The 72,089-nt window shown below is 37.4% G+C and overlaps 1 protein-coding gene and 2 non-coding genes across 3 annotated transcripts; 1 reads left to right on the plus strand and 2 right to left on the minus strand.

Annotated features, from left to right (window-relative positions):
* Nucleotides 1–7,783: 7,783 nt before the first annotated feature.
* TRNAL-AAG (transfer RNA leucine (anticodon AAG)) lies at nt 7,784–7,864 on the plus strand. The gene has a single exon. It is a non-coding gene; the product is annotated as a tRNA-Leu (tRNA).
* Nucleotides 7,865–22,471: 14,607 nt separating this feature from the next.
* LOC145071889 (small nucleolar RNA R71) lies at nt 22,472–22,578 on the minus strand. Its single transcript, XR_013690850.1, has one exon. It is a non-coding gene; the product is annotated as a small nucleolar RNA R71 (small nucleolar RNA).
* A 9,070-nt stretch (nt 22,579–31,648) lies between these two features.
* Nucleotides 31,649–33,332, minus strand: LOC145067698 (uncharacterized). Its single transcript, XM_079014776.1, has 4 exons — nt 32,796–33,332; nt 32,475–32,715; nt 32,348–32,388; nt 31,649–32,260 (listed from the first exon to the last, which is right to left on the minus strand). The coding sequence occupies exons 1-4, from the start codon at nt 33,330–33,332 to the stop codon at nt 31,649–31,651; spliced, it is 1,431 nt and encodes a 476-aa protein (XP_078870902.1).
* Nucleotides 33,333–72,089: the final 38,757 nt, after the last annotated feature.

Consider the following 72,089-nt stretch of genomic DNA (forward strand, 5'->3'; position numbering starts at 1 on the left):
ACATTTAAGCCACATTATATGTGGTTGAATTATAGCTTTGAATAAATAAACACATGAAATTAATGTTGTTTGTATATATTAAAATTTATAGTCAATAGAATTATAGGAAAAAGGAATCACACACATTCTTTAAACAACAAAAATAGCACTACAATCACAAGGCGCAAGTTGCTCAACCCGCGGAAAGAGAGGTGACAAAATTCTGGTGTAGAATATGTAGAGGTAAATTACATGTATTTTTTAAGTTGGGACTTGTGCATTTTTAAAGATATGTTATCTACTATTATGTCATGGGAGACAAACATCCAACACTTTGAATGGGATCTGGTTTAAGGAAAATATGTGTTACGTATGTCTCATACAATCCAGGTGCTATTGATCAATTTTGATTTTTATATTTTTTGGGTTGCAAGGTTCGAGTATGGGTTTTACATGAATCAGGATCACTAACATAAGTTTAAAAATTCTACTAAAACAAATAAACATTAAAGATTACATAAAAATTATAAACCAATTTTATGTCCATATTCACAAAACAAAAAAAGGTAAATCAAGTTATTTAAATATTACTAATCATATAATAGGATTGTATGTACTAAAATATAAACATATGAATGAACGAAAAGTTTCAACATGTTTATGGTGGTACTTATATTATTTGTACGCCAACATAAACATATGGTTAAATGGGATATTAGCATCTTATATTCTTTTTCGAGATCATAATATTGATCGGATCTATAGGAATCGGAATTCAAGCACTAACAATGCAAACATAAAAAGCGAAAAGAAAGAAGCATTGGAAAAGTGTCATGTTTGAGATAATAACAAACCAAGAAGGACAAGTTAGAGCTAGCCACTTGGCTAATAAGATATTTCTAACCGGATGGTCTTAGGTTCAATTCCAGACAAAATATTAACTCACCGTTCTAAAACAACAACAACAACCAAGAAGGAAAAACTTTATTTTGTTTAATCATAAAAATCCTTTGAAAACGGTTTTGAGAGATTTTGTTGTTTGTTACTTTTTTCTTTTGGGTTACGGCTAGAAATACTAGATGGCGTTTTAATTGGACAGGGTGCTTACAAAATCATAGCATATCTATTTCCTCTATATGTAATTTCTAGCTTTTTGTTAGTTTTTTAATAAATTTGTCATCGTTCTAAACAAAATGTAAGATATCAACAGAACAATAACTAAATATATACTCCATATGAGTTTATATTGTCTCTAGTTCATATGAGTTTTAACTCCTTATAACCAGCATAATTGTAAACCTAAGAAATTATATTTCTAAAGTTTTGAACACGTAATTTGTAAAACATGATGGATAAGTCCTTAAATATGTCACGTATGTTTTTAAAGCATGTTCAACAATTAAGATAAGAAAGTATCTTCTTGATGTATCATCCTATTAGCTCTAAACATGTTTTTTGTAAAAAATTTGAAATCCAGGCAGGTAAAATTTTGAACTTCATAAATATCATGACAGTTGCTAAAACAATGGTCATTTACTGATATCTATTTATAGAAAATGTTCATTTTCATGATTATACATAAGTTAAGCATCATGTTTACAAAAGATTAGTAAATATGTGTGTAACCAAACAAGGATTAGTGAATATTTGTGTAACGAATTGAATGTCTATTTACTTCATTACCTACACAAGATAATAGAAAATAGTCATGTTTCCATTTAGGGACGGATATAGGGGTTTCTTTGTGTAGATATAGGGGGTTTTCAGAAATTTTGTAGCATAGTATAAATTTTTTAAGAAATTTTATGGGGTAATGTAAATTTTTCGACATGGCACCTCTAAAATCATGTGTTATCCTTAAGATTTTGTCATGTATCCGCACTGTTTCCATCCGTAGACATGAAAAGTTAGAAAATTTTAAATAAAAGGACATATGTCAAAGAACATTTTTTGAATGAACAAAACGAACATTGTATAATATTAGAGGGACTATTTTGTACCTAAGAAAAGATGAATGTATTGATAATACTATTTATACAACGATGAGATCATTGCTAACGTGTCTCAAAGTACATGCATGAGAACGATTAGGAGGAATCAAATGAGACCCGTCTTGAGGCATTAATGTAATTTAGCATTTCTTCCATTGAATGTCTATTTACCTTCTCTCGATATCAAATCTTGACGAGGACAACTATCCTTTTTATCATGGAATTATATTATATTATATTATAAATAAAATATTTTTCCTTATGAAACTTTCATAATTTTTTAAGTTTTTTCTAATAATATTATAAATTTTATATCATATTAAATAAATAAATAAAGAGATAATGATTTTTAAAAAGGTAATCTATTTTTTGATTTATACACATTTAATCACTGATTTTTATTTTCGTCTACATTTACCCCTTCAACTTGTTAAACTGTACACATTTAATAATTATGACCGGCTACTCCAGGTTAGCCGGTAAAAATGATTTAATATGGTAATATATTTCTCACTTTGTACACATTTAGTCCTTAATATTTTTGTAAACATTTAGTCATTAATATTTTTTTGTTGCAAATAAGTCGTTTTTGTTTTTGTACTCGTTCCGTACTTATGAATGATTTCTTTAGGCTTTTCTCACGACATTTTATATGGGATAGCCATATGGGGTGATATAGGTTGAGGTGGTTCAACTATATGTTGTAGGCCAAGATATTGGATGCGTGTCGGTTGTAAGGTGTAGGCACGGAGGCTCGAGAAGAGCGGTTGGGTTGAGGCAACATGCCGACAAACCCCGGGTATTCTAGTCTGATGACTGATTAGACCTGTTGCATGTTGGCATTCTAGTCCGATGACTAATTGAGTCAAGGTATTCCAATCTGATGAGTTTGGGCTCGTTATGCATGATAATACGTTTGTTGTATCGAGTATTTTGGGTAAAACTCACAAAACATTGTGTTTACCTAGTGGTTTATGTTTTCAGGTTCTATCGTTGATCGTGGGAAGGCGAAGGCATGACTGTACACACTCATCAACAGTATTGAAGATTCATCGATTCTTATATTACTCTGATTTTTGTTAAATGTATTTTGGAATAAACGTTTTATCTTAATAATGGATTTATAATTAGGGACTTTTGCCTTATTTAAAAATGAAAATGTTTGGTTGTGAAAATGAGACATTACACATAAACATCAACAGCCCCACACACTTAATCAATGATTGTCTCACGTAAGATGTCGTGAGAAAAACCTAAAAAAATCATTCATAAATACTGAATGAGTACAAAAACAAAAATGACTTATTTTGAAACAAAAAAAAATATTAACGACTAAATGTGTACAAAAATATTAAGGACTAAATGTGTACAAAATGAGAAATATATTACTCTATTAAGTCATTTTTCCCGGCTAACCTGGAGTAATCGGTCATAAGGTCTGAATGTGTACAGTTTAACAAGTTGAAGGGGTAAATGTTGACGAAAAAAACTCAATGGTCAAATGTGTACAAATCGAAAAATATATTACCCTTTTAAGTCATTATCCCATAAATAAATCTACCTAAAATATACACTTGTAATTATTTGAAAAATCCGTATGATTTGTAAGCAATATATATATATATATATATATATATATATATATATATATATATATATATATATATATATATATATATATATATAAGTTCATGTGAGAGGTCTAATTTTGTGAGACCATGAGATCACTTTTTTTCTAGTGAAATATTCTAATATTCTATTGTTCATAAAAATTAAATATGTTTATATTCAAATATTCTAAAACGATAATTTTAACATACTTTTCATTAAAATATTTTAAAACATTAAATGTTAAAATATATTGCATATTCTATTTTTACGAACAATAGAATATTAGAATATTTCACTAAAAAGATTTGATCTTACGGTCTTACAAAATTATGTTCGTGTCAAATGAATTCTTATATATATATATATATATATATATATATATATATATATATATATATAGAGAGAGAGAGAGAGAGAGAGAGAGAGAGAATAATAAAATTATTGAAAATTTTTATAGAATAATAAAATTTTATATAACAATTATTTATTTTATTTATCTAATATATGATTTAACAAGATGAAATTATTGACAAATAAACAAAAGAGTTTGATTAAAATGTATCCATCCCATATCGATGGTGAGAATAAACAAAAAAGTGTCTCCGCTTTTATAAATAGTAAAGATTGTGAAATGTTCTAAAGGGACTAAGCCCTAAAAACTTCCTTGCAAATGCCTTTTTGCGATGTTGAGAGTATTGTTCGATAGGTTTGTCTTTGTTGGCAAGTTTCCAATTAAGTTTCTGATATTGAAAAATGGTTTTTTATTAGATTTTCCTGGTTCAACCCGGGTTTCCAATAAAAAAAAATTATGCAACTGAATATATTGTGTTTAATAGGTCATACTTTAATCGAATTGGATTAATATCCGAGTCTTTTAGGCGATTTTGTCAAACTCGCCTCAGTTAGAGGCCAAGTCCGGATAACTTACACAATATCTGATTGATTTGATCGGGTTCTACAACCATGTAACTGATACACTTTTAAGTTCCAATATTATAAAAGATGTCTCTCTTATTATAACATCCCGATGATGAGGTATTTTCAATTTTAACCTTATATATGAAAGAATATTGCATTTTGACCCTTAGGCTTGGGAAAGTTTGCAAGAATGGCCCAAAGTGGCATTTTGGTGATTTTGGACTAAGGGGTAGTATGTTGGTTGTACGTTGTGTACGCTGAGTGTACCGGGGTGGACCCTAATACGTTGGTCATACACCGCATACGCAGGGCGTACGTGAGAAAACCTCAAACCCTAATTTTTAGGGTTTGGTCCATATATAAGCATCATTATTGCATCATTTATCATACCCTCATCAGCCTCCATCCTTGAAAACGTCCCTCTTGCAAACCCTAAGTGAGAAGAGTGCATTTTGAGCTTATTTGTGTGCTTTGGTGATGTACTTAAAGAAGAAGAAGTTGGTACAAGAACTTGGAGCTTGGAAGCAACTTCAATGTTAACTCCTCCTCTCCTCTACCTCGCACCTATTTACATGCATTTAAAGATCCTAACTAGCTAAAATAAATGAAAGAGGAGTATTCTGCTCTTATCTCCAACAACACGTGGATTTTGGTTCCATGATCACTAGGTGCCAATGTTATAAATTGCATTTGGCTCTTTAAAAAGAAGCTTAATATGGATGGATCTTTGTCTATCTATAAGGTGTGAATTATTGCTAATGGTAGAAGCTAGAGACCCGAAATTGATTGCAACGAAACGTTCAGTTTGGTTGTCAAACCAACCACCATTCATATTGTTCTCAGCATCGCAGTCACTCATAAATCGTCAATTCGACAACTTGATGTGAAGAATGCATTTCTTCATGGTCACTTACAGGAGACGGTTTACATGCAGCAGCCCCCTGGATTTCAGGATCGTTCCAATCCAGATAATGTTTGTCTGCTTCATAAATCCTTATATGGTCTCAAGCAAGCTCCATGTGCATGGTTTCAGCGATTCACTATGTTTATTACCACACTTGGTTTTACTAACAACAAGTGTGATTCTTATTTATTCATTTACAGGAAGGGATCTCATATTGCATACTTGCTATTATATGTGGATGATATTATTCTTACAAGGTCATCTCCACTACTTCTGTCCACCATTATGTCAGTTTTATCTACTGAGTTTCCTATGATTGACGTTGGAGATCTTAATTACTTCTTGGGTGTATCTATTACCAGAACTACCGATGGACTCTTCTTTTCACAACAAACATAAGTCAATAAAATCCTTGATCATGCCCTATGACCAACTGCAAAACGGTTTTCCATTCCAGTGGATTTGGCTGCCAAATTTGATGGCTCCGGACCCCCTGTTCAAGACCCTAAGTTATACCATAGTCTTGTTGGAGCTCTTCAATATCTCACGTTCACTCGCCCAGACATTACCTATATAGTTCAACAAATATGTCTTTACATGCATGATCCTCGTGAGCCTCATTTCATAGCTCTCAAACGCATATTACGTTACATACGTGGCACTTCAGATTATGGTATTCAGATCTTCACCTCTCTATCTCGAGATATTATTGCTTACTCTAAACGTATTCTTTATGTTATGAAATATGTTGTATTTTATTAATTAGTGTAGCCCATTTATTTTAGGCCTTTTTGTTATGTAAGCACTATATGATTGTATTTGTAGTATATATTTCTAAATAGAATGCAACAGAAGTTATGGGAAATTATTGACGCTTACAAAGACAAAGCAGACCTATTAAAAATATAGTTACTTTTATTCTTCTTATGTTAAATCGTTAAAGGTTTGTAAAACATTGGTTGTCTAAATGAAAAAATATGAAAAATATTGATTGTTGTTACAAGAATTTTACCCAGACAGGATATATATATATATATATATATATATATATATATATATATATATATATATAATAATGAATCAAATATGAGATTTTACTAAGGATGAGTTTACTAAATTGTAAACAGTGATGTAGCCAAGATTTTGTTTTAGGGTATGCCAAATAATGTACAAAATAAGAACGAGTGGCAGAATTCTTCAAACAATAGCAAAATGTAACTATATATGCATTCTTAACTAAATTGTTTATTTTAAGTTGCATACGATGTAGTCTTACATCATTAAAATCTAAAATTGAGTCTAATAAACATAGATAACAATGTATTCTTTTCTACTAATTTCAAGTTTTGAATGGAATAGGCCATATCAAAATCCTAATTCATTATATATATATATATATATATATATATATATATATATATATATATATATATATATATATATATATATAAGGCTAGATTATAATGTGGATGAACAACTATTATACCGACGTATGGACAATGCTATTCTATAAGAATTACTAAGAGAATAGGTTGTTTAGTAATGTGAATGCGTTCAACCTCACATAACTATTGTCATTTTCATGCATTCTCATTAATTAAACCGTCTATAAAATTACTAATAATGAAAATGAGTGGAAAACGATGTGTGAGAATAAACATGCATTCTTAGTAATTCTTATTCATTTTTATTCTCACACATCGTTTTCCACTCATTTTCATTATTAGTAATTTTATAGACGGTTTAATTAATGAGAATGTATGATAATGACAATAGTTATGTAAGATTGAATGTATTCACATTATCAAACAACGTATTTTTCTTTGTCATTCTCACAGAATAACACTGTCCATACGTCCGCACAATAGATGTCAATCCACATTTGAACCTAGTTTTCTCTCTCTCTCTGTCTCTCTCTCTCTCTCTCTCTCTATATATATATATATATATATATATATATATATATATATATATATATATATATATATATATATATATATATATATATATATATAACCTTAATTTTGTATGGGTGGGCCAAGACCCACTCTTGTCCTCGTGATTGTAAATATTTGGCACCGAAATGCCAAATCAATTCCAAAATGGTTTGCTAAGGATGAGTTACTAATGTAAGCAAATCCAAATCGTCTACTTGTATATTTGTATCATGTAGCACATGGTTATGGTTATTGGCGTAGCTTACATTTTAGTTTTGCAAATCTTAACGTTATAAACAATTGTATACATATTTAAATATTATTATAGTTGTATGGATTAAATGTGTATATATGTATACACATATTGTTGTAATAAAGTATCATTTTTCCTTAAGAATAATACATTATAGTTATTATGAGAAAGTCTATTACACCGAACAAAAGTTGAGATGGCCGAGTTGGTCTAAGGCGCCAGATTAAGGTTCTGGTCCGAAAGGGCGTGGGTTCAAATCCCACTCTCAACATATATCTTTTTTCAATTTTTTTTTTCTTTATGCTTCAAACATACCCTTCTACTTTGTGTTCACTTACACTATCATCAGCATTAAAAACATTTGCAACATAGTCGTCTACTAATTACAACTTTGGAAAATCATTTTTGACAATCTCTTAGGTCCAATACAAATTAAAAGTAAATAAATCTTCTTTGATTAACTATGTTTTATCGTTACCCTTCAACAATCAATTTTGTAATAAAATTCTGTATTAATTCATGAGAAAATTGCAAATTTAGCCAAATATACTAATTATTTTAGGGAAAATAGCCAAAAAAAACCTAAATTACAAAATTAGCCCTTAAAATCGCAAATGGATTAAGTCCATCTGCGATTTCGCATTTCCATCTGCGATTTTGTGTATTCCATCTGTGATTTCGTAGAAATTTAGTATAAAAACGTTTTTTTTTTTTTTTTTTCATTTTTCATTATATTTTTTTAGAGAAACTCTCTCCCCCACCGGTTAGAAGTCAAACCAAATATTTATATATTTTTTTAAAGAGGTTTTAAACAAATTTTCCAACGAAATAACAACAAAAATGATAATTTCTTGAAAAAAATTATATATAATAAGGTTGTTTCGTAGTCAAACCCTATCAATTTCGCAGTTAAAAAAAAAACAACAAAAACAACATAAAATCGCAGGTGAAAACGAGAGGAAATCGCAGATGGACTTTGTCCATCTGCGATTTTATGCTGGAAAAGGAGTATATATACAGCGAATAAAAAAATAAAAAACCACTTGTACGTTCGCAGATGAGAAGGCGTAATCGCATATGGCTTATACCCATCTGCGATTTTAGTGGCTAAAAATGCAATTTTGATTTTTTTTTTGCTATTTTCCACAAAATAATTAATGTATTTGGTTAAATTTGCAATTTTCTCTTAATTCATAATAGAAAAATAGAAACACTGATTTTGCTTAATGTTTTGCTTGTACTATATCATCTTATCAAATCACAATTGGGTTTGAGCAATAGTCGAAACGAATGAAATCCCAAAAAAAATCACCAATTCGAAACTGAACAAGAATAATAAAATATGTAATGAGGTCTAATGGCCAAAAAAACTAAATATTATATAATATTATTGGTTGTCAAAAATCAAAATATTCAACTAATTAACCAAAAAAGATTATAAAAGATAAACATGATAATTTACAAAATGAACTACAAAAACACATTTGGCTCACTTTAGCCAAGACTCATAAAAACGAACTATAACCACCACCAAGAGCTACTCTCGGATTAAATTTGGCAGATACCTTCAAACATGGGCAAATGCTAAATCCAATATTCTGTAACCAAAGAAATAACAACTAACAAGTACAACAAATCATCATACTACAAGTCCATAATAACTTAACAAGTTTAAATAAGCTTAGAAATCATCATACTACAAAAGCCCATCATGAATTAATTATTTTATGTTTGATTTCATCCATTTTCAAGAAAAAATTGGCTTCATCCATGATGGGGATACTGAATGTGAGACATGTAATGCAATAGAAAAAGGAACTTGTTAATGCCTCTAAACGGGACCAATTAATGACCATTAATAACAAACCAGTTTAGACTTTTAACATACCGAATGGAAAGAAACATTTTTTGGTACTTAATTGAATGACTCATTGCTTCTTTTTTGGAAGAATATTTGTTTGATTAATGTGGAGGTTTCTTGATAAACTCCATAAACTAAAAATACCTAAAAGATGTGAAGAACATGATACACAAAAAATGGTTTGTTTTATTCCACAATTAGTTAACAAATAGACATATTAACCTTTGTTATGTCAAAAACTCAAAAACCCCAAGTTATCTCAATGCATACCACACCAAAAATCCTAGCCATACCCCTAAACTGGGCCTACAATGATCAATGCGCAAGGTTAAATATGTCATTACACACCTAACCATCAATAAAAAGAGAATCACTTTACATGGACGGATTATGGATGCATAATTCCATCCTTTTATATTTGAAGATTGTTTTGTTACTTGTGATAAAATATAAGTATTTGTATTTATACACATTAGGTAAGATGTCCATGTCTTTCATCTACATAGAAAAACGGATGAAATCAAACATAATAACTACAAGTCCATACTACAAATCACATATGCTTAGAAATCAGATGCACAAGATTAACATAAGCTTAGAAATCAAATCAGAAATCAGATGCTTAAAATCCCTCATATCAGATTAACATATGCCATATGCTTAAAATCCCTCAGAAATTAGATCCGTAAAATCCCTCACACGAACTATACACTGGGAAGGGGAGGCAGAACTAACCTTGGCAGAAGATGAGGGCTAGTGTCTGGCGAGATGGGAAGAAGGCGATGACCGGGGGAGCAGAAGGCGTACCGGCGAGATGGGAAGCAACGAGCTCGGAGGAGCAACGGCGTGCTGGGAAGGAGAAGATGCCGGCGTTTTTCTTTTTTGATTTTCAGCTAGCGTCGTGTAGACTGTAGAGTACAGACTACAGAGTGAGAGTGGAACAATGGAATGAATGGGAAGTGGGAACCTGTTACTGTGTTACAGAACAAAACTGCAACAAATGCTCCTCTTGTTCGCTTAAAATTGTCATTTTGTAAAAAAAAAAAAGTTTTGGCTAGCATGGCCAAAGTTTTCATTTTTTAGAGTCTTTGGTCCAAAAGGATAACTTTTCCCTTCTTAAGTTATGTTTGACTAGTCAAATTAGGGGTATTTTGGTCATTCCCTATTTATGCCCCTTATTTTATATTAATAAAAGAGTCCTATAAGAACGAATCTCAATCCCTCTTTGTCATCGTTCTCAATTGTGTCTTCTTCAACAAAGTAATCGTCTTCAATTTCTTCAAGAAATCAAAATCAAAAATGGTGCTTTGTTTTTGTGATAAATGGTCATAGTTCGCACTGCATGGACTGACAAAAATCCAGGTAAACGCTTCTGGGGATGCCCTACTGAGGTACACAAAGTTTTTTTTTTTTTTTTTTTTTTTTTGGATTTCAGCATAAATCTCCGATTACATGTTACGATCTTCTTTTGTTTCTTCAATCTTGAAGGGATCCAAATGTCGATTTATTGGGTGGTTTGATTGTCCAATGTGTGCACGTTCAAAAACTATTATACCTAGGCTGATGAGGTCAATCAACAAATTGAAGTCACAAAACACAAGACTCAAGTGTTACCTGTTATGCAGTTGGATGTTGTTTGTGTTTGTTGTGGTTTATAAGAAGTAGATTGAAGTGTGATGGTTTGGGTGGTTTCTAAGTAGTAGATTGAAGTGTAATGGTGTGGGTAGTGTTTTAATGTTTTGGGTAGTATTTTGTTTAAGCAATGTAATCTTTTGGGCAGTACTTTGTGGTGGTCTTTTGTGGTTAAAATGTAAGCAATGTAAGACATGTTTTGCAAGAATTTGTCAATGGTAATTATATTTGGTATGTACATTTTGACCATTCTATTTTGTTTGTGGTTTATGTTGGATTAGGTGTCTAAGTTCATAACTATTTCTGGAATGTACTTGACCCGATTGGCATGCTCCATTTGGGTTGCATGGCATCATGACACTTGGATAGACTAAAAATGGCAAAACTTGGGATGTTACAACTCTCCCCCACTTAAACTTGATTTCGTCCTCGAAATCACTCTTTACCAGTCCTGGAATCCGACATCCTGAGGGGCACCCCCACAACCATAATATCCTACGACTTTTGAAGAAGACTAAACCCAAAGGGAATCTTTACATTCCCAAGGAAGACGATTCCTCAATTCCATGCGACACACAATCCTTCACCACTTAAACCTTCAATCTGGAACCTAGATTCAGTTCGACCCTCTAGCCGACCACTCGAACTATCCATCACTAGATCTCTTTCCATACGAACTATCCCTCCCTGAGAACCTGAAGTTCCTACCCGAAAAAGAACCATGGATCACATTCTGCTGAGTCCCTGCCCCCTACGACTCATCGTTGGCTCGTTCCGGGTATCTTTGCCTACTACATAGGGCAGGACCGCCTCAGTCTGATCAAGCACAACATGCCATCTAATAGACCCTTATAAGTGTTGGAGATAGTGTCTAAGTCCATAACTATATTTGGTATGTACTTGACCTGACCCGGCATGGTCCATTTGGATTGCACTTCACCCGAACAATTTACGGATAATCTTTTGAGAATAGTATAAGTTATGATTTTATATTAATATATTATAAGTTCTAATATATTAATATAAAATCATATTATTAAATTAGTGTTGATCTATAATTAATTTAGAGATCAAAAGTATGACTAATTAAATATGGGCTATTGTATTTATATAGTGTGGGCTAATGCTTATTGGGAATGGGCTAGGCTTGCATGGAAAGTCCATGGATACTCCATGGAGCTTTAACCCATGGATCTCATGGAAATGAAAAAGACATGAGTATTAGGGTTTACATGGATGTAACCCTAATCCACCACACTCTATAAAGGAGGCTTTGGTTCTTGAAATTGCACTAGTTGATGTGTGTAAACTAAGAGGGCCGATTTCAAGAAGGTTGTGACTATTCTCTCAAGTTTCCAAGTTTGTGGTGATTTGTGACTTCCATTTGAGGCATCCACATTATTGGTGCTAGGCTCTCAAACTCCAAGCAATCAACTACTACTACAAGGTAAGTAATTCTACTAGCTTTATTTGATTCAAGTACCCCATGCCATGCTAGTTAGGATAAGAACCTTGGAAAAATAATTATTTGCATGTATCTTAGCCAAACATAGATCCAAGGTTTCTAGGGTTGCATGTACACCATAGGAGTGTTAGAATGCTCAAAACCCATTGGTGGTATCAGAGCCCAGGTTTGTTTACTTGATACTTGATGCAAATAGCTTGAAAATCGAATTCTTTTTGTTCACTGCACGTATGAACTCGCCGAGTCCATGAAGAAATGCATGCTACTCATCGATTATGTTCATGCACTCGACGAGTAGAGGCTGCAGTGTCCAGATTTTCGAGTTTTGCTGCTGAAAATGGACTAGAAACATTACCCTAAACTGTTTTGGTGTTATAAAACTTGTTTTAGATGGTGTAATGTTTATGCTAATCCATTTACAATGGATATTATAAAAAATTACAAGTTTTATATAAGTTATTTATGATTCTTGAAATTATTGATAATCACTTTCTTGAACTTGTGAGATTAGATGATCATAGGAATTATTTGTAACCTCCTTGGTAGTTTAATTCTTGATCATTATGTGTTTTAATGGAGTCCATAACTTGTCCTCGAGTTATGGAAAACCAAAGGTCACACTTTAATTAAAAACCATTATAAGAACACATGAGTTATAAAAATGAAGAGTCTTCATTTTAATACTCAATAATTAACTCATAAGTTATGAGAAATGTAAACTTTTTAAAGTTTACAAAACTTGCCCTCAAGTTTTGGAACAAGTAAAGTCATATTAAAATTTTAGTTCCAACCCTTAGAATTTTAATTATTAAAATTCAACCCTTATACTTTATAATATTATAAGTTAATATATATATATATATATATATATATATATATATATATATATATATATATAAGAACAAAGTCTTCTTACCATTAGTAGGCCTCATTCACGAAGTCGGTCTATAAGGGGGTATAAGGTTGTTGCCTATAACATGGCAACTTAATGGGTGTCCATTCTCACCCACCGCTTCCTTGATCGATGGAGGGTCGTTAGCCGAAAAGGTAGGACAAGGACTATAATTCTCATTTAAGTATGATGAATATACTAAAGTAACTAAACCCTTATTAAATTCCCAATCTTAGTTACTTTAGGAAAATGTGAATAAGGTGATAATCCATGAAATTCCACTTTGCACTTTGATTATGTCATTAGTGGAGCGTGTGTGGTTAACCAGCACACTAACCTGGACTTATCAAGGTAGGCAAAGGGTGACTTAATGTATATAATAGTATCGATGGAGCGTGTGTGGTTAACCAACATATCGATTGAGGGGTAGTACATTAAGGGTACCAAGTAATTTGCATGGTTACTTCACACCTTGTTTTGTGATCCTCGGCATCACAGTCACAAAACTTGAAGTGCACACTCGAGATTGAAACATGTCATTGAAAAGTTCAATGAATCTCAAAGAATCTAGGAGTTTCTAAACCAATTAAAACCTAATTAAATATTTCGTTTTTCATGGTGGAAATTGGTGAATCGTCATTCACCTACCTACAGATATCTTATAACTTAGATTACGACATCCCTCTTCTAAGTTATAAAATATTGTGTTGGGTCCTAGCCTTAATATTACATTTGGGTGTATTATTAAGGACTATCTTTACATCTAATCTAATATATTCTTTCTTCTTTTCATATGTATTCCAATAACAATGCTTCTGGCTCAAAATCTACTGGCTCCTTCTCTCTCATGACTCTTTGTGGGAGAGTCATCTTTGATGGATCCAACTTTATGGATTGGATTAGAAACATCAGGATGGTCACTCGTTATGAGGACAAAGAATATGTCCTTTATAAGGAGCTAAAGGAGATTGATGAGTCAACTGCTACTCCAGAGAAGATTGATGCATTTCAGGCACATGAAAGGGTTGCTACTAAGGTAGCATGCATCAAGATGGCCACTATGACAGTTGAACTCCAAAAGTCCTTTGAGGACCACTACCCTTTTGAGATGTACATGGATTTGATGGACAACTACCATCAAAGTGCTCGTCAAGAAAGGTATAAAATTATCTCCTCCATGATAACTACCTGAATGAAGGATGGTGAGACCATCACGGCCCACATGCAGAAAATGCAAAGGTTTGTGGATCGTTTGAATAAACTAAATGTTGACTTTCCTGAGGAGATGGCAATAAATATCATTTTGCACTCCTTACCTTCATGTTATGATCAATTTAGAATGACATACCACATGAACAAGGAAGAAGTTACACTTAGTAAACTTCAAGGGATTTTAAAGACTGCAGAAAGTAGTCTTAAAGGCAAGTCGGGTGTTCCTACTCCTCCTACTCCAACTACGGCCAATGTTTTGGCAATCAGGCATGGCAAAGGGAAGAAGAGAAAGAACCCTTCTAAGGGTACCAAGGGTAAGACCCTTGAAGGCTCCTCTTCAAGCAAAACCAAGAAAGGTTTTGTCACTCCTTCTGCTAACCCTAATGAGGCTGAATGCTTCTATTGCCAAGAAAAGTCGCACTGGAAGTGAAACTGCCCAAAGTACCAGAAAGATGTGAAGGATGGGTAAGTAAAACCCAACCATGCAGGTATATACACTATATTGTCTAATAAGTCACCTCATTCTAAGTCTTGGGTCCTTGATACAAGTTTTGGAATTCACATATGTTCTGATTTGCAGGGACTAAAAAGAAGTGAGAATGTGGAGCATGGAAATATAAACTTGATCATGGGGAACAGGAAAGCTTCACCTGTCACCAAGCTAGGAGTTTATTCCTTATTGCTAAATAGTGGGTTTACATTAGATTTGAATAAATGTTATTATTTTCCAGAAATGGCAAGAAATGTTATTTCCTTTCATGCATTGTATAAACAAGGTTTTACCTTTTAGTTTGATAATAATAACGATGGTATTGATGCTTTCTTTAATAATGTTCTTTATTTTAAAGCAGTACCTTGTGATGGTGTGTATGAAACTGTATCTGTTGTAGATAACCTAGGAAATAATGTATTGTGTATTGAATCTTCCATTAGCTTAGATAAAGCATCTTTATGTCATTGTCATCTTGGACATGTAAGCAAGAAACGCATAGGCCAACTCCAAAAGGATGGAGTCTTGGAGTCATTTGACCTAAAGTCGGATGATAGTTGTGAATCTTGTTTGCTTGGTAAAATGACAAAGTCACCTTTTACTGGAACTTGTGCTAGGGGTAAAGGTTTGTTGGACCTCATACACACAGATGTGTGTGGACCCTTCATAACCACCACAAGAGATGCTAATCGCTTCTATGTGACTTTTACCAGTGATTTTAGTAGATATGGATATGTCTACTTAATCAAGCATAAGTCAGAAACCTTTGAAAAATTCAAAGAGTTTAAGTAAGAAGTGGAGAATCAGTTGGGCGGGAACATTAAGATGCTTCATCCGATCGAGGTGGTGAGTATCTTAGTACTGAGTTCCTTGACTATCTTAAGGAATGTGCGATTGTCTCTCAATTGACACCTCCTAGGACACCACAGTTGAATGGTGTAGCTGAGAGGCGCAATCGAACCTTGTTGGACATGGTCCGTTCCATGATGAGTCGAGCTTCGCTACCAATCTCATTTTGGGGTATGCCTTAGAGACTGCCGCCCATATCCTTAACCTAATCCCTACAAAGAAGGTTGCCAAAACACCTCACGAGAGAGAGAATTCATCGGCTACCCACAGAAATCCTTTGGTTACATCTTCTACAGACCCAGTGATAATGTGGTCTTTGTAGCAAGAAGAGGAGTCTTTCGAGAGAGAGAATTCATAAGCCAAGGAGACAGTGGGAGGTAAATTGACCTTGAGGAAATTCAAGAGTCAAGTGGTGAAGGAACCTCAACCCCTAGCCCTCAACCTGAGGAGGAAACTCCTGTTGAGCCAATTGACAAGTCTGAACCTCTGAGGCATTCCACAAGGGTTAGGAATGCACCTGAGCATTATTATGGTTTCCATATTATTGCAGAAGGTGAGACACTTATCAGTGATGAGACATTGGTAAGTCTGGATGAACCTAACAGCTATGCGGAAGCCATGGCTGGCCCCGAGTCTGCCAAATGGAAAGAGGCAATGGACAGCGAGATACAATCCATGTATGAAAATCAAGTTTGGAACTTGGTTGACAATGTACCAGGTCATAAGACAGTTGGGTGCAAATGGATTTTCAAGAAGAAAACCGACATGGATGGTAATGTACACACTTACAAGGCACAACTGGTTGCAAAGGGTTATTCTCAAACTCCGGGAGTTGATTATGATGAGAACTTTTCACCAGTGGCCAAGATTAAGTCTATTAGGGTTCTGTTAGCCATTGTTGCATTTCATGACTATGAAATATGGCAAATGGATGTCAAAATCTCTTTCCTTAATGGTAAGTTGGCTGAAGATGTTTACATGGTTCAGACTGAGGGTTTTGTCAGTACAGAGTATCCTAATAGAGTGTGCAAGCTTGAGAAATCCATCTATGGATTGAAACAAGCACCTCGCAGATGGAATCTTTGTTTCGATGAGAAAGTCAAAGAGTTTGGCTTTTCGAGATGCGAAGATGAATCGTGTGTATATGTCAAGGCTAGTGGGAGTATAGTCAGCTTTTTGGTATTGTATGTGGATGACATACTACTCATAGGAAATGATATCCCAACCTTGCAGGAAGTAAAGTCCTGGCTTGGGAAGTGTTTCACTATGAAGGGCCTTGGAGAAGCTGTCTATATCCTAGGGATAAGGATTTTGAGAAACAAGAGTAAAAGACTAATTGGACTTAGTCAAAGAAACTATGTGGACAAAGTGTTGAAAAGGTTCAACATGCATAATTCCAAGAAAGGTGAGTTACCTATCCAGTGTAATGCCAGACTGAGTAAAACTCAGAGTCCGAGTATAGAGGCTGAGATAGATGAGATGAGTCGAGTACCATATGCTTCCGCTGTAGGCTCGATCATGTATGCTATGACTTGTACTCGTCCTAATGTTGCCTTTGCTTTGAGCATGGTCAACAGATATCAGGGGAATTCTGGGAAGGCTCACTGGACAGCGGTAAAGAATATTCTTAAGTACCTGCGAAGGACTAAGGACTGGGTCCTTACCCTTGGTGGGAGTGATGACTTGAAAGTAGCAGGGTATAGTGATGCTAGCTTTCAAACTGACAGGGATAATTTCCGCTCTCAGTCGGGCTGGGTCTTTACCCTAAATGGAAGGGCAATTACTTGGAAAAGTTCCAAGCAAGATACAGTGGCTGATTTCACTTGTGAATCAGAGTATATAGCAGCAAAGGAGGCTATATGGCTAAAGAACTTCATCGGAGACCTTGGAGTTGTACCAGCTATAAAGGAGCCAATGGAGATTTTCTGTGACAGCAATAGTGCGGTTGCCTTATCCGAGGAACCAAGAGATCATGGGAGATCCAGACACATAGACAGAAAATATCACTTCACCAGACATCGAATAGAAGAAGGCATCCTCGTGGCAATGAGGGTATCATCGGATGAGAACCCAGCAGATCCCTTCACGAAGGGACTGACTCGGGTTAAGCATCTCCAACATGCTCGGAGCATAGGGCTGAAGGATGATATTAGTTTTAGTAGTTAGATAATTTTGAAATTTTTAAAGTGTAATTGACATTTGAGGATAAATAAAAACTGTTATTCATGAGTAAAGTGTTGCTATCTCTTGCCAATCGTTTACTATTATTTATTTTTGCATGTTTTGACTTCCAGAATAATTATGTTATGGTATATATCATCTTATTCAAACTCTCCACAATCGATCATATGTTGGAAGTAGATATGAATCAAGACTGTCATGAGTTGGCTTGTAGAGGTCTAAGATGTTAGGCAAAGCGGGGCTACAACACTCATGAGTGCTCATAAGTTTCGAGTGTTGGATTCAACCCACGCTCACTGGTATCACTTCATGGAATTTATCTCGAGTGATCGTGAGACGGTAATATCATATAAGTCTTCAAACCTAGAGATATGATTTGATGCCTATGAGTTGGTTATGCATTGATTGCATGAAAATGTATTGGTAACTGGATGTTATAAACCGTGCCTTTGTGTGTAATTCAACAAGTAGTAGAGCAAACATATGAGTCGAAGTTTATCTATTCCTTCTAGGATTAGAAGCGATATCTGGGCCCCTCGATGATTTTGTTTTGACCTATGTACCAGGCCCGGTCAGAACTAAATTGATGTATTCAGTTAAGTTCTATGTCAAACAAATCGGAAATCGGGAAACAAATGTTGGACAATAAGCAAGACCATGTTCCATGTATTTGTCCGGCTGATATCTAGAACATAGGATTATATGATCACTTATCTAAAATGGCGCTTCATAGTTCAACAAAGTTTTAAGAGCTACGATTGCTGATCGGTTCCTGAAGTCATACTTGCAACTATAGTTATTAGACTTATTAGACTATTGGAGATAGTGTCTAAGTCCATAACTATATTTGGTATGTACTTGACCCGACCCGACATGGTCCATTTGGGTTGCACTTCACCCGAACAATTGACGGATAATCTTTTGAGAATAGTATAAGTTATGATTAGTTAATATATTATAAGTTCTAATATATTAATATAAAATCATATTATTTAATTAGTGTTGATCTATAATTAATTTAGAGATCAAAAGTATGACTAATTAAATATGGGCTCTTGTATTTATATAGTGTGGGCTAATGCTTATTTGGAATGGGCTAGGCTTGCATGGAAAGTCCATGGATACTCCATGGAGCTTTAACCCATGGATCTCATGGAAATGAAAAGACATGGGTATTAGGCTTTACATGGATGTAACCCTAATCCACCACACTATATAGAGGAGGCTTTGGTTCTTGAAATTGCACTGGTTGATGTGTGTACACTAAGAGGGCCGATTTCAAGAAGGTTGTGACTATTCTCTCAAGTTTCCAAGTTTGTGGTGATTTGTGACTTCCATTTGAGGCATCCACATTATTGGTGCTAGGCTCTCAAACTCCAAGCAATCAACTACTACTACAAGGTAAGTAATTCTACTAGCTTTATTTGATTCAAGTACCCCATGCCATGCTAGTTAGGATAAGAACCTTGGAAAAATAATTATTTGCATGTATCTTAGCCAAACATAGATCCAAGGTTTCTAGGGTTGCATGTACACCATAGGAGTGTTAGAATGCTCAAAACCCATCAAGAAGAAGATGCACACTTAATACCGACGATAATTTACCATGACAATTCCTTCCCTCCACCACTCCCATAGAGAGCAGTCCCGCAATCACTTACCACCAACAACATACCTACCACTACTGGCCCACCAGTCCGGCACTCATATCTATCCCATACCACCCTGCAGGTGGAATACCAATATGCCACGTCCAACTGATCATGGGGTCCAGTCATCCTCGGGATGGAATACCCTAGGTTGAAATACTAACATGTCGAATTGATTCAAACATCGAGTTGAAACTCACGGGATTTGTTGGCCTACCGTCTCAACCCTACCGCTCCTCTTGAGCCTCCGTTCCTACGACTTTCAGTCGGTTCACACCAGGTATTTTGGCCTATTGCATAGAGCAGGACCGCCTCACTCCACAATATCCACTTGTAGAATAATTTGCTACACCATATCATATATATACTCGGAACCTGATCATATAAGTCTATTAGGGCTATGTTATCCATTGTTGCATTTCATGATTATGAAATATGGAAAATGGATGTCAAAACCGCTTTCCTTAATGGAAAGTTGAATAAGGATGTTTACATGAGTCATCTACAGGGTTTTGTCAGTACAGAGTACCCTAATAGAGTGTGTAAGCTTGAGAAATCCATCTATGGATTGAAACAAGCACCTCGCAGATGGAATCTTTGTTTCAATGAGAAAGTTAAAGAGTTTGGTTTTTTGAGGAGCGAAGATGAATCTTGTGTATATGTCAAGGCTAGTGGGAGTATAGTTGGCTTTTTGGTATTGTATGTGGATGCCATACTACTCATTGGAAATGACATCCCAACTCTGTAGGAAGTGAAGTCCTAACTTGGGAAGTGTTTCACTATGAAGGACCTTGGAGAAGTTGCCTATATCCTAGGGATAAGGATTTTGAGAGACAGGAGTAAGAGACTAATTGGACTTAGTCAGAGTACCTACTTGGATAATGTGCGGAATAGGTTCAGCATGCAAGATTCCAAGAAAGGAGAGTTACCGTTCCAGAGTAACGTCAGACTGAGTAACACTCAGAGCCCGAGTACAGAGGCTGAGATAGCTGAGATGAGTCGAGTACCGCATGCTTCCGCTGTAGGCTCGATCATGTATGTTATGACTTGTACTCGTCCTGATGTGGCCTTTGCTTTGAGCATGGTCAGCAGATATCAGGGGAACCCTGGAAAGGCTCACTGGACTGTGGTAAAGAACATTCTCAAGTACTTGTGGAGGACTAAGGACTGGGTCCTTACCCTCGGTGGGAGTGATGACTTGAGAGTAGTAGGGTATAGTGATGCTAGTTTCCAGACTGATAGGGATAATTTCCGCTCTCAATCAGTGATATTGCCATATTTATACATATTTTTAGGCAATATTTAAGTACATTTTTATATATTTTGGTTATTTGCATAGAATAATGATATTTATGAGTTTAAATTGTTACTTACAGCCAATTAGAAGTATTTTCGAAGAAAGGGACCAGATTCGACAATTCATGGAACATTGGCGGTTTGGAATGCAAAAGATAAAGAAAGCCACAGAATTCGCTAAAACCACGACGTGGCAGAGTTAACCACGACGTGGCATGAATATTCTAGAAGACAAGATTACGTAAAGAAGGAGTCCTTGCCCGCTACGGAATCTATTAAAAACCACGACGTGGCATAGATAACCACGACGTGGCACGGGATTTTTCAAAATATATATACAATCTTGAACCCTACGACTTGGAGGACTTGTGGTGGTTGAGAGGGGTTCCTGGAGACAAAAATTCAGAGGAGAAGAAGACCTGGAAGCTGGTTTCAACACCAAGGAAGTAGAAGTACATAAATTGATTCATAGTTTGGTACACTTTAACATGTTTTGGATTTTAGTATTCGTTTGTTTAGCTGTTAATATGTCTAGCTAAATCTAGTTGCTTCTGCTAGCTAGATGAAGCTGGAACTCATGGTTTTAATGCATTAGATTTAACTTTAATTGTTGGTGATATGCTTGTGTTGATTGATTTTACCTAACATGCTTGAATTAGTTATTTGATTGCTTTGAATTCTTGTTCTGTGTAGTTAGTGAACACAATTCTGCATGAACTTGAATACCTAATAATATAGTGAACACTAGTTATTGGAGCTAAGATCAAACCAATCTTAGATTAGTAATTGAATAATTAAATTAAGCTGTGTTAGAGAACTCATATTATGACTGTAATTGTGTTTTGATTAATCAATCTTCATGGCTCCAATTTTATTTAATAATTGATTCTGTGTTAACTATTGTATGAACATAAATAGAATTACATGAATTGATTAATAATTAGTAGATTTAGAACTAAAATACTAATACTTTCTTAATTGGTCACCAACAGTAATAGTTATAGTTAATGTATAACCATTGAGTGAAAGTGGATTCGAACTAACATAAGTATTTTGTTTATTGATTGAGTTTTTGTTAAAGAATTAAGTTCATCTAAACTTGCAAAATTAGATAAAAAAAACATTTTAGCTTGTTAATAATTAGATTAATTTAGTAGTAAATAAAGTAATTAATAACACCGTTCCCTGTGATCGACACCCGACTTACCTAAGCTATACTGTAATCTGACTAGGTACACTGCCTATAAGTGCTAAAGAGTGGTTAAAATCACTTCCACCTGGTACGATCACCACTTGGGATCAAATGTGTGAGCAATTTCTTGACCAGTTTTGCCCACCATCCAAGATAGCTAAACTCAAGAAGGCAATAGCCAACTTTGAACAACAGTCGGGGGAGTCATTATACGAAGCATGGGAGTGGTACAAAGGCTTAATCAGAAATTGCCCTCTGCATGATTTTAATGTTCAACAAGAGATGTCGATCTTCTATGATGGGGTCAATGTTATGACAAGACAACTCCTTGATTCTCAAGGACCTTTGCCAAAGAAAAATCCAAGAGAGGTCAAGGAGCTGATTGAAGAATTTGCAAAGCACTCTCGTGAGTACCACAACCCTAGGCAAGATGGAATCAAAGGCAGTGGAGGTGCACAAACTGAAGAAATAGTAGCTATGATGGCTATGCTAAATAATATGGACCGGAGGCTAACCCAAATGGACCAATCAATTCATGCTATAAGAGTTGGTTGCGAGCGGTGTAATGGTCCACACTTGACCAAGGACTGCAATTTAGATGAGTTTGGGAATAGAAAAGCTCAAGTGTGCTACTCGAGTGGGGACAAGTACGATGAAGACTAGAGGAAACCAAAGAAAGAGTGGCTGCCATATGAAGAATATAAGAAGCAAAAAGAAGAGAAGTATAGGCAGACAAGCCGAGGCTTCTACCAAAAGGAGCAGCCACTAGCTGAGAAGAAACCCGATCTAGAGACCATGTTAGTTAAGTTTATGGAAGCTTCAGAAAAGAGGCACGAGGCTGCTGATTCTGCTATTGATGAACAAAGAACTTTGATAAAGAATCATCATGCATTGATGGTAGAACAACAAGCTTTAATAAAAAATCAACAAGCCTCCATTAATAATCTTGAAGTGCAACTTGGTCAACTAACCACTTTGGTTCATGAGAAGCTGTCTCCGAAAAATCCCAAAACGAAGACCCAATCACATGTAATGGCCATAGATACCGAAGAAGAGGCCATCTCTGAGTTCCTGGAGGCATTAGAAGAAGAACCGCAGCAGCCCGATCCAAAACCAAAGAAGCCAAAGGTCGAAAGTGAAAAGGTTGCTGAAACACCTGCACCACGACGTGGAACTTGTCTGGCCACGTCGTGGCCTCTGTCTGAACAGAAAGTTTCCGAGCCTGTCTCGGTTTACAGACCACCTTTACCATTCCCGTCTCGAGCGCATCTCAGTCCACTGAAAAGGGAACATCTGGAATTTATCCAACAAATAAAGGGTATTCCTATTAACACTCCTTTTATTGAGTCAATTGCAAAAATTCCAGAATACGCGAAGTTCTTACAAGACCTGTTAGCCACTCGGCAACAACTAAAGAAGAATTCTAGAGTTATTCTAAGTGAGCAAAGTTCAAGGGTTGTGTTGGGGAAGATACCTAAAAAGATGGGGGATTCTGGACGCCTTACTCTTCCATGTGAGTTTGGTAACAACATGAAGGTTGATGCATTAGCCGATTCTGGGGCTAGCATTAATTTGATGCCTTATTCATTTTATCAGAAGTTGGATATTCAGAAGTTGAAGGCTACAAGAATGACTATTCACATGGCGAACCGTTCAGTGACGCAACCTCGGGCATTGTGGAGGATATTTTAGTAAAAATTGGGAAATTTGTTTTTCCAATATACTTTATGGTATTGGACATGAAAGAAGATCCCGATGTACCAATTATTCTTGGTCGCCCACTGTTAAACACTGCTGAAGCTCTTGTTGATATTCGCGAGTCTAAGCTCACCTTGAGGGTTAGTGATGAAAAGGAAGTCTTTGGGATGGAAGATGGATTTCAAGAGAATCATGATCATGAAGAGGTTTTCAATATTGATGAAGAAAATGAACTTGAAGAATTAGAGAAGCTCATGGAAGAAGAGATCAAGACAATTCATCAAGTCAAAAGAACAAAACCAAGAGCATCTGTTCCCTATTTAGTTGAACTCATTGCTTACAAGAATCCACCTTCTTGGGTGAGCAAGGAAGATGATGAGATGACAAGTGATGAAGAGGAGGTTACTTCAAAGGTGACGAAGCCAATGGTGAAAGAATAGACGAATAGTATGGAGCTTAAGAGTGAAGAAAACTTAAAGACTCAAGGGATTAAACGCAAGCTTGATGGAGATGAAGTCAAGGCTAAGAAGGAGAATTCAAAAAAAGGCATATAAAAGACGTGTGCAAGCTTACAAAAGGCGTTTCAAGGAACAAAAGATCCAGCTGGTGGTGGACTCTTCAGATGATTCAACGTAGGAAGCACGGAGTCCGGCTCATGACTCCATCAAAAAGAAGCGCTTCTCGGGAGGCAACCCGAGCTTGGTTTGCATTTTCTTTTATTTTAATTTTTGAGTTTTAAATAGGAAAGATATCAACTCATCGTCTAATAACTAATACTTGGTAAGAATTAGCTGTGGGGTGTTTTAATTAATAAATGGAATACAAAGTAAATAATTAAAATTCGTTATTTTACTCATTTTTGTGTCCAGACAATCACCACGTCGTGGTTACAGAGTAATTATGGGGGTAGTTTTAAGAGTTTCACAGATTAGGTTTTTTTAAACACCACGTCGTGGTATGGCCGACAACGACGTGTCCTTTAAAAAGTCTCGGGGGTGGGGGACCAGTTCTTTAACCCTTTGACCACTAAGTTATTCCACACTTGTTTGTTGCCTCACGAACGGAGACCAAGTGCCCCCACAGCCGATTTCTTCAAATTTCTTTCCAAATTTCTCGCATCTCTTGTCTTTTAACTCCATACGGTATGTGTTTCACCCATTCATTGTAGATGGTACTTGCAATTTATACATTTTTATGGTTAGGGTTTATGTGCAAAACAAAATTGTCGAATTTCGTTGAATTTTTTTTAGATTACATACCTTAGATTATCAATAGGAACAAACCCCAACTGTTAATTTTGGTTAAAATCGACTCTGTGAAGTCGACCTATGTACCATGACCCGATTACGAAACCACGACGTGGCGTTAACAGCCACGACGTGGTTCCTGGTCAAGCATAAACTGTTTTATTTTTTTTACTTTGGGTGTTTTGTTTCTTTTAGTTTTCTTTTCTTTTCAGGAATGGCTCCAAGACGCAATGCTCCACAGGAAGATGCCCAAATTAATTTGGCAAGCATTCGTCCTCTATATCGATTTCCTCAAAATATTTCTCGGGATTTATTGACTACGTACGAGAACCAATTGGGGTGGTTATATAATAGAGAATTTGCGATCGCCCCCATGGTAGATTGGGGATGGCTGGGTGAAGTGGGTCTGGTTTCTGACTTGGAACGTTACTGGACAAAAGTGTATGAGGGGTTAGATATTACTTTTACTTGTCACGGGTGGAGGAATCTTTTTGCCATCCAAGAACCCGTTTACTGGGAATTGTCCGTAGAGTTCTTTGCTACGGTTGGTTTTGAAGAGAGGACTGTCGACTTTGACTATAACAGGGCGCTGGTTTTCCGTTTAGGCGGAGTTTATCGGGAGTGCAGCCTTCGAGAGTTTGTTTGGCGAATGGGACTTTATACTAAAATAGAAACCCAATCTCCGTTCTTTGTACCATTCTTACTTGGGTGTGTTCGGGATTTTACTTCCGGCCTATTGGATGTTCGGTTTTGGAGAACTATTTCCAATCACGAGTACAATGCTCGTGATTCTAGTGAGTCGCAAATTCGGAGCCCCGTATACCATTTCCTGCATCGCCTTATTACCTTCTCCATTAACCACAGGCATCATGGTGACAAAGTTTCAATTCAGAATTTGCTCTTTTTATGGAGTATCATTACTCTGGGAGTTTGTTGTGACTTGCCGTACATGCTTGAAAGGTTCATGAGTAGGAAACCTGTTAGTTCTTGGCAAGGGAGTCCAATCACGGGAGGACATTTGGTCACCCGGCTCGTTCATAGGATATTCTATCTCCGGAGTTTGTGCGAAATCTGACATGTTTTCCCGACTTTGAATTGTCGCGTCAAGTTATGGGGCTTATGCGGGTCGTAGTTAATGTTGGGGGCGGGTTTGTTATACCACCAGTAGATGAGGAGCAGGAGGAGGTGCAACCAGAGCAACAGCCACCAGCCAGACCTCGGCGTAGAAATGTTCGAGCTCGAGGAGAGATGGAAAGAGAGCGTGCTGCTCCACAGCATGTACAAGGAGTACCCACCGACCCTTTTCAGAGTCGGGTGGGGGTTTATTTGGACAACCTTCGGGGAAATGATATTTATCATACACAACTTACTGAGGGTATTTATTCACATTTGGGTGTGACCCGGCCGCCATCTATGCCACCTTATTATCCTTATTTTCCAACATGGGAGGAGCTTTGGAATCCGCGGAATGATGGGGAAGGACCGAGTGGAGTGTAGGGACGAGGGGATGATGATTGATTTCTTCTCTTATTTAGTTTTTTTTCTTGTTTTATTTTAAGTAGTTTTTTTTATGTTTGAATTTGGTTTGTTTATGTAAGACTTTGTTAAACTATTATGCTACTCTTTTATTTCTTTTGGGTTGTTCCTTTTTCAGATTAGCATTGGAATTTTCAGAAGCAAGTAAGGCTGAGTCAAGAGTCGTGTTTGTCTAGTCAAGTCAAGGTTCGGTTAAAGTCATGAGTCGAACCCCACAATTAAAGATAAGTGTGGGGTACGTTGAAGGGAGATGGGTTAAAGTAGGAAACTATCTTTACATAGAAGAGTCTTAACCCATTACGATACTGGTCATGCTGCTAGGATGAATACAGTTATGAGGATTTTTTTCCTACCGTCCAGTTTGCACGACGTGGCCTTCTTTTACCATGTCGTGGCGTGCTAAATATGATGCATTATGTTCGCGCTTTTATCAAAAGTCACGACGTAGTTCTTTGCACCGCCACGTGGTTTATGATTTACTATTCGTTTTGACAATCCTTAGTGTGTTTTACCTTGAGGCTTATCCTGTTTCTTCTTGGGATCATTATGAAGACTATTTTGCCTTGTTTCTTCCTACATATAATTTCAACCCCAAGTTCATATTTTGGAGAGGTCCATGCTCGAGATACACGTTTGCCACGCTTTTGGAGATGCTCATACCACTATCCTAAAGGAGTTTGTTCCTTTTTCTCCCCTTTTCTTAATTTTGCTTTATTTTATGCATAGAATGAGGGCATTTTATGAAACAAGTGTGGGGTAGGGGGTAGAAAAAGTAAATTGCTAGATAATGGTAAAAATTTGAAATTTAGAAATTTTTAATAATTAAATCTAGTAATAATAATTTGAACTGTAGTTGTCAGTGTTATATGGGATGATCCGATAAGAGCTCAAATGTTTAGTTGAGCCAATACACGTTATAGTGAATTTGTGGCCTCCCTTATTTTAGTGAAATCATGGAACAAAAACAAGACCTCGCTTAGTTTGAAGGATGCAATATGTTTAGCATCGTGTACCAGAAATGTATCCAGGAAAATTATTATCTTTAACCAATAAAGGTTGAAGTTGAGCGCCCCTACTTAAGCATGTAGGGTTTTGAGTGAAAAAAAAGTGAGTTACATGTTAAAAAGAAAATAAAGAGAATTACAAGAAAAGTTTGAAGAATTTTTGGAGCATCAAAGTCAAAGTATGAAGAACAAAAAAACAAAATTCCAAAGAAATTCAAAAGTTGAAGATACCCAAAAATCGAAGATCAAATATCAAAGAAGTGAAGAATTCCAAAAGAGCTCCATAGTGGTATCATAAATTGTAATTGTCTAGATTATGTATGTTTGGGTTGCTCAATCAAAAATACCTTGAGGTTAGGAGGTTTTCTGCGGATGGATTCGAAGGAATGCATAAAATGAGCATTGTTCGGAAGAAGTGGGCGAGTGTTTATGAAGATTGTGAGTATTTAAAGTATGGGGGGTACTTTAGGAAAAATTTAGACACAAATGCATGCATTGATGTCTTGGCATAATGGCTGAGCTGGAATTGGATTGTTCTATGAAATGCTAGTGATGAAAGTTTGAGTTTAAATAAGTAGATTTGCTTGAGGGCAAGCAAAGCCTAAGTGTGGGGTATTTTGATATTGCCATATTTATGCATATTTTTAGGCAATATTTAAGTACATTTTTATATATTTTGGTTATTTGCATAGAATAATGATATTTATGAGTTTAAATTGTTACTTGCAGCCAATTAGAAGTATTTTCGAAGAAAGGGACCAAATTCGACAATTCATGGAACATTGGAGGTTTGGAGTGCAAAAGATAAAGAAAGCCACGAAATTCGCTAAAACCACGATGTGGCAGAGTTAACCACGACGTGGCATGAATATTCTAGAAGACAAGATTACGTAAAGAAGGAGTCCTTGCCCGCTACGGAATCTGTTAAAAACCACGACGTGGCATAGATAACCACGACGTGGCATAGATAACCACGACGTGGCACGGGATTTTTCAGAATATATATACAATCTTGAACCCTACGACTTGGAGGACTTGTGGTGGTTGAGAGGGGTTCCTGGAGACGAAAATTCAGAGGAGAAGAAGACCTGGAAGCTGGTTTCAACACCAAGGAAGTAGAAGTACATAAATTGATTCATAGTTTGGTACACTTTAACATGTTTTGGATTTTAATATTTGTTTGTTTAGCTGTTAATATGTCTAGCTAAATCTAGTTGCTTCTGCTAGCTAGATGAAGCTGGAACTCATGGTTTTAATGCATTAGATTTAACTTTAATTGTTGGTGATATGCTTGTGTTGATTGATTTTACCTAACATGCTTGAATTAGTTATTTGATTGCTTTGAATTCTTGTTCTGTGTAGTTAGTGAACACAATTCTGCATGAACTTGAATACCTAATAATATAGTGAACACTAGTTATTGGAGCTAAGATCAAACCAATCTTAGATTAGTAATTGAATAATTAAATTAAGTTGTGTTAGAGAACTCATATTATGACTGTAATTGTATTTTGATTAATCAATCTTCATGGCTCCAATTTTATTTAATAATTGATTATGTGTTAACTATTGTATGAACATAAATAGAATTACATGAATTGATTAATAATTAGTAGATTTAGAACTAAATTACTAATACTTTCTTAATTGGTCACCAACAGTAATAGTTATAGCTAATGTATAACCATTGAGTGAAAGTGGATTCGAACTAACATAAGTATTTTGTTTATTGATTGACTTTTTGTTAAAGAATTAAGTTCATCTAAACTTTCAAAATTAGATAAAAACCCTTTTAGCTTGTTAATAATTAGATTAATTTAGTAGTAAATAAAGTAATTAATAACACCGTTCCCTGTGATCGACACCCGACTTACCTAAGCTATACTGTAATCTGACTAGGTACATTGTCTATAAGTGCATAGTTAGTCTAAGTTTGTTAGGTTATAAATATTAAAATTAGTGGGTACTTCCGTGCGCATCATTCAGGCTGGGTCTTTACCTTAAACCGGGTCTTCTGTCAATCGTTTACTATCATTTCATTTTTGCATGTTTTGACTTCCAGAATAATTATGTTATGGTATATCATATTATTCAAACCATCCACAGTCAATCATACTTTGGAAGTAGGTAATGAGGCAAGACTGTCATGAAGGGTCTACAGGTTGTCTGGGACAAAGGGGTTGTAGTGTTCATGAGTACTCCTAGAATAGCGATTCGAGTATTGGATTCAACCCACACTCACTTGTATCACTTCTTCTCGAGTGACCGTGAGACAGAAATATCATATAAGTCTTCAAACCTAGAGATATGAGTTGTTGACTATGAGTTGGTTATACATTGATTGCATGAAAACGCATTGGTAACTCGATGTTATAAAACGTGCCTTTGTGTATGATTCAACAAGTAGTAGAACAAGCATATGAGTCTAAGTTTATCTGTTCCTTCTTGGATCAAAAGCGATATTTGGGCCCCTTGATGATTTTGTTTTGGCCTATGTACCGGGCCCGGTCCGAACTAAATTGATGTGTTCGATTAAGTTCTATGTCAAACAAATCAGAAATCGGGAAACGAACTGCTGGACAATAAGTTTGACATTGTTCCATGTATTTGTCCGGCTGATATCTAGAACAGAGGATTATATGATCACTTATCTTAAATGGCATATCACCATCATCTCAATTCCGCAAGACTTTGAAAGAGCTATGATTGCTGATCGGTACCTGAAGTCATTCTTCCAGTTATAGTTATTAGATTTATCCAAGTGGGAGACTGATGGATTAGGTGTCTAAGTTCATAACTATTTCTGGAATGTACTTGACCCGATTGACATGGTTCATTTGGGTTGCATGACATCATGAAACTTGGATAGACTAAATGAGAGAAAGGACACTTATGGTTTAATAATATATTATAAGTTTTAATATATTTATAATATTATTATTTAATTAGTATTGATCAAGAATTAATTTAGAATTAATTTGGTGATCAAAAGGAGACTAATTAAATATATGGGGTTGATTATGTAAATCATCTATTCTTATATAGTGGGCTAATGATCAATGGTTTATTGAATTGGGCTAAAACCCATAAGGTGCTTCATGGATAGTCCATGGAGGTTATGAACCCATGGATCATGGAATATGAAAAGCCATGCACATTAGGGTTTACATGGAGTAACCCTAAATGTGGCACACTATATAAGAAGCTCCATGGCTAGCAAAATCGGCACTAAGGATAGAACAAGAGGGCTAGCCAATTTTGAGTGTGTGTGCACTTCTCTCAAAGTTATTCCAAGAGTTGTGGTGTTGTGTGAAACACTTGAGGCATTACATTAGGGGTGCTAGGCTCATAAGGTTCTCACGGAATACAAGCAACAAGAAAGGTATGTTCTCCTACTAGCTTTTATGTTTCAAGTTCCCCATGCCATGCTAGTTAGGTTAAGAACCTTGGAAAAATCAAATTTGCATGTATATTAGTAAAACATAGATCCAAGGTTTCTAGGGTTGCATGTACACCTTAGGAGTGTTAGAATGCTCAAAATCCTTCCGTTTACACATTATCAATGATAATTGTATGTTTTGTTTAAAAGGGCACATTGGTCAAGTTCAACAACATGAAATTATACATGAGAAGAACATCAAGACATTAGACATAACATAAGTCATTACATCAAATCCAATCTAAATTGTTCCCATACATCATAGGGGTACACTTTCAAGTACCAAAAATAACATCCATATTGATTAAACCCCAAAACACATAAAGTACTAAACATACAATACACATAAACATAACATTATCCTAAAAAGACACTTATACCCCTACATACATCAAAATTCCATGAAATCCCATCACTTACCCCCTTGGAATTTGCAAGTTCTAGCATTGTGTCCTTTATTTTTACACTTGCTGCAAGTTACTTTGATAACCTTTCTTGTAAGCTTTCCATTCCCACTAGTAACATGGATTTGACTCCCACTCCCACTAGCACCATTGTCTCCCTTCTTCTGGATTTTCTCCTCAACAGATTGCCTCCTCTTTTTCTTAGGCCTTCTAGGCTGATTATGGTGTAGATGAGGTGTGATTTTAATTGGGCATTCACTTATAGGCCACATTGCTCGACCTTTCATAGTCTCTACCTTGTACATACAAGCTACTTTCCATGTTTCTAGCAAGTGCACCCTGTGGGCATAAGTGTGCAGCTCTCCAACCTCCTCACCATTATCTGCTTTGTCATTTAGGACTGCAATGACATGTTTACATGGGAGTCCTGTTAATTCCCACTTCCTGCAACTGCATACTCTTTCAACCATCTCAACAACATGTTGATCTTGCCATGGCCCTTGCACTTGGTATTTATCTAACCCATTCCACCTAGTTGTGTACTGAGATGCCCAATTGACATTCTTCTTCATGATATTTGTTGCAGATGGGGTTAGTTGACCAACACACTTGGTTTGCACCTTTATGAAATTGCATATACTCCCTAATGTACTCCAAGAAGGTTATAGTGGCTTGTCCCTTCCCTCAATAAATTTTCTATTAAAAACTGCACAAAGATTATTCAAAAGCATATCTGAAACTGCTCTACCTGAAAACACCACAATAATGTCAGGATCAAACATATACTAAGAAATACTACAACAAAAGGGTAAATTCAGAAGCTGAAGTATATACCTGTGAAGTGGCTTCTTGCCCGATGTTGTGGGGGAATCTGCTTCAACCAATTATAAGCTTCTATATCATATGAATTGAATTCCTTCATCATATGATTAAACTCTAGTACTGTTCTAGCTGTAGCACAATTCCACAAGTGTTCTTTGTACTCATTAGTTCTCCATGTTTTTCTCATGTTGTTATGTATATGCTTGAGAAAAAACCTGTGCTCAACATATGGGAACAACTGAGAAATGGCAGCCTGCAATCCGTGTAAATGAATTAAAACATAGTCAATATAGTACATCCAAATATATCAAATATAAACAACAAAGTACAAACTTTTTGTCTGTCACTTATAAATGTGAAGTTTGAGTTTGCATATAGGTCCAGATCATCTCCAATACACTCAAGAAACCACTTCCAACTGTCAGTGTTCTTAGTCTCAACAATGGCATAAGCTAGGGGGTATATTCCATTGTTGGAGTCTACCCCAACTGCAGTTAGAATTTGTCCTAGGAAAGGGCCCTTCATAAATGCCCCATCAAAACCTAGAAAATCCCTCAGGAAAGCTCTAAACCCCTTCTTCATTCCACCTAGACACACATACATCCTTTTAAACCTTATTGTGGCAGCACTTAGGTTGGGTTCTAAATCAAACTCTAACTTTATAGTGGTTTCTGGATTAGTAGACTGCAACTCCAGGATGTAATCTCTGAGAACATCATACTGCTTGTTGTAATCACCCTGGACAAGTTTTTTTTTAATATATTTGGGCTTGAATACCTTGTGAATAGAGAATCCAACTTGATATTCCTTTTGAACTTGTTCTTGAAGAGCTCTGACTCGGATTGTTGGGTTGGATTCAATCTGGTCCATTATCTGTTTAGAGATAAACTTTGCGGTTGCAGATCTAACATTTCTTGTTTGGAGGTATCTATGTTCATGGTTGAAAGTGTTGGATTAGTGTCTAAGTCCATAACTATATTTGGTATGTACTTGATCCGATTGGCATGGTCCATTTGGGTTGCATGGCATCATGCATTTGGATAGACTAAAATGAGAGAAATAACACTTAAGGTTTATTAAAATATATTATAAGCTCTAATATATTAATAAGATTAGTTAATTAGTATTGATTAAGAATTAATTTGGAATTAATTATGTGATCAAAAGGATACTAATTAAATATATGGGTTAATTGTGTAAATCATCCATACTTGTATAGTGGGCTAAAGCTACATGGAATATAAAGTTGGGCTAAAACCCATAGGATGCTCCATGGTGTTTTTTTTGTACCCATGGATCATGGAAATGAAAGGCCATGGCAATTAGGGTTTACATGGTGTAACCCTAATTGTGACACACTATATAAACATCTTATTCTTCCAAAAATTGGTTATGAAGGAATGGTGAGGGCTAGCCGATTTCATGAAGTGTCTCATTTCTCTCAAGTTATTCTAAGTGTATTTGGTGTTGTGTGAACCATTTGAGGTGTCATACTTGGGGCACTAGGCTCTTAATCTCCATGGAATCAAGCTACATTAAAAGGTATGTCCTCTAACTTATATTATTCCATATGAATCAATGTTTTGTATGCTAGTTAGGATAATACCTTGGAATGTTCATATTTGCATGTATAATAGAGAAAACATAGATCCAAGGTATTTAGGGTTGCATGTACACTTAGGGGTGTTAAAATGCTCATAACCCAACAATGGTATTAAAGCCTATGCTTGTTTTCTTGTTATACTTGCAAAATTGGCTGAAAATTTGAAGTTTGTTGTTGTTGTCTGCTAAGCAAACTCGCCGAGTCCATGAAGGGACTCGACGAGTCCAAGGCTAAACTCATCCAACTTTCCGAGTTGGTTCATGCACTCGACGAGTTGGACCCCCAGACAACATATCTTCGACTGTTTTGGTTGGACTAGGAACATTAACTTAAGCTGTTTTTCAACTTATAAACCTGTTTTTGATGTGGTAATGTTCATGCTAATCCAATTTCAAAGATAATTGTCAATAGATTCATGTTTTGTATTAGTTTAATGGTTAGGCTAATTACATGAAAAAATTTGATTGAATTATCTTGTTCTTATGAGTTGCTTAGATTAATAGAAAAGTTATGTGAAATTGTTGTTTTCAATCCAAACTAATCTAAAAGTTGGTTCTAAAATGTGTTTTTTTAACTTTTCCTCAAGTTATATGAAAAGTCACATTTAAGATTCATAAAACTCATAAATATTTCCATAGGTTATGAATAAAGAAAACTCATATTATTTTAATAGTTTAAAGTCTCCCATAATTTGTCCTCAAGTCATGCAACTTGAAGAGTTTTTTGAATTAAAACTACTTTAAACACATAAGTTTTGGAATTGAATAGTTTTGAATAGCTACAAAACTTGCCCTCAAGTTTTAGAATTTATAAAGTTTTCCCTTATGAATACTTTAATTCCAAGTTAATCCCTAAGAATTTTAAAAGTTAAAATTCAACCCTTATACTTTATAGTATTATAGGTTAATAATAATAATTTATATATATATATATATATATATATATATATATATATATATATATGTATGTATGTAAGTATAAGAGCAAGCCAGTCTTACCGTTAGTAGGCCTCATTCACGAGGTCGGTCTATAAGTGTGACAACCCAAAAATTTTCGTTAGTTTTAACGTCAAAATTAATTACGTCAAAAAAAGTAGCCAAATTTATCCCAAAAATATTTTTGACCGGAATTAAACCCGTTGGAATATTTTAAATAATATTCGTTAAGCGAACCAAAATTAAGGTGGTATAATTTTAAAATGTTACCGTGTTTAACGGTAGTCATGAAAAACCCCGTTCGCGATTGGTGTCAGGTGAACCCCAACCAGGCCATAAACTCCATCCTATATAAGAGTTGAGTGGGTTTCATTCCCACCTTTTTCCCACCTTAGACACTCTCTCTACTTTCTCTCTCTACAAAACGAGTTTTGGTCAAAAATCGCCCCTTCAAGCTTCAAATCAGTAAGTTAACCTTCCTAGCTTGTTGTTTAACCCATTTGACTTGAAAATTCGGGGCTTAAACATCCAAAAACCCCAAGAACAAGAGTTTACAGTCTTGGGAGCATCCCAAAACCGTAAACACCTAGAAAGAGGGTTTTGGTGCCCAAAAACCCTTCCAAACCACTTCTAATGCTTAGCAATGACTTAGAGGCTTGCATGAAAGGACTTAGAACACCAAAATCGTAGCAAATGGGGAGTAAACATGAGTTTACGGTCTAAGAACATCCTTAGACTGTAAACCCATCTTCATGGACCATAAACACTTATTTAAGTGTTAAACTACCCCTCAAACACCTCCAAAAGCTTCCATGAGTGCCTAGAGCCTTGTAATCCTTCGTTTGATGCACCAAAAACATGATTCATGGACTAACATGAGTTTACTACCGTAAACTCATGTGACCATAAACACCTTTCCAAGGTGTTTAAGTGCCTTTAACACCTTCATATGCTCATATAAGTGACTAGAACCTTGCATACATGAGTTAGAACCACCAAACAACAAAAGAAATAGGCAAAGATGAGTTTACGACCTTAAAATCATGTGTTTACGGCTGTAAACTCCCCAAGGAGTGGTCATGGACCGTAAACTCCATAAAATGGTCCCTTTGGAGCCTAAACCACTTCCTATGCCCTAGAATTGAACCTAGCCTAATTCTACAAGTGTTATAAGACCATAATGCATCAAATAACACCCCACCCATGAGTGTACGGCCGTAAACTCATGGGGATAAGGTCTTAGGGCCGTAAACTCTATAAAGAGTTTACTCTTGAAGAGTAAACTCCCTAACTAGGCCATACACTCTCTTAGATGTTACCCGGGACACTACTAGCACTTGACCAAAGTGTTTTCAGCTCATTAGGATGCGTATACGTGATTAATTAGTATTATAATTACTAATTGTATGTAAACATATGTCATCATATGTTAATAGGTCACTAAGCGTGTTCAAGTCTTTACTTGACACCGAGCACCCAACCGGCATCTTCGTCCGATCCACTTACAACAGGTGAGTTCATACCCCTGAATTAACCTTTTAAATGTTTTTACATACTTTTATGGGGGGGGGGGAATACAAGTTAAAACATGCCGGTTATCATATCAATCATATGTGATTGATAACCCGCATGCAAAAGGATTTATTACACTTTCAGCTGTTTTACCAAGTATGATACTATAAATGGTGTCCAAAACGTCTTTACTTGTTTATATCTTTTCTCAAATTGTCTCTCGCGCTGTATGTTTTACTTCAAAACCAGTTACAGCAGTATTTTAAACAAAGGTTTTTCTTTACCTGTATTGTTTTATCAAAACTACATTCAAAACTTGTTTATGAAAGGTTTTCAAAGGATTTCCAAAGGTCTTCAAGCTTATTTTACAAAAGGATAACAAGTCACAATTTTCTTAAGTGTAAAGGTTTTCCAAAGTTTTCGTTAAAGTTTTCTTCTATGCTTCTATACTTCTGCTTCGCTAGATGCTTCTACTTCGTTAGATGCTACTACTTCGTTAGATGTTTCTACTTCTTTAAATGCTACTACTTCGTTAAGTGCTTCTACTTCGTTAAATGCTTCTACGTCGTTAAATGCATGCCTGTACTTGTATAGTTATATAAATAATGTTTAAAGGACTTAGGAAGGCTTGTTCGCCCTATTTCCTTTTCCTCGTTGGGATGTGGTCTGGTGGGTATCGGATATCCGTCCGAAGGTTGTTTCTGATGGGTTTTGAGCATTCTAACACTTCCTAAGTGTACATGCAACCCTAATAACCTTGGATCTATGTTTGTCTAATTATCATGCAAAGTTGAATTCCAAGGTTATATTCCTATCTAGCATACATGGGGAACAATTTTACCTTGAATCATAGATAGAATAACTTACCTTGTTGTTGCTTGTGTTCCTTGAAACCTTGTGAGCCTAGCACCCCAAGTGTGATGCCTCAAATGCTTCACACAACACCAAATGCTCTTGGAAAGACTCTTGAGATAACACACACTTCTCAAAATCGGCCAAGCCCTCTAGTTTCTTAGTGTTCAACTTGTGTAGCCAATTTTGTGGAGAATGGGACTCTTATATAGTGTTGGCACATCTAGGGTTACACCATGTAAACCCTAATGTGTCATGACTCTTCATTTCCATGACCCATGGGTTTGTAACTCCCATGGAGCATCCATGGAGCATCCTATGGGTAGAACCCAACTTGATAATCCATGGAGCCTTTTAGCCCACTATACAAGATATGGATGATTTACATAACCAACCCATATATTTAATTAGTTATCCTTTGATCACTTAATTAATTCCAAATTAATTCTTTGATCAACTAATTAAATAATATTATTAATATATTAGAACTTATAATATATTAATAATCTCCAAGTGTTATTTCTCTCATTTAATCTATCCAATTGCATGGTGCCATGCAACCCAAATGGACCATGCCGGGTCGGGTCAAGTACAAGCCCGAAATAGTTATGGACTTAGACACCTTATCCAACAGTCTCCCACTTGGATAAGTCTAATAACTATATCTCTAGTACTTCAGGAACCGACCGGCAATCGTAGCTCTTTCAAGGTCTCTCGGAACTGAGAAGATGATGATACGCCATTTAAGATAAGTGATCATATAATCCTCTGTTCTAGATATCAGCCGGACAAATACATGGAACATGTCTTGCTTATTGTCCAGCATTTGTTTCCCGATTTCCGATTTGTTTGACATAGAACTTAATTGAACACATCAACTTAGTTCTGACCGGGCCCGGTACATGGGTCAAAACAAAATCATCGAGGGGCCCAGATACCAGCTTCTAATCCAAGAAGGAACAGATAAACTTCGACTCATATGTTTGTTCTACCACTTATTGAATTACACACAAAAGTACGTTTTATAACATCGAGTTACCAATGCGGTTTCGTACAGTCAATGCATAACCAACTTGTAAGTAACAAATCATATCTCTAGGTTTGAAGACTTATATGATATTACCATCTCACGATCACTCGAGATAAAATTCCATGAAGTGATTCAAGTGAGCGTGGGTTGTGTCCAATGCTCAGAACTTATGAGCACTCATGATTGTTGTAGCCTTGTCCAAGACCTCTACAACCAAACATGACAGTCTTGATTCATATCTACTTCCAACATATGACCGACTGTGGAGGTTTGAATAATATGTTATACCAAACAAAATTATTCTGGAAGTCAAAACATGCAAAAGAAATATAGTAAACGATTGACAAGAGATAGCAACACTTTACTCATAAATAAAACACCTTTTATTCATCATCAAATGTCAATTACACTTTACAAATTTCCGGGTTATCTAACTACTAAAACTTATATCATCCTTCAGCCCTATGCTCCGAGCATGCTGAAGATGCTTAACCCTACTCAGTCCCTTCGTGAGGGGATCTGCTGGGTTCTCATCTGATGATACCCTCTTTGCCACGAGGTGTCCTTCTTCGATCCGATGTCTAATGAAATGGTATTTTCTGTCGATGTGTCTGGATCTCCCGTGATCCCTTGGTTCCTTGGCTAAGGCAACAGCACTTTCACTATCACAGAAAATTTCCATTGGCTCTTTAATAGCTGGTACAACTCCAAGGTCTCCAATGAAGTTCTTCAGCCATATCGCCTCCTTTGTTGCTTCACTAGCTGCAATATACTCTGATTCACAAGTAGAATCTGCCACTGTCTCTTGCTTGGAACTCTTCCAAGAAATTGCTCCTCCGTTTAGGGTAAAGACCCAGCCCGACTGAGAGCAGAAATTATCCCTATCAGTCTGGAAGCTAGCATCACTATACCCAACAACTCTCAAGTCATCACTCCCACCGAGGGTAAGAACCCAGTCCTTAGTCCTCCGTAGGTACTTGAGGATATTCTTTACCGCAGTCCAGTGTGCCTTGCCAGGGTTCGCCTGATACCTGCTAACCATGCTCAAGGCAAAAGCTACATCGGGTCGAGTAAACGTCATAGCATACATGATCGATCCTACAGCCGAAGCGTAAGGTGTTCGACTCATTTCTGCTATCTCAGCCTCAGTGCTAGGGCTTTGTGTCTTACTCAATCTGGTGTTACTCTGGATGGGTAACTCTCCTTTCTTGGAATCCTGCATGCTGAATCTCTTCAGCACCTTATCCAAGTAGGTACTCTGACTAAGTCCAATTAGTCTTTTACTCCGATCTCTCAAGATTCTTATCCCTAGAATATAGGCAGCTTCACCAAGGTCCTTCATAGCGAAACACTTCCCAAGCCAGGACTTTACTTCCTGCAGGGTTGGAATGTCGTTTCCTATGAGTAGTATGTCATCCACATACAATACCAAAAAGCTAACTATAGTCCCACTAGCCTTGACATACACACAAGATTCATCTTCACTCCTAGAAAAGCCAAATTCCTTGACCTTTTCATCAAAGCAAAGATTCCATCTGCGAGGTGCTTGCTTCAATCCATAAATGGATTTCTCAAGCTTACACACTCTATTAGGGTACTCGTTGCTGACAAAACCCTCTGGATGACTCATGTAAACATCTTCAGCCAACTTTCCATTAAGGAAAGCGGTTTTGACATCCATCTGCCATATTTCATAGTCATGAAATGCAGCTATGGCTAACAGAACCCGAATAGACTTAATCTTGGCTACCGGAGAAAAGGTCTCATCATAATCCACTCCAGGAATTTGAGAGAAGCCCTTTGCAACCAGTCTAGCCTTATAAGTGTGTACTTTACCATCCATGTCGGTCTTCTTCTTGAAGACCAATTTGCACCCTACTGTCTTACGACCTGGTACATTTTCAACCAAGTTCCAAACTTGATTGTCATACATGGATTGTATCTCGCTATCCATAGCCTCTTTCCATTTAGCAGACTCGGGGCCTGCCATGGCTTCCTCGTAGCTGTTAGGGTCATCTTGACTTACTAGTGTCCCATCACTAATAAGTGTCTCACCTTCTGCAGTAATATGGAATCCATAGTAATGCTCAGGTGCACTCCTAACTCTCGTGGAACGTCTCAGAGGTACAGATTTGTCAATTGGCTCAACAGGAGTTTCCTCCTCAAGTTGAGGGCTAGAGTTTGAAGTTCCTTCACCGCTTGATTCTTGAATTTCTTCAAGATCAATTTGCCTCCCACTGTCTCCTTGGCTTATAAACTCTCTTTCTTGAAATACACCTCTTCTTGCTACAAAGACCACATTGTCACTAGGTCTGTAGAAGAGGTAACCAAAGGATCGCTGTGGGTAACCGATGAAAATACACCTCTCGCTTCGAGGTTCGAGCTTATCATGAGTCTCGCGTCTCACGAAAGCCTCGCAACCCCAAATCTTGATGTGGTCTAGTTTAGGTACTTTACCAGTCCACATCTCGTGAGGAGTTTTGGCAACTTTCTTTGTAGGGACTAGATTAAGAATATGGGCGGCAGTCTCCAAGGCATACCCCCAGAACGAGATTGGTAGCGTAGCTCGACTCATCATGGAACGAACCATATCTAACAAGGTTCGATTACGCCTCTCAGCCACACCATTCAACTGTGGTGTCCTGGGAGGTGTCAATTGTGAGACTATCCCACATTCCCTTAGATAGTCGAGGGACTCTGAACTAAGATACTCACCACCACGATCGGATCGAAGCATCTTAATGTTCCTGCCCAATTGATTCTCGACTTCCTGTTTAAATTCCTTAAACCTCTCGAAAGTCTCTGACTTATGCTTGATCAAGTAGACATATCCATATCTACTATAATCATCAGTAAAAGTCAAATAATAACGATTAGCATCCCTTGTGGCATGTTTGAATGGTCCACACACATCCGTGTGTATAAGGTCCAACAAACCTTCACCCCTCTCACACGAACCTGTGAAGGGTGACTTTGTCATTTTTCCAAGTAAGCATGATTCACAACTATCATCTGACTTTAGGTCAAACGACTCCAAGACTCCATCCTTTTGGAGTTGGCCTATGCGCTTCTTGCTTATATGTCCAAGACGACAATGCCATAATGATGCTTTATCCAAGTTATTATTAGTAGAATCAATACACAAAACATTATTTCCTAAGTTATCAACAACAGATACAGCTTCATACACACCATCACAAGGTAATGCTTTAAAATAAAGAATATTATTAAAGAAAGCATCAATAGAACCAACTTCATTATTAAATGAAAAGGTAAACCCTTGTTTGTACAAAGCATGGAAGGAAATAATATTTCTTGCCATTCCTGGCGAATAACAACACTTATTCAGATCTAAACTAAACCCACTACTTAGCGATAAAGTATAAACTCCAATCTTGGTAACAGGTATAGCTTTCCTATTCCCCATGATCAAGTTTATCCTTCCTTGCTCCACATCCTCACTTCTTCTTAGTCCCTGCAAGTCACAACAAATGTGAATACCACACCCGGTATCAAGGACCCAAGAATTAGAATGGGGTGAGTTATTAGAAATGATAGTGTAAATACCTGCATGGTTGGGTTTAACTTTCCCATCCTTCACATCTTGCTGGTATTTTGGGCAGTTCCGCTTCCAATGAGCTTTTTCATGGCAATAGAAGCATTCAGCCTCTTTTGGGTCAGAAGAAGGAGTAATGAAACCTTTCTTGGTTCCACTTGAAGAAGAGCCATCAAGGGTCCGAGCCTTGGTACCCTTCGAAGATCTCTTTCTCTTCCTCCATCGATTCTTCCCGATTGCCAAAACCGGAGTAGAGTTTTGAGTAGGAGTGATAGCAACCGACTTCCCCTTAAGACCTGATTCTGCGGTCTTGAGAAGTCCCTGAAGTTTGCTGAGGGTGACTTCTTCCTTGTTCATGTGATATGTCATGCGGAATTGATCATAGCACGATGGTAAGGAATGCAAAATAATATATATTGCAAGATCCTCCGGGAAGTTCACATTAAGCTTCAGCAAACGATCCACATACCTTTGCATTTTCTGCATGTGGCTCGTGACGGATTCCCCGTCCTTCATCATGGTTGTTATCATGGAGCAGATGATTTCATACCTCTCTTGTCTTGCACTTTGATGGTATCTTTCCATCAAATCTTGGTGCATGTCATAAGGGTAGAAATCCTCATAAGACTTTTGGAGTTCCGCTGTCATCGTGGCCGTCATGATGCAAGCCACTTTCGTAGCATCCCTTTCATGTGCCCGAAATTCAGCGATCTCCTGAGGAGTTGCAGTGGACTCATCAATCTCCTTAAGCTCCTTGTCAAGGACATATTCTTTGTCCTCGTAGCGGGTAATCATCCTGATGTTTCTGATCCACTCATTGAAGTTGGATCCATCAAAGGTGACTTTCCCACACAAGTTCATAAGGGTAAAGGAGCCATTAGGATTAGAGCCAGAAGCATTGTTGAAAGACATCTGAAGGAAAGAGGACAAGATTAGTTTAGATATAAGAGGGTCCTTAATAAAACACCCAAATGTAATATTAAGGCTAGGATCCAATCACAATATAATATAACTTAGAAGAGGTATGCCGTAATCTAAGCTATATCATATTTGAAAGGTAGGTGAATGACGATTCACCAATTTCCACCACGAAAACCGCAATATTTTAGTATTAGGTTTTTGAATGGTTCTTAGAAATTCCTAGATTCTTTGAGATTCAATGAACTTTTCAAAGGCATGTTTCAATCTCGAGTGTGCCCTCCAAGTTTTGTGACTGGGATACCGAGGATCACAAAACGAGGTGTGAAGTAACCATGCAAATCACTTGGTACCCTTAAAGTTTATCACTCAGTCGATGTGCCGGTTAACCACACACGCTCCATCGATACTATAATAAACCCTAAGTCACCCTTTACCTACCTTGTTAAGTCCAAGTTAGTGTGCCGGTTAACCACACACGCTCCACCAACGACTTAATCAAAGTGTAAAGTGTAATTTCATGGAGTAGCACCTTATTCACATTTTTCCTAAAGTAACTAAGATTGGGAATTTAATAAAACATTTAGTTACTTTATAATATTCATCATACTTTGAATGAGAATTAATAAGTCCTTGTCTTACCCGTTCGGCTAACGACCCTCCACCGATCAAGCAAGCGGTGGGTGAGAGTGGACACCCATTAAGTCACCATTTTATAGGCAACAACCTTATACCCACCTTATAGACCGGCTTCGTGAATGAGGCGTACTAGCGGTAAGACGACTTTGTTCTTATACATATATATAATTATTAAATCATAATAATATAAGTATAAGGGTTGAATTTTAACTTTTAAAATTCTAGGGGTTGGAACTAAAGTTTTAACTTAGCTTTACTTGTTCCAAAACTTGAGGGCAAGTTTTGTAAACTTTCAAAACTTTTCATTTCTTGTAACTTATGAGTTTAATAGAGTAATAAAATGAGGACTTTTCATTTTTCCTAACTCTTGTGTTCTTTTAATGGTTTTTAATCCAAGAGACTTTTGGTTTTCCATAACTTGAGGACAAGTTATGGACTCCATTAAAACACATTATGATCATGAATTAATCTACCACATAGGTTACAAATAATTCCTATGATCATCTAAACATCATAAGAACAAGAATATGAATATGAACACTTTCAAGAATCAAAATCACATTTAATCTTTGTAATTTTGATAACTAGTTGTTGTAAATGAGTTAGAAAAAGACATTACACCTTCTAAAACAAGTTTTCAAGTACCAAAACATTTTAGGGTAATGATTCTAATTCATTTCCAGCAACTCAAGTCGAAATTCTGCACTCTGTCGACCCTACTCGCCGAGTGCATAAACCTACTCGCCGAGTAGGTTGAAGATACACATGAACTCGACGAGTCCTCCCCATGGACTCGCCGAGTCCATCAGTCAGACAGCAAGATTTTCGACTTTCTTCAACTTTTAAGCACAAATAACAAACAAACAAGCCTAGGCTCTGATACCACTGATGGGTTTTGAGCATTCTAACACTTCCTAAGTGTACATGCAACCCTAATAACCTTGGATCTATGTTTCTCTAATTATCATGCAAAGTTGAATTCCAAGGTTATATTCCTATCTAGCATACATGGGGAACAATTTTACCTTGAATCATAGATAGAATAACTTACCTTGTTGTTGCTTGTGTTCCTTGAAACCTTGTGAGCCTAGCACCCCAAGTGTGATGCCTCAAATGCTTCACACAACACCAAATGCTCTTGGAAAGACTCTTGAGATAACACACACTTCTCAAAATCGGCCAAGCCCTCTAGTTTCTTAGTGTTCAACTTGTGTAGCCAATTTTGTGGAGAATGGGACTCTTATATAGTGTTGGCACATCTAGGGTTACACCATGTAAACCCTAATGTGTCATGACTCTTCATTTCCATGACCCATGGGTTTGTAACTCCCATGGAGCATCCATGGAGCATCCTATGGGTAGAACCCAACTTGATAATCCATGGAGCCTTTTAGCCCACTATACAAGATATGGATGATTTACATAACCAACCCATATATTTAATTAGTTATCCTTTGATCACTTAATTAATTCCAAATTAATTCTTTGATCAACTAATTAAATAATATTATTAATATATTAGAACTTATAATATATTAATAATCTCCAAGTGTTATTTCTCTCATTTAATCTATCCAATTGCATGGTGCCATGCAACCCAAATGGACCATGCCGGGTCGGGTCAAGTACAAGCCCGAAATAGTTATGGACTTAGACACCTTATCCAACAGTTTCAACATTAATTATATATCATGTATACATGTATAGACATAAAGGTTTACATCGGCCAGTTCATGTTCCTTGGGTAGCAAGGGCATCCTCCCACTCGTCACTCGTAGATCAGGGACACTAGTAACTATTATAGGAATAGTTAGGAAGCTCTATTCACTCTTTCTAGTACGAGAATTCCACAGGAGTCAGTTCACACGCGAGTCTATATCATTTCTCAAGCGCCTCTAATAGAATTCAGAATCCGAGATACATCTTCAAGACACGGATCTCCCCGTTGTCGAGTTGGTAACCAGAGTCTCTTGTAGGGAGAGCGGGCATTGTGTGTATAGATCTATATGGGAATGACACTCCCGCACCCTGACTGGTAGCTACAATCCACGACCTACCAAGCTAAGGGGTAACAAATGTCACATTTATTCCGATGCTTGCAGGGCGTCAAGTACTCTAGTGTCAATCAGTATGGTTACGAGTATCTCCATTTTTACCTTATAAGAACATCCAGAATCTAAACACTCGAACAAAGTATCACAAGAAGATCAAGAATAAAAGTCTTCAGATGTTGAGCATTATCATCAAACCTGGGCAGTTATGTAATCGTAAGCTGGAATAAATGTAACATGATCAACTACATTTATTCGAGATGCGATGAACGTGTGCTTGGGAGTGATAGTGGTGTTGCAACGAGTCTGAAACTTACCAACTAGGAATGCTAGAGCCAAACATAAAGTTTCAAATACTATGGGAGTATTTTGGAATACTAAAAGACTCACATTAATCCCAGAATCATGTTTAGAAGCTAAGAAACAAACAAGAAATTAAAATACCATAGGGGTATTTTAGGATCCATAGATAACCTTGTGTGAAGAACTAAAAAGATCCTTATTGATATACCTACAATTACAGAGGGTATACTCCCAAGATTATATATAATAAGGATCCCATAGGCTAAGAATGCGTGGTTTCGCTCTACTTCCTTTTCCTTGTTGGGATGTGGATATAGAGTTGTATCACATATTCGAAGGCCTATCGGATCTAAGCTATATATGATTTGTGTACTCTACGTAATCGTAGCAGGACTCGATATGGATCACCTAGTGAAATGTTAATAATCTCTTAGGATTCTTTAGACATTTCCAATTCTCGCACGAACCCTGTAGAAAACCCTATCCACTTCGGTACTCGGCAGAAGAGTTGATTCAGACCCAGAAGAGGTTCATTGAGAAGATTTCCAGTTCGGAAATAAATGAACTAGGTCGAGACTATTGAAATCACCGAGCGCCTATATCTTTTTTAGGGGCATGGTGGGAAATTCGCCTAAACTTTCGAGATTTCCAGTCATCCATCCTGAAGCCATGACACTCATACTTGGAATTAGAAGAAAGGCGGAGTAGAGAATTTAGTACGTCTATACGAGAAGAAAACCCTAGGAAATTACCCGAAGGAAAACCAACGCCGGTCCTGGTCAAGGATATGAGGTAGACAGAGGGAGCCAGTACATGGAACCCGAGAAGTGTCTTTTCCTCGTGTTCGTCACGCTAATACACCCATAAAATAATACAATTTAGTGAGTTAGTGATTACACTACTCACGCTATGTGTTAGGTAAATCGCCTTTTCTCGTCGCAAGTAATACGATTAGATCGAATCTCAAAACCTTGATTGAGAATGTTTAGCCATAAGTCTTCATGAGCCTTTCTCTTATGTGATGCTTGTTCCGAACTTCCCTCAAATCTTTCCAAGCCGGAGAGTGAAACCTTTCCCAATATGAAGGTAACTTAGTAGGAACGACTCCCGTCTTATGGCTTTTCTGATACTCATACTCCTACCTTGAATACCCGGACTACATCATAGGGATGTAGGTCGACACTCAGACAACCAATATCCGAGGCGCGGGAAAAATTTATGCCTAATATAGTAAGGATAGATACGTCCAGGGTTAACCGTCCTCTCTCATCAGCTTGTGTTCCTTCTGTGTAAGAAAACCATGCCTCCGAAGAAGCGTAACCCATCCGCTGGCAAGAAACCGACTCTCCTATTCGATGAAGCTACGTTCCAAGCTGCAATCTCGGCAGCCCATCCGCTAACAACACCAATGTTAGCAAGAGCCCTATCGGAAATTCTGATCCTAGCAATGGACAGCAGCAACCAACCTCTGTGTACCCAGCTACCCAAGAACCTCAGCCAACTCCACTCAAGAGAAAGCTCAAGAACGAGGAAGGAAGTACATCAGCTCAAGGACCTTTCGAAGGGCAACGAGCCGAGACAGTCAATACCCCTGCCAGCCCTTCCATCCCGATTTCAAGAAGACCATACCTAGGAAGCCTTCCCCACTGCAGCAAGTGTAGCTACCATCATCATGGTATATGTCGGGATCTCTGTTGTACTAGGTGCAACATGAAGGGGCATACCGCTCGCATCTGTAGAACCCCAGTTGAGTTTATTATATCAACCACCAATGTGACGATCAATCCAGTATGCCACCTATGTGGTGAGATTGGGCACCCAAAGCGAGATTGCCCAACGGAAAGAAAAGACAAGGACACAGGAGGAGTCTAACTCTAATTCTTGGGGAGAAGCATCAAGGAACCCGGTAGATTTTTGGTACGTCTCTCAATCTCAGATAACTAACCGAAAACATTAAAAAGGCTAATTCTAATTGTAAATACTTCCCCGTTAAGGCGAAAGTCGCAGCACGGTTATAAAATTCAAAATATCATCAGGTAAAACTATACTGGCTAGATATATACGTTACGGCCATGTATAATTGAGATGGATAGACCTAGAGTGAGTGAATGCCGCCTCATTTCCTATTCCTCGTTTGGTTGTGGATTTAAGGCGGAGTCGCTCAGTTAACAGTCCTCCCCACCTTAAATTATACATAACTAGTATATGTTAGGCGATTATAGAAAGGCCTCGTGAGAATCCATTCATGAAAGGTACCCTATTCAGAAACACTCAGGACCCTCTATAGTTCCGCGTCGACTCTATCGGTCCAAGTATCCACGACAGGGATACACGGGACGAAACCCGAGACGCCAAGAACTGGTGTGCCCGTTCAGCACATGACCCTATCGACCCTCATTCTATATCATGTCGAAGTATGCCAACTTCGACGCCTCTATCAATCATGGTTCGACTTCGTGCAACCATGTGTAACTCCCTAGTGTTGTGTAAAAAGAACTTTCACTATATCCATTTCAGCAAATAAAGGTTCTTCCGAACCTAAACATAATAAAAACAATAAAGACTAATGTGATTCGTTAGTCGTCACTCTTATTTCAAACCTTCCCAAGTACCCAGGAGAAGGGTACCACGTGTTGTTAACCAACCCTTCTTAGACAGATAGAACCCGAAGCGAAAGACACTGCAGGCATTTCAGAAATGAGATAACCACCTGAAAGCTACTCCGTAGATTCCCCAGAAAGACCCTTCGCGCCCCGCAATCAGGTTCGTGAATCAAGAAGATAGAACTCATGGGACTGACTACTATAACTGTGTATATGCTTAAGGGTGGTATATAATTGAGATCAAAAAAATTTAAGATGTGTGCTTCCTCCCTATTCCCTGTTCCTCGTTGGGTTGTGGGTCTGGGGTGGAGTCGCACAACTAAACATCCTGCCGACCTCAATTATATACGGCTCGCATACACCAAGTATTAGTGGTTAAGCCGAGTATGAGCTCTACCACGAACCTCATAGTAAAACCCTTCATCCTATTCCATAGAATAAGAGCTAGAGTCAAGAGAACCACTGCAGGTTGAGCTATTATAATGACCACAAATCCGAAATTTGTTGTCATCCTGTTTAAGCCAACATAGTAGCTAACACCCTCAGTTGGTAAAGAAATCTGAGTCGTAAGAGTCAAGGACATTGACTACGACCATCCATTCACGCTTAATCCCACAAATTAAGCACCTCAGCGGATATCCCGGAAATCCGGAAACTACGATAAGTTAAACTCTGAGAAGAGTGGATGAGGAGATTAAAGTTCCGAGTGATGGAACCCCATATTCACTAGATATGGCCTAGATTGAGAAAACTCAGAACCTTCGGAAGAGTAGTTGCAGAAGATGTTCGCACTACTCAGGCACTTCGTCCACCCCGTTACCGATGAGTAGTGCCTAGGACACTCCGCCTTCTTACGTGGAGGAAGTCACCGTCGCCCTATAGACGATAGACTGCATTCTCTGAAGCGAACACTAGAATGCCAAGAGCCACAGGATAACCTCCGCAGCCAAGAATCCTTGATTAAAGTGCAAAAGTAGGTTGTGTTAAACCATATAACCCAGATCCCGAAGAGATTATGGACTCGACACCAGTCTAGGTGTTAGTCGATGGGTTATACAAGAGCACGCGCTTTCTGCAACTGAAATAACCAACGCCTTAGAGAATAGGGCATGTCTTAGAGATTCACTGGACTAATAGGTGTTCCAAGAATACTATCTCACACAGAAATAGTAGAACCACCTCCCGAGATAGTCCAACACTTCGGAAAATCTCTAAGGATTGAGTTAGCCCGGAGCATAGCCTGTTGTTCATGAAACAACAAGGCAAGTAAGAGCATGATCCTTTCCCGTTAAGGATCATATTGTGAAAGCGCTAACTAGACAATAATGTAAAGTTTAAAAACTTTCTAAGCACTCGTCTGGTGAAACCCTATCTCCCCGACTCTGAGGGTTTCCGTTAGAAATATCTCAAGAATTAGAAGTGCAGGTTCATTTTGCACAAGATTGAGATAGACACTTTGCAGCAAACAGATACCAGTAGACATGCAATCCATCCGATGATCCAGAAAACCTCTGAAAGCCAAACAATAGAAACACGAATCCAAGGACAACCCGAGCTTTCTAAGAACCAACCTGAAGGACTACACTTTCAGTATGAGAGAACGGTTGGAACTTCGGAATGGATATCACGCCAGTGATGATCTCGCCATAGAAGTACACTATGTTCTAAGTACTGAAAAGCTCTACCTTTCCGAGAGCTTAGGACCACCTGAGATTCTTTATAAGAATTGGTCCAACCCTCGTCAGACCATTACTACTTTCGGAAATTCCACAAGTTTCACCCCAAATCAATCAACTTCTTCGACTTAATAAGTGTTTGCCCGACGTCACTCTTTGTATCTCACTCATCTTGATAGAAACCATTGGGAACCCTAACCTCGTAGACGAACCAGTAGGAATCGCTAACTGCACGAATCAAAATCCGCATCCGGTAAGTGAAGGTTGTTAGAACGCCAAGCAAAGGCTAGAGTCCACTTGGGAGTGCGAGGACCAACCAAATAGGAAGTGCCCTCATACCTCTACTCGATCATTCGTATCTACCTCCCTGCCTAAACCTGAATTTCGGGACGAAATTCCCTCTAACGGGGGGATGATGTGACAACCAAAAAATTTCCGTTAGTTTTAACGTCGAAATTAATTACGTCAAAAAAATTAGCCAAATTTATCCCGAAAATATTTTTGACCGGATTTAAACCCGTTGGAATATTTTAAATAATATTCGTTAAGCGAACCAAAATTAAGGTGGTATAATTTTAAAATGTTGTCGTGTTTAACGGTAGTCGTGAAAAACCCCGTTCGCGATTGGTGTCAGGTGAACCCCAACCAGGCCATAAACTCCACCTTATATAAGGGTTGAGTGGGTTTCATTCCCACCTTTTTCCCACCTTAGACACTCTCTCTACTTTCTCTCTCTACAAAACGGGTTTTGGTCAAAAATCGCCCCTTCAAGCTTCAAATCGGTAAGTTAACCTTCCTAGCTTGTTGTTTAACTCATTTGACTTGCAAATTCGGGGCTTAACCATCCAAAAACCCCCAAGAACAAGATTTTATGGTCTTGAGAGCATCCCAAAACCGTAAACACCTTGAAAGAGGGTTGTGGTGCCCAAAAACCCTTCCAAACCACTTTTAATGCTTAGCAATGACTTAGAGGCTTGCATGAAAGGACTTAGAACACCAAAATCGTAGCAAATGGGGAGTAAACATGAGTTTACGGTCTAAGAACATCCTTAGACCGTAAACCCATCTTCATGGACCATAAACACTTATTTAAGTATTAAACTACCCCTCAAACACCTCCAAAAGCTTCCATGAGTGCCTAGAGCCTTGTAATCCTTCGGTTGATGCACCAAAAACATGATTCATGGACTAACATGAGTTTACTGCCATAAAATCATGTTTTTAAGGTATTAAACTCTCCAAGAAAATCTTCATAGACCATAAACACCTTTCCAAGGTGTTTAAGTGCCTTTAACACCTTCCTATGCTCATATAAGTGACTAGAACCTTGCATGCATGAGTTAGAACCACCAAACAACAAAAGAAATGGGAAAAGATGAGTTTAAGACTGTAAAATCATGTGTTTACGGCCGTAAACTCCCCAAGGAGTGGTCATGGATCGTAAACTCCCTAAAATGGTCCCTTTGGAGCCTAAACCACTTCCTATGCCCTAGAATTGAACCTAGCCTAATTCTACAAGTGTTATAAGACCTTAATGCATCAAATAACACCCCACCCATGAGTGTACGGCTGTAAACACGTGGGGATAAGGTCTTAGGGCCGTAAAATCTATAAAGAGTTTACTCTTGAAGAGTAAACTCCCTAACTAGGCCATACACTCTCTTAGATGTTACCCAGGACACTCCTAGCACTTGACCAAAGTGTTTTCAGCTCATTAGGATGCGTATACGTGTTTAATTAGTATTATAATTACTAATTGTATGTAAACATATGTCATCATATGTTAATAGGTCACTAAGCGTGTTCAAGTCTTTACTTGCACCGAGCACCCAACCGGCATCTTCGTCCGATCCACTTACAACAGGTGAGTTCATACCCCTGAATTAACCTTTTAAATGTTTTTACATGCTTTTATGGGGGGGGGGGGGAATACAAGTTAAAACATGTCGGTTATCATATCAATCATATGTGATTGATAACCCGCATGCAAAAGGATTTATTACACTTTCAGCTGTTTTACCAAGTATGATACTATAAATGGTGTCCAAAACGTCTTTACTTGTTTAAATCTTTTCTCAAATTGTCTCTCGCGCTGTATGTTTTGCTTCAAAACCAGGTACAGCAGTATTTTAAACAAAGGTTTTTCTTTACCTATATTGTTTTATCAAAACTACATTCAAAACTTGTTTATGAAAGGTTTTCAAAGGATTTCCAAAGGTCTTCAAGCTTATTTTACAAAAGGATAACAAGTCACAATTTTCTTAAGTGTAAAGGTTTTCCAAAGTTTTCGTTAAAGTTTTCTTCTATGCTTCTATACTTCTGCTTCGCTAAATGCTTCTACTTCGTTAGATGGTACTACTTCGTTATGCTTCTACTTCGTTAGATGTTTCTACTTCTTTAAATGCTACTACTTCGTTAAGTGCTTCTACTTCGTTAAATGCTTCTACGTCGTTAAATGCATGCCTGTACTTGTATAGTTATATAAATAATGTTTAAAGGACTTAGGAAGGCTTGTTCGCCCTATTTCCTTTTCCTCGTTGGGATGTGGTCTGGTGGGTATCGGATATCCGTCCGAAGGTCGTTTCAACATTAATTATATATCATGTATACATGTATAGACATAAAGGTTTACATCGGCCAGTTCATGTTCCTTGGGTAGCAAGGGCATCCTCCCACTCGTCACTCGTAGATCAGGGACACTAGTAACTATTATAGGAATAGTTAGGAAGCTCTATTCACTCTTTCTAGTACGAGAATTCCACAGGAGTCAGTTCACACGCGAGTCTATATCATTTCTCAAGCGCCTCTAATAGAATTCAGAATCCGAGATGCATCTTCAAGACACGGATCTCCCCGTTGTCGAGTTGGTAACCAGAGTCTCCTGTAGGGAGAGCGGGCATTGTGTGTATAGATCTATACGGGACTGACACTCCCGCACCCTGACTGCTAGCTACAGTCCACGGCCTACCAAGCCAAGGGGTGACAAATGTCACATTTATTCTGATGCTTGCAGGGCGTCAAGTACTCTAGTGTCAATCAGTATGGTTACGAGTATCTCCATGTTTACCTTATAATTCATGGCCTTAAGGTAACGAGAATTAACACTGTATTCTGGAAACAACACTCTTAGAATTACTCTTTGTTTTAGACCTTGCTAGCTGTATCTTTCATTTGATACTGTCTGGGGTCTGTGTTTCTTTGTTTTAGACCTTGCTAGCTGTATCTTTCATTTGATACTGTCTGGGGTCTGTGTTTCTTTGTTTTAGACCTTACTAGTCGTATCGTACATTTGATACCGTCTGGGGTCCGAGTTTCTTTTGTTAGACTGAGCCAGGCGTATCATTCATTTGATACTCTCCTGGAGTCTATGATTTCTTTGCCTTAGTCAGCAGTATTTTCTGCTGAGGCATATGTTATTTTCCCCTAGTACTTTTACTAGTGATATTCTCCTACTTTCTTTATAGTCAAATACTGTATTTTGGTAATGATAGCGTTTCCGGGAAAATTTCTCTTTAAAACATAATACTGTCGAGTCTTGGTAGAAGACTGCTTTTATTTAGAAAATATAGGATTTTCTGGAAAGGACTCTAATACACTGTAGACTCTAAACTACTACTTTTTATAAAGTTATTTTGGATAAAATGCTTACTTACACAAATGAAACTAAATACTTATGAACTCACCAGCATTTATAAAAATGCTGATACTCGCTTTCAAAATAACTTGTATTCTCAGGTCAGCAATAAACATGTACATCCCAGGAGCTTTTAGTGAAGATAATTTAGTACCAAGCTAAACCTATATTATTACTTGTATTAGTTTGATGTTGCTATGAAATGTAACTTATGTAAAACTATTACAATTAATGCAATGGTTGTTGTACTTTGATTACTATGTTTCATATGTTGTGATACTTGACATGACGTCATCCACCCCAGAACGTTTCTACCGTTTCGGTTTTGGGGTGTGACAATAAGGGGGGTATAAGGTTCTGCCTATAAAATGACATTTTAATGGGTGTCCACTCTCACCCACCGCTTCCTTGGCTGGTGGAGGGTCGTTAGCTGAACGGGTAGGACAATGACTAGAATTCTCCCTTCATTAAAAGTATTAATGATAAATACTAAGTAACTAAACTTTTATAAATTCCCAATCTTAGTTACTTAGGAAAATGTGAATTTGGTGCTAACCCATGAAATTATACTTTGCACTTTGCTTAAGTCGGTTAGTGGAGCGTGTGTGGGTAACCGACACACTAGCTTGATTTAACTAGGTAGGCAAAGGGTAACTTAATGTTTATCATAGTATCGGTGGAGCGTGTTCGGTTAACCGGCACATCGATTGAGGGGTAAATATTAAGGGTACCAAGTATATTTTCATGGTTATTCACACCTTGTTTTGTGATCCTTGGCATCCCAGTCACAAAATTTGAGAGGGCACAATTGAGATTGAAACATGCCATTGAACAGTTCAATGAATCTCAAAAGATATAGGGTACAAAGTAGATTTTCATGGTTATTCACACCTTGTTTTGTGATCCTCGGCATCCCAGTCACAAAATTTGAGAGGGCTCAATCGAGATTGAAACATGCCATTGAACAGTTCAATGAGTCTCAAAAGATCTAGGAGTTTCAAATCCAAGTAAAACCTAATTAAATTATTTCATTTTCATGGTGGAAATTGGTGAATCTTCATTCGCCTACCTTCAAATATTTTATAGCTTGGATTACGACATCCCTCTTCCAAGTTATAAAAGTATTGTGTTAGTTCCTTGCCTTAATATTTCATATTAGGTGTTATATTAAGGACTTTAGACCAACTATCTTGAATATCTCCTAAAAGACGTCTAGTTCAGACAACTATGATCTTCCCAAATCTCTTGGAACTTCACTTCCTCCACCTCCTCCAATTATTCTCCCTAACCCGCAAGTTCTTGAATAGTTCAAGGTCACTCAAGCCCTATTGGAAAGCAAGGTCTATGTGTGATCACATCTTGGATATGAAGTCACATATTGACTAGCCGGGAAAGTTTGGTGTCAAAGTCTTGAAAAAGTTGGATGTTAATCACTTTCTAAGTCACATAGTGAGTTCGTTTGGGACTACTATGAAACAGACTATGACATGACCCTTAATGATATTATCTATTTGCTTGGTGCTGCTGAATCAACAATGATTTGAGGACTAGTAAAGCAAATTTGATTAGGAGATCTACTTCCCAATGGACATTGACAATGGTAACATTGGATATCTAGAAAAGGCTTTCTCTTCCCAATGGAAAGGGATCGGCCACAGTCAACTCGGTTGACCAAATGGTAAAGAGAAAGGCTAAGTCTGCCATAGTCCCATGTACCATTCCCAAAGAGTCCATATGTTTCTCTTGCCAAAAGGAAAGGGCATTGGTTGTAAAGCTGCCTTAACTACCTAAAAGATCTGAGAGAAGGTCCAGTCAAAAGTTTGACTCTGCTTCAGGTAAGTCCACTATCTAACTCTCTTAAGTTCCTATTTGAAGATTCTTAATACATTTTGATGTATGGCAGGATCAAGCGAAGGGAAGGGAAATTAAAGAAAGAGTATGTTGAATCTGATCACGGAGATGGATTTCAATCACATGGTTCGAAGATCGGATTCTTGAGCTACTACTTCGAGAGTTATGACAGATTGCTAGGAAATATGTAATTGTATAGTTTCCATTTAAAGTTGAATTGTAAGGAAAGTTTTTCCGCATTTGATAAATAAATAAATTGTGTTTTATTTTATATGTCCTTGCAATGGCACTTATGGAAAATTGATGTTTTTTATATTTCTAGCAATAATGGAAATATGAATTTGATTCTTTCATTTGTGGTAGTGTCTAAATTTACCAAATAAGGAAAGATTATCATCACCCAAGTTTTCAGGTGGATAGAAACTTAGAATCATACAAGCTGTATAGTATGATGAATGAGAATTTTCACCTTTGGAGAATTAAGACTAATTCCTTGTTCACATTTATATGTGAGTCAAGTGAAGGACTAAGGGATTGAGTACACATTCTTTTGCACTGGTCAAGTCCACCACAAAAGATCGATAAGACTATTCGTCATGATTTACTAAAGTTTAGTAAATATGGTTATACTTACCAGTTTAAGTATAATTCTGAATCATTGGAAATTTTTTGATGTATGGCAGAACGAATGAGAAGAATCAAATTAGGCAGAAGGATAAAAGTTTCTCAAATCTGAAAAGATGGGAGAGTACTTTAGTATCATGTTTTGTGATCATCTCAATAATTAAGAAACCATATTGCAATTTGTTCTCTAAGGACATATTAATACATTCCTATGGCTAAAAAGAGGAATCAAGAATTGCTGGAATGGTTAAACCAAGAAGATGAGTCATACTTCGTTCCAAAACAATCCTTACAGTCATACTCCAAGACTGTAAGTTGAGTGACATATCTTAGAGAAATGTTTATAACACTTGTCAAATGTAAAAGTAAAAGTGTCCTACTCTTGTACATTTGAAATTGGTAAATTGTGATGTTTTGGATAAAACAAAGACCAACTAAGGCCAATTGTGTGAAGTGTTTGGCTTAATAAAGAATCCGCACTATCTCTTGAATATTTGGCAAGAGAGTCTTATATGCCAAGAGGGCAGCGGGAGTCTTAAAGATCCTGAAAGGATTTCAAGATCTAATCAAGAATAAAAACTTGTAGTTTGACACTAGCACACGACATGAGGTTTATAACCTATCGTGTTGACATATTTCTATTTCTATGCCCATTTCAATAAAAGTTAGCTTTGCATATGAGTTCTGAGAGTTCTCAATTGGTTGCATAACAACTTGGAAGCAATGGCAGGCCCTTGTGCTGCCAGGTGGCAAGAAATTAAGATTGAGTTCAGTCCATATGAGTTTGGATTTGTCATTATCCTTGTCTTGTGATTATGGGTTTGACAAATCCACATGGATAAGAACACATACACCATAAAATCTAAGTGTCATAAGGTTTCTCTCCGATTCATGAAAATGATGGTGAGGAAACACTTTCACTAAGTAGATTTTAAGTAGATAACAGTTGTGATATTTGCATTCTCAAAGTCGTTAGTGGAGCGTGTGTGGTTAACCAGCACACTAACATGGACTTGTGAGAAATGGAAAAGGTCTAAACAATTGAGACTATGATTACGGCATCCCTTTTCATAGTTCTAAAAATTGTTTAGACACACATGTGAGCTATCTAAGGAATGGTGTGTAATTTTGATAAAGTCTTATCAAAACATCTCGTATCAGAAATCTGAACTTTGGTAAGAAAGTCAATAAAGTATTGATTTCTAGAAGTCCAGTTGATTTCTGAGTACATGTCAAAGCTAGTGGGAGCATAAATGTTATGCTAATAATCATCTTGTTAGTGGGAGCATGATAATAATTATTATTATTGCAAGATAGCAATGTTAATTATAGAAAAAAAAAAGTTTCAATTCATGAAGTTGTAGGGTTGAAAAGTTGTTTTGATATAATTAAGGGAGAGGAAATTATACTTCATTTCAATTCTAAAAGCTTAGATTTAGGTTTTAACCATCTTTAGTCAAGGATATATATGCATTTTTTTGTTGGAATGACTCAACATAAGGAAATTCTATATATGGGTCCATTATTTGCGTTCTAAAATTCGATTATGATTACGGCATCCCTTTTCAAAATCTGAATTATGAGAACTTGGAAAATAGAAATATTGTAGCAAAAGGACTGGTCTAGTATCGTGTCTTTATGTGAGACATCAAGAATCGTGTCCCATATGCTTCGAATATAGGATCGATTGCATGTGCTATAATATTCATCTTTTCTAAAATTTTCCAAATGCCTGGGGCATTAAGAAGGGAAAAGGTCTAGAATTGGATATGACTAAAATGATTAAGCAATTGTCGAGGACAATCTAAGGTTTACCAAATATTGGTTGCTCAGGGACAGTTGGAAGTATAATGTTAATTTTGGAAGGACCATATTGACATATTCTGAAAAGAGGCAACTCTTGTTCAGAAGTGATAGTCAAAATGGGAATATGGAAATGTTTCCATAAGTGGAAGTTATATAAATTTGTGTAAGATTAGAAAAACTTAATGCAAGAAGGATGTTTCCATTCAGTTGATCTTCATTGGAATACTCTGTAATGTCTGTTGACAAGTCTATGTGAATTTGTGCATAATCATTATACGAGGATCAATGCATATAAGTTTAAAATATAACAATATTTCGGTAAATGGCCTGAATTTGAAATACTTGCATTTACAGTAAGGATTTGGGATTATGAAATGAGAAATTGGAATTATGTTCAATCGATATATTTCACAAAGTAAAGATCATAGACAAACTTAGCGTTCATACTTGGTGTATGACATAACTAATGTTTGGAAAAACATAGTGTGCATACTTGGTGTATGGCATGACTAGTGTTTAGAAAACATAGTGTACATGCTCAAAGCATGTGACAACTATTGTTTTAACTCAAGTATAAAGTTGATAGTTTGAAACAGTATGCAATAAATGATGGGTAATCAATATGGTGATAAATAAAAAGGTGTTTTATTTATATTCATAAGTTCTGAGACCATATTGGATTCGATTATTCATGTGTTTCACTTTGCATGTTTTGACTTCCAGAGTAACTAGGTAGTTCTTCCTGAAGGACAAGTTATTCAAACCATCCACACTCGGTCATATGTTGAAAGTAGATATGAATCAAGACTGTCATGAAGCTGGTTTGTAGATGTATAAGGTAATGGAGATAACAAGTGTTGCTGCAACATTCATGAGTACTCATAACTTCTGAGTATTGGATTCAAACCACGCTCATTTGACTCACTTCATGGATTTTATCACGAGTGATCATGAGATGATAATATCTTATATTCTTCAAACCTAGAGATATGACTTGTTGCCTATGAGTTGGTTATGCATTGATTGAACGAAAACGCATTGGTAACTCGATGTTATGAAACGTGCCTTTGTGTATGATTCAACAAGTAGTAGGACAAGCATATGAGTCGAAGTTTATCCATTCCTTTTACCATTGAAGAGATAAAAGCGATATATGTGGGCCCCTCGATGGTTTAGTGATGACACCCCGAAGTGCTTGGCCATGCCATGACTGATTTAATTTGTTCAATTAGTGGTTCGTCATAAATCGGAAATCGGGAAACAACAAATGGACAAAGAGAATGATTTTAATCCATGTCTCAGTCCATATGATATCTAGAATGGAGGAATATATGATCCCTTATCTGATGGACGCATCATTGATTTGTTCAGAGTTCGACGGCAGCGGCTTTTAAGAGTTACGATTGCTAGTCGGGTTTTGAAGTCATACACAATAATAGTTTTAGACTTATCCAAGTGGGAGACTGTTGGATTAGTGTCTAAGTCCATAACTATATTTGGTATGTACTTGACCCGATAGGGATGGTCCATTTGGGTTGCATGGCAGTATGCATTTTGATAGACTAAAATGAGAGAAATAACACTTAAGGTTTATTAAAATATATTATAACCTCTAATATATTAATAAGATTATTTAATTAGTATTGATCAAGAATTAATTTGGAATTAATTAAGTGATCAAAAGGAGACTAATTAAATATATTGGCTGATTGTGTCAATCATCCATACTTGTATAGCGGTCTAATGCTCCATGGATTATCAAGTTGGGCTAAAACCCATAGGATGCTCCATGGTGTTTTTTTGTACCCATGGATCATGGAAATGAAAGGCAATGACAATTAGGGTTTACATGGTGTAACCCTAATTGTGACACACTATATAAATGTAGCATCCATAAAATTCAAGCCAATTTAAAACTTTTTAATTCATATAAAACCATTCAATTATTACAATTTGTTTTCAAAATAGTTTAAACCTAAGAGTTCCCAAAAATCATAATCATCAATCGAGGAAATGTACTGTCACGCCTTCGCCTTCCCGCTATCATCCGCTTAACCTGAAACAATCATCGATAAATGTAAGCTCGAAGGCATAGTGAGTTACCCCCAAAATACCAACCTCATATAACCATAATCATATCGTATCAACAATTACAGAACAACCATGCATCTCGAGTCTACAGTGTGACTGGTCCGCCCGCACCGGGACTTCAGTCCACCTGGTCCACTCTCTGAGTCTACAGTCTGACCGGACCGCCTACGCCGGGCCTTCAGTCTATCTGGCCCACTCTCTAAGCCTCGGCACGTCTGGACCGCCCTCTCAGGGCCTTCAGCCTATCCGGACCTCTCGTCAGGCCTTCGGCCTGACTATGTACCCTCCCGGGTCTGTAGTCTATTCGGTCCACCCTAGGTATGTTGGCCTACAACATGAAGTAGGACCCGCCTCAACCCAACCCCCATATCAAACAATCATGTGCACATAAACAGATAATCACATAACACTCCATATATAAACAAACCGATCTAACATATCATATAGAATAACAACATCCTAACCAGGATACCAACCTAAAACAGGTCACTAAACATAGCATCATCCTATATACCAGGATACCGACCTAATCGGGTCACTAAACATAGAATCATCCTATATACCAGGATACCGACCTAACCAGGTCACTAAACACAATACCTGTTGGAATAGTGTCTAAGCCCGTAACCATATTTGGTATGTACTTGACCCGGTTGTGCATGGTCCTTTTGGGTTGCCTTCTCCAAAGCAACTTGATAAGGTAATTTAAGGAGAAAGAGAGAATATTATGGTTTGTTAATATATTATAAGAATAATATATTAAAGGAGAAATTATATTTATTTGATTAGTATTAGTCATAAATTAATTTGGAATTAATTTGGTAACTAAAAGAGACTAATTAAATAAAGGGGTATAAACTGTCAAATACATGATAGTTGAGTTTTGGGCTGGAAAACCTAATGGATTAAGTGGGAACGAAATTATGATGGGGATCCATCATATTTTCGTCCAAGGGCCCTAATCTAGAAGGTTCTATGGGCTGCTTGGTGATTAAGCTGTCCATTAGGGTTTAAGCCGAAACCCTAGTAGCCAGCAGTATAAATAAGACCCCTAGGGTATTGAAATCGGCTACCACTTGATTCTAAGAGAACCCTAGGCCAATTTCTAGCTTCTCTCACCCTCTCTCATATTGCCTTCTTGCTTGTGGGGTTTGTGAACCATTAGAGGAGTTACATTTGTGACTCTAAGCTCAAGATCAAGAAGACTACAAGGATTCAAGCCACTTGGAAGAGGTAAACTACTTAGATATGTTTTCCTTATGGTAATTTCGAATTATATATGATAGATCTAGGTTTGCAAGTCTTGGAATCAAAGCATGTACAATAGAGAAACCTAGATCCGAGAATTAGGGTTTGTATGAGCACATAGGAATGTTTCTTATGCATAAAACCCATCAGTGGTATCAGAGCCATGATTGGTTTCAATTGTATGTGATGCTTAACTGTTTTGTTTGCTGAAAATCGAGTTTTTGGCCTCTGCCCGACTCAACTCGGCGAGTCCAGGTCCAACTCGGCGAGTTTGCGCGTCAGACAGAGGGTGTTTCGGGATTTAGCTGTTGTTTTGACTTGGATTTGATGACTAAATCGTTTTTTGAAGTTCAAATCCGAATTTTATCATAATTAAATGATTATCCTTGCCAAAACAATAGATAATTTCAAATCTTTTAAATATTGGTTGTTTATATGATAAATATGGATTATTTAAAATTATTTGGTAATTATCTAATGACTAAAATAAAATTAGGTCAAATATAGATAATTATGAAATTAATTGTTTAATTTGATTTATTTGTTATTTGATCCCTTATGTTTTGAAAAGTTCAAAACTTGCCCTAAAGTTTTGAAATTTGAATTTTGTGATTAAAAGTTTAATTTTGAATAATTTAAATTTCAAAGCCTTAGAGTTTTACAAGTTTAAAATTCAACCCTATACTATATATATTATTACAAGCTTTTTATATATATATATATATATATATATATATATATATATATATATATATATAAAACTTAAAATGCTAGTCTTACCGTTAGTAGGCCTCATTCACGAAGCCAGTCTATAAGGTGGGTATAAGGTTGCTACCTATAAAATGGCGCTTAATGGGTGTATACTCACACCTACCGCTTGCTTGACTGGTGGAGGGTCGTTAGCCAAAAGGGTAGGATAGGGCAACCCTCTCCTCATTAAAAGTATAGTGTAAGATACAAAGTAACTACATGTTTTACAAATTCCCAATCTTAGTTACTTTAGGGTAAAATGTGAAAATGATGCTAATCCACGGAATTACACTTCGTATCATTGTCAAACGTTGGTGGAGCACGTGTGGTTAACCGACACATCAATTTGGGGATGACATTGGTAGCGAAGGGTGACTCGATGTTTGTCATAGATCAATGGAGCGTGTGTGGTTTACCGACACATTGATTAGGTGATAGAGACGTTGAGTGCACCATGTTAATTCGCATGGTTATTCACAATTTGTTTGCGATCCTCAGTATCCCAATCGCAAATTTGAAATGCATATCAAGATCTAAACATGCCATTGAAAGTTCAATTAATCTCAAAGATCTAGGAGTTTTCAATACATTTAAAACCTAAATTGCTTTTTCGTTTTTCATGGTGAGAATTAGTGAATCGTCATTCACTTACCTTCAAATTATTTACTCTTAGAGTACGATATCCCTTTCTAAGTTGTAAATAATGTTGTTGGATCCTAGCCCTAATTTCTCATTTGGGTGTTTAATTAGGGATTCATTTCTAATCAAACTTTGTTCCTTTCTTTTTTAGATGTCTACAAACAGCAACAACAACAACAACGCTCCTGGGTTATTCTCGTTAATGAACCTGTGTCAGAAAGTGACATTTGATGGTTCAAACTTCAATGAGTGGATGAGGTATATTCGCATGATCACACGCTACGAGGACAAAGAATATGTCCTCGATGAAAAGCTTGAGAAGATCATCCCAGATGTTGCTACTCCTGAAGAGTTAGCCGCCTTTGAGGCCCACGAGCGTGATGCTATGAAAGTTCACTGCATCATGCTGGCCACCATGAACCTCGAACTCCAAAAGTCCTATGAGGACATGTATCCGTATGAAATGCATCAGGATTTGCTAGACAGGTATCACCAGAGCGCGAGGCAAGAGCGCTATCAGATCATTCCTAACATGATCACCGCTAAGATGGGGAGTGGAGAATCCCTAACCTCTTATTTGTAGAAAATGCAGAGGTATGTTGATTGTCTTCTCAAACTTAATGTTAAGTTTGATGAGGATTTGGCTATCGACATAATCCTCCATTTCTTGCCCTCCTGCTACAACCAGTTTAGGATGACCTACCACATGAACAAGAAGGAGGTCTCCTTGAGCAAGCTCCAAGGACTCTTGAGGACTGCTGAGAGCAACCTCAAAGACAAATCCGTTGCACCGTCCCCTATTGTGGCCGCTCCTGTGATGGCAATAGGTCAAGGAAAGGGTAAAAAGAGGAAGGCTCCGTGTAAGTTCCACCATAAGGGGAAGCCCCGAGATGGTCCGTACTCAAGTGGTACTAAAGCAAGCCCTGTTAAACCCTCTTCCGATCCCAAATATTGCCACCAAAAGGGCCAATGGAAGCGAAGCTGCCCTCAATATCTGCAAGACATAAGAGATGGGAAGATTAAGCCCACCTTTGCAGGTATGTATTCTATTAAATCTAATAACTCATCATTTGCTACTTCATGGGTTCTTGATACAGGGTGTGGTTACCACATTTGTTCTGATATGTAGGGCCTAAAAAGAAGTAGGGAGGTGGAACATGGAAAGATGAACCTGATTATGGGAAACAGAAGATTGTCGCCTGTGACCAAAGTCGGTGTTTATTCTTTAGTGTTGAGCAATGGGTTAGGGATAGATTTAAACAATTGCTGTTATTCGCCAGATATGGCAAGAAACATTATTTCATTTCATGGGTTGTTTAGACAAGGTTTCAGATATTCTTTTGATAATAGTAATGGTTCTATTAACGTTTATTTGAATGGTGTCTTGTATTTCAATGCATTACCTTGTAATGGGATTTATGAATCTGTGATGGTTGTTGATAATTTAGGAAATAATGTTTTGAATATTGATTCATCTACTACTCTAGACAAAGCATGCTTGTGGCATTGTCGCCTTGGCCATGTCAACAAGAAACGCATAGCCCAACTCCGAAAGGCTGGAGTGTTGGAGTCATTCGACCTTAGGGACGATGACACGTGTGAATCTTGTTTACTTGGGAGGATGACCAAGTCACCCTTTACTGGCACTTTGATATGGGTGAGGGTTTATTGGATCTCATACACACCGATGTGTGTGGGCCCTTTAGATCCACCACAAAGGATGCTTGCCGCTTCTACATGACTTTTACGGATGATTATAGCAGATATGGATATATCTACTTAATCAAGCAAAAGTCAGAAACCTTTGAAAAGTTCAAAGAGTTTAAGAATGAAGTAGAGAATCAGCTGGGCAGGAAAATCAAGATGCTTCGGTCAGACCAAGGAGGAGAGTACCTAAGTCTTGAGTTTCACGACTATTTAAAAGAATGTGGAATTGTTTCGCAATTGACGCCTTCGAGGACGCCATAATTGAATGGTGTGGCTGAGAGACGTAATCGGACCTTGTTGGACATCGTTCGTTCTATGATGAGTCGGACTTCGTTATAAATAGATTTCTGGGGGTATTCCTAAGAGAATGTCGCCCATATCCTTAACTTAGTTCCCACCAAGAAGGTTTCCAAGACTCCTCACGAGATGTGGACAGGGAAGGCTCTCTCGTTGGCACATATTAAGGTTTGGGGCTGCGAGGCTTACGTAAGACGAGAGACTCACGACAAGCTCGAACCTCGTAGTGAGAAATGTTATTTCATCGGCTATCCTCAAAAGTCTTTTGGCTATCTTTTCTATAGATCGAATGACAATGTTGTCTTCGTTGCTAGAAGAGGAGTTTTCCGAGAAAGGGAATTGATAAGCCAAGAAGACAGTGGGAGGCAAATTGAACTTGAATAGATTCAAGATCAAAGCGATGAAGGAACCTCTGACAATGACACTCAACTTGAGGAGGAAACTCCTCTTGAACCTGTTGACGAGTCCTTACCTCTTCGACGTTCTACTAGGGCTAGTGTTCCACCCCAGTTTTATGGTTTTCATATTACTACTGAAGGGGATACATTTATTAGTGATAGTACACTAGTAAATTTGGATGAACCTAGCAGCTACAAGGAAGCCATGGCAGGCCCAGAGTCTGCGAAATGGAAAGAGGCGATGGACAGCGAGATTCAGTCCATGTACGACAACCAAGTTTGGAATTTGGCTGATAATGTACCGGGTCGTAAGACAGTCGGGTGCAAGTGGATCTTCAAGAAGAAGACGAACATGGATGGGAAAGTGCATACTTATAAAGCGCGATTGGTTGCGAAGGGATTTACTCAAACTCCTGGAGTTGACTATGATGAGACCTTCTCGCCGGTTGCAAAGATAAAGTCTATTAGGGTAATGCTTGCAATAGCTACATTTCATGATTATGAAATATGGCAGATGGACGTGAAAACCGCTTTCCTTAATGGAAAGTTGGCTGAAGATGTTTACATGAATCAACTAGAGGGTTTTGTCGATGCGAAACATCCAAATAGAGTATGCAAGATTGAGTAATCCATTTATGGATTGAAACAAGCGTTTCGCAGATGGAATCTTTGTTTTGACGAGAAGGTTAAAGAGTTTGGCTTTCTGCGAATCGAAGATGAATCTTGTGTGTATGTCAAAGCCAGTGGGAGTATAGTGAGCTTCCTCGTATTGTATGTCGATGACATACTGCTCATAGGAAACGATGTCCCAACCTTGCAGGAGGTCAAGTCCTGGCTTGGGAAATGTTTCGCTATGAAGGACCTCAGAGAGGCTGCTTATATTCTGGGAATAAGGATAGTAAGAAACAGAGAAAAGAGACTGATAGGACTCAGTCATGATACATACTTGGATAAGGTACTAAAACGTTTTAGTATGGAAAATTCCAAGAAAGGGGAGTTGCCAATCTAAAACAATACCAAGTTGAGTAAGACTCAGAGCCCGAGTACAGAGACAGAGATAGCTGATATGAGTCGAGTACCTTACGCTTCCGCAGTAGGCTCTATCATGTACGCTATGACTTGTACTCGCCCTGATGTGGCCTTCTCTTTGAGCATGGTCAGCAGATATCAAGGGAACCCTGGTAGAGCCCATTGGATTGCAGTTAAGAATATACTTAAGTACCTGCGAAGGACCAAGGAATGGTTTCTAGTCCTCGGTGGGAGTGATGACTTAAGGGTACGAGGGTACAGTGACGCTAGTTTTCAAACGGATCGGGGTAATTTCCGATCGCAGTCGGGCTGGGTCTTTACCCTGAATGGAGGAGCAGTGACTTGGAAATGTTCCAAGCAGGAGACCGTAGCTGATTCAACGTGCGAATCAGAGTGCATTGCAGCGAGCGAAGCGTCAAAGGAGGCTATATGGTTGAAGAACTTCATTGGAGACCTTGGAGTTGTGCCATCCATGTGATCAACTAAATTTTATGTCAAACAAATCAGAAATTAAGGAACAAGTGCTGGACAATAAGCATTGTCAGCATGATATCCAGAACAGAGGATTATACGATCCCTTATCTGAAGGACAAGTTGATTAGAGTTGACAGCGAAGTATAAGAGCTATGATTGCTAATCGGATTCTGAAATCATATGTGAGATATAATTACTAGACTTATCCAAGTGGGAGACTGTTGGAATAGTGTCTAAGACTGTAACTATATTTGGTATGTACTTGACCCGGTTGTGCATGGTCCTTTTGGGTTGCCTTCTCCAAAGCAACTTGATAAGGTAATTTAAGGAGAAAGAGAGAATATTATGGTTTGTTAATATATTATAAGAATAATATATTAAAGGAGAAATCATATTTATTTGATTAGTATTGGCCATATATTAATTTGGAATTAATTTGGTGACTAAAAGAGACTAATTAAATAAAGGGGTATAAACTGTCAAATGCATGATAGTTGAGTTTTGGGCTGGAGAACCTAATGGACTAAAAGGGAACGGAATTATGATGGGGATCCATCATATTTTCATCCAAGGGCCCTAATCTAGAAGGTTCTATGGGCTGCTTGGTGATTAAGCTGTCCATTAGGGTTTATGCTGAAACCCTAGCAGCCAGCAGTATAAATAAGACCCCTAGGGTATTGAAATCGGCTACCACTTGATTCTAAGAGAACCCTAGGCCGATTTATAGCTTCTCTCACCCTCTCTCATATTGCCTTCTTGCTTGTGGGGTTTGTAAACCATTAGAGGGGTTACATTTGTGACTTTAAGCTCAAAATCAAGAAGACTACAAGGATTCAAGCCACTTGGAAGAGGTAAACTACTTAGATCTGTTTTCCTTATGGTAATTTCAAATTATATATGATAGATCTAGGTTTGCAAGTCTTGGAATCAAAGCATGCACAATAGAGAAACCTAGATCCGAGCATTAGGGTTTGTATGAGCACATAGGAATGTTTCTTATGCATAAAACCCATCAATACCGTCCTAACTACTAGGACGCAGATCTAAAAGATCAATAAGCATATCAAGAAAATACCAATATACAATCCGAGAAAGGGTCGTCCTTGGTGCCTTAGACCTTGTTGATATAGTGAGGATAACTCACCTCGAAATGCTGATCTGAATCGAAAAAGCAGATTCCCGAACCACCGTCTCACCGAGAATCCGAACTATCCAAAATAGCGAATAACAAGTCAATAAATGGGAATATAAATTTTTGACCAAGAGTTCCTTATAACAAAAGCCTAATTTTCCTTTCCTCTAATTTGGGCCAAGGCCCAATACCAAATCCATGATCCATAAGTCCATATAATAAGGCCCATTATTGGCCCAACTTTCCAAATTGGGCCTAAATCCAAGATCCGTTACCAAGACTTGGCCCAAAACACCATATCCATAATGCCCATCCAAGGCCCAAATCCAGCTAGCCCATAAACAACCCAAAACTCAAAGCCCAACAGAGGACGTACGTTGGGCGTACTCCTCTGGTACATGGGGCGTACCTCGAATCATGTTGACTGGAAAACGGGGCCATTGACCCTGTATGCTGGGCGTACAGCTTCCTATGTGGGGCATACACAAACTGAACAAAAACCCACATAAGTGCTTAATGGCTTAAGCACTTAAGCCCAAACTTCAGATCCATCAACCAAATATGCCTAGGACTCATAAAGTCTCGAACTTTATCACTTTGGACGTCCAGAATGGTCTTAATCCAAGGTCTTAATCCATTAAGACTTTTTTACTACTTGCATGGGACATCATTTTTAACACTCAACACCCTCCAAGAGTCTAGAAGGACAAATTATTTCGTCCAAAACACAACATACATCATCTTGGAACTTTTGGGACAAGAAATGATTGCAAAATGCTAGAATGGATAGATCTATGTTATACAAACATAAAGATTGAAGCTTTTTACTTTATGGAGCTTCTAGGGTACAACACAACTTCAGATCTACAAGCCAAACTTCTTCTCCAACTCCTTGATGCAATGACTCCACCTTCAAGAGCTCAAAATACCCACCAACTCACACTCTCTCACAAGGACTAGGGTTTTGGAATGTTTCTGAAAGATGGAGGCTGAGAGTGATGAGAGGGAATGGACCATAAGGATATTTATATAGCCCCCAACTCCAATTATTAGGGTTTCCATCTTTTATGAGTATGCCCAACGTACGCAAGATTATGCCCAACGTACCCTTATGTACGCGCAGCGTACTCCTCCTGGTCCCAAATTTACAATCTAGCCCTTAGGCTCTTCATGACTTTACCCTTCCATTCCCATGGACTACAAATGGCAAAACTTGGGATGTTACAACTCTCCCCCACTTAAACTCGATTTCGTCCTCGAAATCACTCCTTACCATTCCTGGAACCCGACATCCTGAGGGGCACCCCACAACCATAATATCTTACGACTTACGAAGAAGACTAAACACAAAGGGAATCTTTACGTTCCCAAGGAAGACGATTCCTCAATTCCATGCGACACACAATCCTTCACCACTTAAATCTTCAATCTGGAACCTGGATTCAGTCTGACCCTCTAGCCGACCACTCGAACTATCCATCACTAGATCTCTTTCCATACGAACTATTCCGCCCTGAGAACCTGAAGTTCCTACTCGAAAAGAGCCATGGATCACATTCTGCTGAGTCCCTGCCCCCTACGACTCACCGTTGGCTCGCTCCGGGTATCTTTGCCTACTACATAGGGCAGGACCGCCTCAACCCGATCAAGCACAACATGCCATCTAATAGACCCTTAGAAGAAGATGCATTTATGCTCCCACTAGCTTTAACATGTACTCAGAAATCAACTGAACTTCTTGAAATCAATACTTTATTGACTTTCTTACCAAAGTTCAGATTTCTGATACGAGATGTTTTGATAAGACTTTATCAAAATCACACACCTTTCCTTATATAGCTCACATGTGTGTCTAAACAATTTTTAGAACTATCAAAAGGGATGCCGTAATCGTAGTCTCAATTGTTTAGACCTTTTCCATTTCTCACAAGTCCATGTTAGTGTGCCGGTAACCACACACGCTCCACTAACGACTTTGAGAATGCAAATATCACAACTGTTATCTACTTAAAATCTACTTAGTGAAAGTGTTTCCACACCATCATTTTCATGAATCGGAGAGAAACCTTACGACACTTAGATTTATGGTGTATATGTTCTTATCCATGTGGATTTGTCAAAACCATAATCACAAGAGAAGGATAATGACAAATCCAAACTCATATGGACTGAACTCAATCTGAATTTCTTGCCACCTGGCAGCTTAAGGTCCTGCCATTGCTTCCAAGTTGTTGTGCAGCCAATTGAGAACTCTAAGAACTCATATGCAAAGACAACTTTAATTGGAATGGGCACAAAAATAGAAATATGTCAACACGATAGGTTACAAACCTCTCGTCGTGTGCTAGTGTCAAACTACAAGTTTTTATTCTTGATTAGATTTTGAAATTCTTTCAGGATCTTTAAGACTCTCACTGTCCTCTTGACATATAAGACTATGTTGCCAAATATTCAAGAGATAGTTTTGATTCTTTATCAAGACAAACACTTCACACAATTGGTCTTAGTTGGTCTTTGTTTTATCCAAAACATCACAACTTACAAATTTCAAATGTACAAGAGTAGGATACTTTTACTCTTACATTTGACTAGTGTTAAGAAACCTTCCTTTAAGATATGTCACTCAAGTTACAATCTTGGAGTATGACTCTAGGAATTGTTTTGGAACGAGGTATGACTCATCTTCTTGATTTAACCATTTTAGTAATTCTTGATTCCTCTTCTTAGCCTTATGAATGCATTAAGATTTCTTTGGAGGACCAATTGTGACATGGTTTATTAATCATTAAGATGAACACAAAACATGATACTAAAGTATTCTCCCATCTTTTCAGATTTGAGAAACTTTTATCCTTCTGTCTAGTTTGATTCTTCTCATTCGTTCTGCCATACATTGAAATTTGTTTTCCAATGTATCAGAATTACACTTAAACTGGTAAGTATAACCATATTTACTAAACTTTAGTAAATCATGACGAATAGTCTTATAGATCTTTTGTCGTGGACTTGATCAGTGCACAAGAATGTGTACTCGATCCCTTAGTCCTTCACTTGACTCACATATACATGTGAACAAGGAACTAGTCTTAATTTTCCAAAGCTGAAAGTTCTCATTCATCATACTGTACAACTTGTATGATTCTAAGTTTCTATCCAATTGAAACCTTGGGTGATGAGAATCTTTCCTTATTTGGTAAATTTAGACACTACCACAAATGAAAGAATCAAATTCATATTTCCATTATTGCTAGAAATATACAAACATCAATTTTCCATAATTGCCATGGCAAGGACATATAAAATAAAACAAAATTTTATTTATTTATCAAATGCGGAAAAACTTTCCTTACAATTCAACTTTAAATGGAAACTATGTTATCACATATTTCCTATCAATCTATCATAACTCTCTAAGTAGTAGCTCAAGAATTCGATCTTCGAACCATGCGATTGAAATCCATCTTCGCGTTCAGATTCAACATACTCTTTTTCTAAGTTCCCCTCCCTTTGCTTGATCCCGACATACATTAAAAATGTATTAAGAATCTTCAAATAGGAATTTAAGAGAGTTAGATAGTGGACTTACCTGAAGCAGAGTCAAGCTTTTTGACTAGACCTTCTCTCAGATCTTTCAGGTAGTTAAGGCAGCTTCGCAATCAATGCCCCTTCCTTTGGCAACAGAAACATATGGACCCTTTGGGAATGGTGCACTGGACTATCTCAGACTTTCCTTTCTCTTTGCCATTTGGTCAATCAAGTTGACTCTGGCCAATCCCTTTCCTTGGGAAGAGAAAGCTTTTACTGGGTATCCAATGCAACCATTGTCAATGTCCATTGATAGGTTTGGGAAGTTGATCTACTAATCAAATTTGCTTTACCAAAGCTCCAAATCATTGTTGATTCAGAAGTACCAAGCAAATAGATAAGATCATTAAGGGTCATGTCACAGTCTATTTCATAGTAGTCCCAAGGTTAACTCACTATGTGACTTAGAAAGTGATTGAACATCCAACTTTCTTAAGACTTTGACACCCAACTCTCCCGGCTTGTCAATATGTGACTTCATCTCCAAGATGTGTTCTCACATAGACCTTGCTTGCCATTAGGGATTGAGCGACCTTGAACTTGTAGGTAAGGGAGAATAATTGGAGGAGGTGGAGTAAGTGAAGTTCCAAGAGATTTGGGAAGATCATAGATGTCTGAAATGGACATCTTTTTGGGAGATATTCATGATAGTTGATCTAAAGTCCTTAATATAACACCCGATAT

This window comes from Lactuca serriola, chromosome 8 (genome assembly GCF_051521515.1).
Source record: "Lactuca serriola cultivar US96UC23 chromosome 8, Lser_US96UC23_V15, whole genome shotgun sequence".
Classification (NCBI taxonomy): Eukaryota; Viridiplantae; Streptophyta; class Magnoliopsida; order Asterales; family Asteraceae; genus Lactuca; species Lactuca serriola.

Bases quoted from the DNA above. Each gene is read 5' to 3' on its own strand.
- LOC145067698 (XM_079014776.1), bottom strand. From the start codon at position 33,332: ATGGACCAGATTGAATCCAACCCAACAATCCGAGTCAGAGCTCTTCAA. The intron at 32,716-32,795 runs GTTTGTACTTTG...CACGGATTGCAG, and splicing joins TTATAAGTGACAGACAAAAA to GCTGCCATTTCTCAGTTGTT. The intron at 32,389-32,474 runs GTATATACTTCA...TGGTGTTTTCAG, and splicing joins GGCAAGAAGCCACTTCACAG to GTAGAGCAGTTTCAGATATG.